Here is a 72089-nt window from a genome sequence, read left to right on the forward strand (position 1 = left end):
TACTATTGTGACAGATCACAAACCCCTGTTATCGCTATTTGATGAGCTGAAAGCAATTCCACAGATAGTGTCCCCTCGTATTCAACGGTGGGCTGTAACCTTGATGGCATATGAGTACCACATCGTCTACAAGGCAGGAAAGTACCATGGAAATGCAGATGCGTTGAGCCGTCTGCCCCTGCCGGGGAACCCAGATCCCATTGCACCAAAGGAGAGGGTGCTCATGTTGGAGACATCAGACATCACACTTGTCACAGCAGAGCAAGTGCGCACATGGACAACCAAGGACCCCGTGCTCTCAAGAGTGAACTTTGAAGTGATCTACCTACATGCAGGAAATCCAGGAAGTGAGTCAGTTACCAGCTCAGGGCCAGCTAAGAGGCTGTGTTTTTGTTTGCTTGTGAGAAGCTGAATAAATATCCACGTTAGAAACAACGAGTTGTCCTGTGAAGTTACTACAAGTGCCACATACACATTTCCTTTCACTTGATAGGAGGATAAGGGGAAAACATCATTCAGACAGCTGTGACTGTGAGAGACCCTGCCCCACTGGTGCACAACTCGTACGCACGTAAATGCTCTTCATACCATGCTGTCAAAAGCCTGCAGACGAACAGGGTCTGTGTGTTGATGATGACAATATGAGTTATATTCTGGAACTCTGGAAGACATGAGCAACTGCCAACTGAAATGATCATGTCTGCACTGTATTTAATACCATGAACACATGCAGAAGATGCAACCATCACTGTACTTTGGTTGGCAATTTTGCTGACTTAGTGAACTCTGAATATTTTCAGGGAAAGTTTTAAAGAAATTACATTTCTGTTCCGACCTTTAGGCTTTGTAAAAAAAAACAAAAAAAAAACATACAAAGAAATAACTGACAATGACCGGGGCCATTAATACCATTATGTACTATGGCCAAAACAGGCCAGGCATTTAAAAATGTTATACTTCAAAAAGTGTCAAAAAATAGCAGCAACCTCCTATTTAATTTAACATGCAGTACTGTAGTCATAATGCGTCACATCATTATCAACACAAACAACAAAATGTTCTTAGCATGACTAAAATCACTCAGTTCTTATAACTCTGAGGTCTTAATAAGCTGCTGTGCTGGCCCATACATAAGCCAGCACAGGGCCAACTGTGGACATGCTGTTCTGGGCCAGAACAGTGTGTCCACAGCTGGCCCATAAATTGGCCAGCACAGGGCCAGCTGTGGACACTGTTCTGGCCCAGAGCAGTTATACCTTAATCAAGCCATACAATAGCCACACATCCTTAATCAAGCCATCCATAGCCACACATGCCGTATTTGCCTCAGATAAAGTAAAAATACAAGCCTCAACAATCTGCAATTATAAAATGCATTTTTATTCAGTGGAAACATTTCCCTTACGTCATGAGCACTTGTGTGTTAACAAAGGATTTTTCAAAAAGCTGGTCTGAAAATACACATGAATCCATCACATTTGCAAAGACAATGTGTAAAACAAAAACAAAACCCTGACCCTGTAAAAAAAAAAAAAAATACCTTTACATTATCTATGTAGAGGGCAGGGGTCACTTTTCCCCTGCGGTCCCACATCTTTAACTGCCATGTGATGGACTTAACATCTTACCCATAGAAAGAAATATACATGTTTTTAAGTCCTACGTTACAAAAAAACATAACTACAGCATTTTCTCTGTAGCTTTAGCGTGTTTGCTGTTAATACCAAGTAAATTAAACTTACATACAGTACTTGTATGTACATAACAACAGACTAGCAAAAGTTAAAGAGGTAGATTTGAAATACAAGTAAACATTTCCCCGCTAACTCAGCATGACAAAATGGCACAAAATGTCAAAAGGTGACAACAGCAATAAAAGCGACAACAGTAGCAATAAAAGCATAACAAAACTATCAAATATAGGCCTGGAAAAACCAAACGTTGCAGACCCCTGCCCTGTGGTGTTACGCATGAAAGCAGATCTTTAAGATTAAAGGCCCAGCAGAGCAGAAGCATACATCAGAGGAAACTTAACAAAGCCAGGAGCCTTCGGAGGCCCGCTCATCCCTTTTTAATCCAGATCCTAACCTCCTCAGAGCCTGAGTGAGGATAAACCTAGCCCGTCCCCCTATGAACAGCACACTGCAAACCTGACCACCAGACGCCGTGAAACAGCATAGTCTCAGTCCTTTCATCACCAAGCATTATGTTCATTTTTCTTCTATTAACCACTTAAACCACAGCCTCCAAATTCCTCTCAGCCTCCCTTCTCTTCATTCTCTCGCTTCTTCCACCATTCCGATCAGCTGACAGCTGAAGCCATTTGGTCACGGATTTCTCTATTTCTTGATCCGTGGCATCAGATGTCAAGCGATTACGAAGCACAGCCGCTAAAAACACAGAAACCAAAAATTACTTTTCAGGAAATGGAAAGAATAACCTGTGGTCCAATAAATATTGTTTAGTCACAAGCTCTTGTTAACACTTTTCATAGTCTACACATTTCTACATGACAGACCTAAAGGTAGGGTGGGGGGAGATCTGTGATGGGAAAGTTTTTTTTTCTTTCATCAACCACTTGAACCTTAGTATCCCTTTTTGTGGGGAGGAACATGTTCTCTTTATGTCATCCTCAGAAAAGATATAACACACAACACTGACGACAGTGCTGTCAAACATGAAGCTATCAATGAAATAAATTATATGAAAACATTTAATCTGCAACACTGTTTTACACAATATGTAGTTGTGGTCCCTGCTTCATCTCAGCTGTGGTCCTCAGCTCGGAAAACATTGAAGACCCCTGCTCTATAGCTCTACATTGTGATAGTAATCATTACTATGGACTCTAGAGTGTTTGTTCACAGGGTCTCCCTGTTTCTCCATCTCTTTAATAAGAGTTGCCAATTTCAGCTTCAGTTTTATAGTGTTCTAGTTCCAATTGTGTCTGCTCACTTCTTTGTGTCATCATTTCCAATTTCACTTGTTTATCCTGTATGAGTCATCTCTGATTGGATAACATTGGTATCTGACCATAACATGCATGTTCTGTTTACTAAACACCTGGAGAGACGGGGAGACCCCTGTTACTGAACACTTCATAGTAATTATTGCCATCAGAATATAGATATGTTTATCTTTTAATAAACAAAATCACTTCCTGCACAATTCTTAAAAAAATAGCAGATCAACAAGCTCAACGCATCACAGTGTTATGAGCTTGCTTTGTACAATTAACACATTAAAGATGTACACATATGTATCTTTATCTAAAATGACCAGGACTGATTGATTGATTGATCTACTTTATTTAGTAAGACATGAGAATATCAGTACATGGAAGTACAAATTCACAATACAAGGTCTATTAAACTGGGAGACTCATTAAGCACTGAGCTTGTTTAAGATGAGATCCCCATGCACACAAATCATGATGACATATAGAGACAGACAGATATACACTCAGCTATACAGAACGTCGTACAATCAGCTTACAGGTTACTGGTATGAAGAGTGAAAAAAAATGTACAAGAGAAGAAAAAGAAATGGGGGGGTGGGTAGGGGGGTAGGTTAAGACTTAGACAGGGGCCATTTTCGAATTGCAGCCTCCTGAAGGTGTATCTTTAGGGCAGTTTTGAAAGTGAGTAGGGTTTTACACTCCTTTACTCCTTTTGGTAGGGCATTCCACATTTTTGATGAATAGCATGAGAACGAGGACCTTAGTCAATATTTCTAGGAATATCAACTGCTATTCACAATAAATGGACATAACACGTTTCTATGAGGTGCAGGCTGTAGTGAACAAAGTCATAGTGAACACATTCTAGTCTATGAGAGTTTGAGAGGGAGACGGTGAGTCTCAATACAAACTTACCAATCACAACACCCTTAATCTGAAGCTGCTGGAAGCCAATCTTCCTCTTTGCCACAGAATTTGTTAAGGTTGCAGTGCACTCATGACTCTCCAGACACCCTCCTTAACTGTTCCTCCTCCTTTCAGTGCATTTCTCTGTGAATAGATATTTCTGTTAGTTGATCAGCAGTCCAAGACACCCTCCCTGACACTTTCAAACATCTTTGAAATAATTATCATTTAAAATAAATAAAATATGAACTGGTCTCATAGTCCGAGTAGTGCGTGACCCATGCAATGAAAGCATAACAGAAGATTAGGAAATAATCAGTAAAGTAAAACAACAGAGTAAAGTCAAGTGTAATATTGAAGTATCAAGTCTGACTTCACATAATCTCTCAAGAACAGATTCTGCACTGCGTGAGAATCTGTCGTGAAGGCTCGTCGTAACATGTACACACTGGGCTACAAGTGGGCGTGCCTTCAGATCAGGAAGCAGGCCGCGCTTTACCCAATCAAATGTAGTGGGCGGGATTCACATGTCCGTCGATCTTTCCCCCTCGAAACAAACCGAAACTAATTTAACAATAGCGTCCGCGGAGCAGACAAAACCACGGAAATATATTCACATTTTAACTTACTCTTTCATCATAGAAACAAGTGGGCTTATAACCAAAACGATCCATGTTCTCTGGGAGAAGTGGTGTTAGTGTTCCGTGTAGAAATATTGTTAGTGGGAATGAAAACATAGTCGCACCAACCGGAAGTGATGCGCTGAAGGCGCATCACAAACACCGGTTTCCTTGGGCTCCCTTGTGCTCTGGTGTTACGTTATCGTCCCCCCAGAGCCAACAGACATAGAACAAACAGCAGAGGGCGCTGTTTTTCATTTTCAGTTGGCGATGGGTTCCCAGATTGGACTTCACATGGCTGTACAGTTTCCATGGTCTCAATTACTTTCATAGTTATTTGTGGCACCTGACAAACCGGCTGTTATAGAATACTAGATTATCTGGAGACCGAAATCCAAATGTGTTCCTTCATGATTGACTAAATTAGCTTCTCAGTTCTATATTGTATGTCCCAGCAAAGTTGTTAGAAGCCAATTTAAGATAAGGGTTAGCATTAAATAACAAACAAAAAGGGTTTTGTGTGCGTGTCTTCCCCGAGTAGAACTGAAATTCTTACCAGTTGGATTTTGAGGTCGGGGCTATTTTGTAGCCGCTCCTCCAGGTTTTCAAGGGATTGGGTATCAGCTAATGGCAGCAGATTTGGTTTAACACCTATGAGAATGAGAAAAGCTTTGTCACATCACAGGTTTGCAGGTGTAAAACAGTGAGTGTATTTCCATAAAGAAAGCGAAGAAGATGGAGCAAGGGGAAGAGAGAGAAGATACATTTTAAAAAACAACAATGCATCTACATATTTACATATACATATCGCACCGGAGATATACTGAGGTCAGACATAAAGGTGAGCATAACACACACACACACACACACACACACACACACACACACACACACACACACACACACACACACACACACACACACACACAGAGCAGCTCCGCTGGGGGTCTGTGAGCCTTGGAGACAGAAATAGACCAATGACAGTCCCTTACATGTTTTACTGCCCGTCGGCTGCCTGGGGTCCTACTGGACACCATATATCCCAGACTTCCCATTAGGTTGTTTTTGGCTGTTTGAGCCGTTTTATTTCTTTAAAAATCATGATGCCATAGATCTTTGTATAAAAACAATAGTGACACCGATATAACAATATTTATGCCATCGATCGTGGTCAATAGCATGGGTGAGCCTATCAATAATGGGGAAATGTGGTATTTAAACAAGCAGAAAACATACAGAACCAGAGTGGAAGGACCTGTATTCTATTTGTGGTCTTCACCAGTAGATTGTGCTACTGATTCATCTCACTGGTGTCAAGGAAGGGAAGCCCTCAGAAAGGCCTTGACCAGCTGCAAAGAATCAACTGGTTGTTAAATGCCCTGTCTGTCTGTATGAGTACATGTCTGTCTGTATGCGTACATGTCTGTCTGTATGCGTACATGTCTGTCTGTATACCTACATGTCTGTCTGTATGCGTACATGTCTGTCTGTATGCGTACATGTCTGTCTGTATGCGTACATGTCTGTCTGTATACCTACATGTCTGTCTGTATGCGTACATGTCTGTCTGTATGCGTACATGTCTGTCTGTATACCTACATGTCTGTCTGTATGCGTACATGTCTGTCTGTATGCGTACATGTCTGTCTGTATGCGTACATGTCTGTCTGTATGCGTACATGTCTGTCTGTATACCTACATGTCTGTCTGTATGCGTACATGTCTGTCTGTATGCGTACATGTCTGTCTGTATACCTACATGTCTGTCTGTATGCGTACATGTCTGTCTGTATGCGTACATGTCTGTCTGTATGCGTACATGTCTGTCTGTATACCTACATGTCTGTCTGTATGCGTACATGTCTGTCTGTATGCGTACATGTCTGTCTGTATGCGTACATGTCTGTCTGTATGCGTACATGTCTGTCTGTATGCGTACATGTCTGTCTGTATGCGTACATGTCTGTCTGTATACCTACATGTCTGTCTGTATGCGTACATGTCTGTCTGTATACCTACATGTCTGTCTGTATGCGTACATGTCTGTCTGTATACCTACATGTCTGTATACCTACATGTCTGTCTGTATGCGTACATGTCTGTCCGTATACCTACATGTCTGTCTGTATACCTACATGTCTCTCTGTATACCTACATGCAATGTACCATATCTCTGCTGTTCGGCCGGAACCAGCTAAATCCAAAATGGTAATTGTTCAGGAAATGAAAAACAAAATATAAATTTTTCAGAAAATGAAGAAAACCTTATATTTTTAAAACAAAGCAATACTGCCTCATCAAACTTGGTATTGTGACTTTATATATTATCAGATACTTGCATGTGTCATTATATTATCACCACTTTACCCAAATCCAGTGCAAGTGGAGTTAGGAGGTTTTGTCCATCATTGATAAGAACAGCTGGCAATGGATCTCAAAGCTCACAACACATCACAACGCATTGTGAGCTTGGAGATCAGCTATTTATGGTGAGCGCCATCCTCATATACTATAGATCAAGCTGAATTCTGTACTTAAACAACTTTTATTTTAACATGCATTGTAAACAACCATGGATCTAACTGTTACCACTGTTGTTCTTCTACAGTTGAGTCCAACAAACAATTCTGCCTCAATACTCAATCATGTATTTAACAAAAGCGATCATGGCACACCAACAATAAATAAATGGCATATAAATACAAAATACATTCATGAAAAATAGAATCTGTCAAATCTGTAGCCTACTGCACTAACAATAACAACCACAGTTGAATTTACCTATCATATACCTATCAACATTTTATTATCACACTGTTGTGTGTTGTGTGTTGCGTGTGTGTGGTGGGTGTTTCTTAGTGCTTTAGATTGTCATAAAAGCTGTGAAAGTCTTTTGGCATGATCTCCTTGAGCTCTTGGAGATGTTTGAAACAAACTCCTGCACACACTCATTCTCTGTCCATTAACATTTAAAAAGAAAACACGAGCAGATGACCTTTGTGAAGACACCCTTCTCCTCTTTACTGGGGTGACATCTATCAAACCTTCCCAGTTTATGTTCTCCCAAAAGCATTGAAAAATCTTCTCCCTGTCTGCCTCATACAGAGCAGAGCTTCTCGAGAGCCTGAGAGGAGGGGGGAGTTGTTTGTTTTTGACGGACAGTTTGAGGGTCCAATGGAGTTAGGAGTTTTCGTCAGAGGCACTTTTTAATACTTTTCATATGTTATTAAAAAAAAAATTACACAGATGTAGAGGGGGTTCAATAGCGTTGATTTATGAAAAAAAAAAAAAAAAACTGAAAATGGAGTTAGCTGGTCCCGGCTGGACACTGACGATATAATGGAGGGAATGCAGTCTCATAAAATTCATACTAAAAAGAAGCAAACTACCCCTTCCCCCTCGGTTTCCTTTCCATACACATCAAATAACTCTCCTTTGTACATAATAGTGTTTTGTATTTGTTGAGGACATGTATCATTGTGTATTTTTGGGCGGTGAAACCGCCCCTATATGTGAGGTTTGGACATCGACATTCGCTGCACTGTGATTGGCCACCATTGTACCCCCCCACCTATTGTACCCCCCCAACCCTGCGCTGTGATTGGCCACCATTGTACCCCCCTAACCCTGCACCGTGATTGGCCACCATTGTACACTATGGTGGCCAATTCAGGACTGTGATTGGCTAGTGAACACATGACACATGTGCATAGCCCTATAAATAGGACTATGCACACATTTATGTTTTTTTTAAAGTTAGGGGTGTACAATGGTTGGTCCACAATATTACTTTTCTTTAAGTGAACTTCCATCACTGTGATGACCACTGTGACCACACCGCCCACTTCACACTGGGTGTGATTTTTGGGCGGTGAAACCGCCCCTATATGTGAGGTTTGGACATCGACCACCCATTGCACCCCCCCAACCCTGCGCTGTGATTGGCCACCAGTGTACCCCCCTAACCCTGCACCGTGATTGGCCAATCACAGTCTATTCAGGACTGTGATTGGCTAGTGAAACATGACACATGTGCATAGCCCTATAAATAGGACTATGCACTTTAAAAAAACACATTTATGGTTTTTTTTAAGTTAGGGGTGTACAATGGTTGATCCACAATATTACTTTTCTTTAAGTGAACTTCCATCACTGTGATGACCACTGTGACCACACCGCCCACTTCACACTGGGTGTGATTTTTGGGCGGTGAAACCGCCCCTATATGTGAGGTTTGGATATTTGCACCCCCCAATCCTGCGCTGTGATTGGCCACCAGTGTACCCCCCTAACCCTGCACCGTGATTGGCCAATCACAGTCTATTCAGGACTGTGATTGGCTAGTGAAACATGACACATGTGCATAGCCCTATAAATAGGTCTATGCACTTAAAAAAAAACACATTTATGTTTTTTTTAAGTGAATCACACATTGTGGATGGAAAGGGTATTAAAAAAAACACATTATTCTTTTAAGTGAGTACATTATTCAAGTACATGATTGGTTGACTCCATTCAGTATTGTGATTAGCTAGCAAGACACCGCCCACTTCACACTGGGTGTGATTTTTTGTATTCTATGTGATTAATTGAATACATAGGGTTGCAATGGAAACCAGATCCCCAGACTTTTTTGAGTTATCCTATAATAGCCTTAATGTCTGACTGTGTACCTTGTGCTGTTAACATTTCTGAGTAGACAATCATTCAATAACATTTTCCAACTCAATAACACATGCCAACAAATGGCACAACAATAAGCATTAATGGCAGGGTGTGCGCTGCACCCCAAGGCATGCCTGGAAGCTTTTGTTTATCTTGTCCAATGGCACAGTGGCTGGTGGAAAGTAACTAAGTACATTTACTTGAGTACCCTACTCATGTAAATCTTTTGAGTATCTGTAGGGGCTACTTTACTTACTTACTCATTATGCAGAATGTCCCATTTCACAAGTTTTCAAGTGTATAAAACATATTAAAATCTTTTGAAACTAGCAGATCTACAAGCTCACAATGCGTTGCATTGCAACGCATTGTGAGCTTGTAGATCGGCTATTTTCAAATGGCCGAAATGTATATAGGCCTGAAGTGGTTAATGTATGTTTTGTGATAATAATCAAAATCTACAAAGTAACTAGTAACTAAAGTTTTCAAATAAATGTAGTGGAGTAAAAGTACAATATTTGGATCCCAGATGTAGAGTAGAAGTGAAAGTATTGGAAATTGGAAATACTCAAGTAAAGTACAAATATCTCAAAATTGTACTTGTATTTTCTCTCTTCTGTGTCATGTTTCTCAAAAGAGTCAAGCAGTGTTAATGGTTTATGATGTTCATGGTGGCTTTGACACTTTAATAAACAATAACGTTCCGTAAATAATACTTAATGTCATGTACCCTCTCATAACTAATCAATTCCTGAAAATAAAAGTAATTGTGAATTTGAAAAACGAACTAAACTGAAATCAAACACCAGACTGAAAAACTACAACTGAATATTCTGAATTTATCATTTGATTTCTCATCTTTAATAACATAAAACTGAACAGAACTTAAAAAAAAACTTTAAAAGTATCAAACAGATGTTTGGATAACAGTTTGAAATCACATTAAAGAATTAGCACCAACAGAAAAGCACCTTCAGTGACCAAAATTCACAAACAACTTGGGGTATTAAGGAACTTAAAAATAATGTCTAATTCCACTGGTCTGGCTTGATGTTTACAGCCAAAGAGCAGGCGGATGGAATTAACCGTTTGAATGTCCTGATATGACCGCCAGTACAAAAACAAACATGCATTTCACACAAAATAATGAATAAATGGATGAGGTAAATAGATCTAAAGGAAAAAGTAACAAGATTACAGTATACTTGAAGGCCTAAGTTTTACATGATCTTAAACAACACCATAATCAATTGTTTTTTATAAAGCTCAAATTATACTTATTTAAAAATAGTGGCGAGTATAAAAACAACTTGTATTTTAAAGTAAACTTTAACAGTATTTAAGCACAAACCAATGAGTAATGAGGAGATGTGATTAGTACAGATAATACACACATGCACACTTATGATGTGGGATCTCAGGAGAATCCTGGCATCATTGAGAAAAGAAACGATTACAGCAACGTTTGTCTGTGATGAACAGTCATATGAACATGACTTAACATCGACATTCAGTAAATAACAAGTTATAAAGTAAAACACAAGCCATGTTAGTAAAAAACACTAATCAAATGATATAATTTTTGGAGAATAAAAACTGTCCCACTTACTAGAGACCAAGTAGTTTGGTTTTAAAAGTGTTTTAAAATTGTAATTTCACAGATTTGCTCCAAGAGAGTAAACATGATTAGTAATGAACGAAATTAGATCCTAAAAAAATAACCCCTTATAAGAACGTCATAATACAAATATAAAACATGACATCTAGAAAGAATTAAGAACATGTCATTTCGTTAAATTAAATAGAGAAAAAAGATTAAAAAGAGTTGCTGGCAGCAGACCGTTCACCATAGTGAGGTAGATAACTGTTGAGATCCAGTTTGATTGTTGATAACAGCACCATTTTGTTCATGATGGACAAGAAACACTGACGTCTCTTTGTATTTCTTATTGCCTGAAATGAATCATGAAACTGAAAACTAGGATTTTGGAGGACAGGATAAGGGGGTGGCGCCCCCTACTGTGTGACACGTGCAATGCCTAGAAGAGCCTGGTTCATACTTCGTCACACGTTGAAAATAGCCAACCTACAAGCTCACACATGTAGGTCTGCTATTCTCAGCCGTTCTCGGCGTGCGACAGCATCGCGCGACTAAGCATAAATAGGCTCTATGCACAGCAGCCATATTGGAAAGAAATTGGGCCTCTACCTTACTTCCTTCACAGGTTTTACCAATGACACTAATGAAGGCTTTGTTCCATTTCATGTAGTACAGTGGTTCTCAAACCTTTTAATTTCAAGGACCCCCATAACTCTGAGTGTACGAATGGAACCAAATGGACCCGTAAGGGTCGTACACTCAGAATTACACACCTTTTAAGGGGCCATTTGGAACCCCCTCAAGAAACCATGAGGGTCCCTGGACCACACTTAGAGACCAACTGGTGTAGCAGAGGGTTTCCAGTGAGCCAACATGCACAATATCAGCACCCTGACTCTTGTTTCACCAGAATGGAACAGAGCCTTCATTAGTATCATTGGTAACACCTGCGAAGGAAGTAAGAAAGAGGCCCAATTTCTCTCCAAAATGGCTGCTGAGCATAGAGCCAATTAGGCTTATTGCTGAATTCACACAGCTGCATCACAACGCTAGCACGTTCTGAGAATGAGTGATGCTCCAATGCAGAGTCTATGGACACAGCATTGGGTCGCTCAAAAGTTAGCACCAAAGTAGAGAAAACCTCAACTTTCGATATCAAAGCGTGCTGTTCTCTGAGGCACGTGTAAGCATAATTACGTATGTACACTCAACACCACAGAAGAATACTACTGTACTGTAACGTAGTTGCTCAACCTTCAGTCATTTCACATCTACAGCTGCTAGTTAAAAACGTCTACATCAAAATGAGCCATTTCAATAAAGTCTGTTTCTTCACAGACACACACACACGTTGACAAAAGGTGACATGTTGTCACTCATAACCTCGGACATGCTGTCACTCATAACCTCGGACATGCCCGATGTATTGTGTTTAGCTGCTGGTGTGAATGCGTGTCATGTGTGAATTAATAATTCTTCACAAATGACACATTATTAGATTTAACATTTGTGTCAGCAAGTGATGCCGTTTAACCATATTAACCCTAACATCTCTATTTGGGAACATTTTAAAAAGGTTTCCTCCTTTTTACGTTTTTAAATTGCAAAAGCAGAAGATCTACAAGCTCACAGCGTGTCACATTGTGACACGTGAGCTTGTAGATCTGCTGTTTTCATAATTTGTCGTATGACAAAGCATATCAATTTAGGAGCACTAAAGGAGCACTTCATCCATTTTCAATCTTCATATAATTGGTCCTCACTAATGCTCATATAATATGTTACCATGTCTGTCTCCTCACCCTGTGTCTCAGAGGAGGGCTGTGGACAGTTCAGAAACCTGCCTACCAATGACATCATCGATGGGGAATCCAAGCTAGTAGAATAAATACAGCCTTTTCTTTACCGGAAAGTTAGCATTCTGAAATAGAAGCCAATGTTCTTGCATTAATAAAAGATTTTACAAAATTGTTTGAAATCTTGTTTGGAATTACTTTCTACCTGCCTACCGATGATGTCATTTTTTGATTTCTTTGGCTTTTCAAAAATCTTGAAAATGTGTGCACAACTCAAATCTTTGCTTCTGGGGGGTCCCTGGAACAAAATATTAAGAGATGGGGGTCCGCGCCCAAATGCATATCTAAACATGTTTTCTAAATCCTAACAATATGTTGCTATATCAGTGGTGCTCCAACTTTTCCATGTCAAGTACCCCAAAAATGATATGTACAGTATTTGGCCGCGGACCCCCATCTCAAAATATTTTGTCCCCTCCCCCCCAGAAGCAAAGATTTGAGTTAAAAATCAAAAACCTCCTACTGATGATGTCACTGGTAGGCAGGTTTCTGAACTGTCCACAGCCCTCCTCTGAGACACAGGGTGAGGAGACAGAAATGGAGCCGTCTTATGATGAATTAGAGAGGACCCATTGTATGAAATGAAGGCTCCTTTGAGCGGTTAAAGGCTTCAGATGACAGCTTGACATTCAAAGTAGTCCTTCAGTGGAGCGAACAGGTGACGAATGACTGGAACACTCCATGAGCGACCCAGGACCCTCTGCCTCTGGTTCTTTCCCATGTTGTTCACGTCCGTGTAGTGTTTGGGGAAACCGAAGATCCTGGAAATCACAGAAGTCATGATTAACCCATTCAAATCCGGGAACGCATACTATGTAATTTATTTTACAGCTATAACCATTATTTTGTCTTTGGGCTATTCAAAAAATAGCAGCTATACTTGCACCGTGTGCCACGCTACGAGCTTGCAGTTTGTTTTGTAGAGCAACAGTTTTTTTGAAAAAAATATTGCTATAATATCAGTGGTTCTCAAACTTTTTTCATGTGAAGGACCACCCAAAATGATATGTATTTGTCATTGATATGTATCTGCCCCCCCCCCCCCACCATCTCAAAATATTTTGTTCCAGGGACCCTCCTAACAGTATGTTGCTATATCAGTGGTGCTCCAACGTTTTCATGTCAAGGACCCCCAAAATGATATGTATTTGGCTGCGGACCCCCATCTCAAAATATGTTGTTCCAGGGACCCCCAGAAGCACAGATCGGAGTAAAACATGTTCTCTTTAAAACATATATTATATATGTTCAAAGATTTGCACAAGTTAAAAAAAAATAGCAGATCTACAAGCTCGGCACTCAGTGCCACGCCATGAGCTTGTATATCTGCAATTTTTTGAATAGCCAAATAAATCTTAAAGACACGGATCCGTTCCCGGTCTTAATGGATTAAAATGCAATCAAACTCTTACTGTTACATAAGAATGATTGTCTACTGTAAATACCAAAGCATTTGGCCATGATTGTTATGACATGCATAAGAAGAAGGACTTACTGCTCCATGATTGTTATGACATGCATAAGGAGAAGGACTTACTGCTCCATGATTGTTATGACATGCATAAGGAGAAGGACTTACTGCTCCATGATTGTTATGACATGCATAAGGAGAAGGACTTACTGCTCCATGATTGTTATGACATGCATCAGGAGAAGGACTTACTCCTCCATGACTGTTATGACATGCATAAGGAGAAAGACTTACTGCTCCATCTCAGTGCACCAGAGGTAGTCCTCCTTGTTGTTCATGCTGACGGGGAGGGGACCCATCTTCCCCTGCCTGATGGAGTTGGACTTGGTAGTAATGGTCCTCACTTTGTCAAACTGAGAGAAATAGATGAAGAGTTTTTAGCCATGTTTACTTGGTAGCAGCGTTGATTTCGTCGAGTAAAAATATGACGAAAAATGTTCGTCAAAAAAGAAAAAAAAAGCTACAATGACTAAAACTAAGACTAAATATATTGACCATTTCGTTAACAAATACAAACTAGACTAAAAAGTGAGGGACTAGTGGAGATCCAGTAGAACTAAAAGACAAGTCATTTTATGTTTGGTTGCGCTCGGGTGATGCGCTCTGAAAAAAGCAGATCTACAAACTCACAATGCGTCGCGCTGCGACGCATTGTGAGCTTGTAGATCGGCTATTTTCAGCATGCAACCAAGTGTAAAATCGGCCATTACGACGCCATCAAAAACTAAAACATTTCAGATGACTAAAATATGACTAAAACTAAATGGAATTTTATTCAAAAGACTATGACTAAAACTAAATCAAGATTTGCTGTTAAAATCAACACTGCTTGGTAGTACTGGTCACTTTGTCAAACTGAGAGATACAAATGAAGAGTTTATGTTTCCAGGTCTGTTATATCAGTGTTTCTCAAACGTAGTTTCAAAGACCTCCAGGTTTGGTGTGCATTAGGCCACGGACCCCATAACTATCTTGGGAGTTACAGAGCTGTAAGGGTCCATTTGGTTCCCAACTATCAATAATTTTGCTGGGACCACCACAAGGACACCTGGACCCCACTGTGAGAATCACTGCCTTGGTTTGAGTTGAAATGCAACTGACAATTTCTTAGGACATTTCCATGTAATTATGTACTAGTTGTACACTAGTTGTGTCTCTCGCACAGGAACCCGGGTTCTGACCCAGGTAGGACAAAAATGTACAGATCGTAGCTTTTATTACAGATAAGTAACAGATCGGTATCCATAAGAAACAATATTGAGAATATTTTCCAATGTAATTATACATTACATATTATCTTAACTTGGAACACCAAAAGGATCTCTGCCTCAATTACTTTGTGTTCAGAGTGTTGCAGATCTTTCTAGTTCATTGTTTTAGAAGTTACGTTTCTCATCAACTCAACCAAACTGACCTATTCCGTTTGTTTATGTAACTATTAATATTTGCATGGTTCTCACATAAAACTCAAATAAATGAGCGGTTTCAGCTGAACACCTTATGTTCCCTAACTAGTCTACTACATAATTGCATGATCCCTTACATGAAGAATTAACAATGTAAAAAAAACGATTTAGAAAATTATCATTATAAAATAATAGGAAAGTTAAATGCTCTGGAACGAATGTGGGACCAAATCGTTACTTCTACAATTGTCTTTGTTGAATTGTAAGCAGATGAATGATCATATACCGTAATTTTCGGGCTATAAGCCGCGACTTTTTGGACCCTGCGGCTTATACAGTACAACGGTGCGGCTAATCTATGGATTTTTACAGCTAACGGCCACTAGGGGACCTTCTAAATCTATGGATTTTACAGGTTACAGTCCACCACTATATAAATAAAGTTTATTATTATTATTATTATCTAATGTTGACCCCCCCTGGGGCTCCGCTCCGATCCCCCCTCCCCCGCCCCCCGCCCCCACGCGCACCTCTTGGTCCGCACACCGCTCAGAAAAAAGAAAAGAAAAGTATTTTGCTGCGTGTCTGAATCACTTTCTCTTTTATCCCAAATGCGTCCCCATCAGTATAAAGAATGGACAGCTAGGCCTACTATGTTGCAAAATACGCCATCTAAGTTTCCCTTTTATGTAGGCATTGTCTTTTTTAATAAGACGGACAATAATAAATCCTGTGGGTTAATGATTAATCAGGTTCGAGAGAGCAGTGGTGGAAAAAGTAGTCACATTGTTTAGTCTTATCCAACGATAACAAAATATTCTAGTTTTGGGTCTGAGAGTCTAAGGGCCCCATTCTCAGGCCAAAAATTCCCCGTTAAATCGGGATAATGGACCTGCGCCGCCCCAATAGGTTATTCTAGCACCTGCTCTACCCGTCACCATTATGCCGACGCCGTTATTTGCGCGTGGAGGTGTGCCCGTGGGCGTGTTGTTGCTATATCCCCCACATTGCAATTCTACAGACACACATGGGTACGGCTTGGGGACGGGGGATAGTGGATTCTAGAAGCACCCGCTGGTTTATAAAATCACCCGTCAAGTGCACACAGACACTACAATGGCTTTGTGCGTTGGACCATGAGCCGTGTTGCCAGCCTTGGAGAGAAATAAGCAACCGCAGTCCGCAGGTCTATGAAAACAAAAAGAAGCAACTCTAAGGCCACATGAGCACTTCAAACTACTAACTAGAGCTTTCATATCCCCTAAATATTTCAGCCCGGCTCGACTAATAATTGACAAATTAGACCCAGCCCAGCCCGTCAGTCATTTTTCTAAAGAAGCCTTATTTCTCATTAAATCTTGGTAATATATGAATGATCTGTGTGTGAAATGCGCTCTTTCTTTATACAAACCCATGCTCGCTCACTCTACCGCAAATGCCTCTCTCTCTTCATATAAACCGATGCTCACTCTACCGCATATGCCTCTCTCTCTTCATATAAACCGATGCTCACTCTACCGCAAATGCGCTCTCTCTCTTCATATAAACCGATGCTCACTCTACCGCATATGCCTCTCTCTCTTCATATAAACCGATGCTCACTCTACCGCAAATGCGCTCTCTCTCTTCATATAAACCGATGCTCACTCTACCGCATATGCCTCTCTCTCTTCATATAAACCGATGCTCACTCTACCGCATATGCGCTATCTCTCTCTATACAACCCCATGCTCACTCTACCGCAAATGTGCTCTCTCTCTTCATATAAACCGATGCTCACTCTACCGCAAATGCGCTATCTCTCTTCATACAAACCCATGGTCACTCTACCACAAACGCCACCACCACTCCCAGCGGGGTCATTTTGATTCTATGACGGCTGCCGTCTAGTTATCATCAGTGCCAGTGTTGTGAGGAAAAACAACTAACAAGCAACCAGGTCTAGGAAAACCAGCCCAAAAGAAGCGAGTCAAGCGACTATGGGCCACATGAGCACTCTAACATATACATCAGCTATTTGAAAATAGCAGATCTACAAGCTCACAACGCCTCCCATGCAAACGCTACGTTCATGACCCCCCAAAATAACCATATTTGAACTGGGGACCCCCCCATTTTGTTTGACTCGGTTCCACAGATAAATATTGTGAAAATAGCAGATCTACAAGCTCGCCAGGCGTTGGGTGCTCCATTGTGGTCTCGACCCACAGGTTGAGAACCACTGCATTAAAAGCTCCAAGCAAGTTACATGTCTAGTATGTTGTTGACCACGTAATGTAATGTTTTTGGTTTAGTGATAGGCTACTCCGTGGCACGCGCGCGCCTCATTGTATGCTGCCCAAAATAACAGATCTGTAACTGTCGACACGACATGACGCAGCGCCGTTGATAGCTTGTATGTCTGTTATTTTGGGTAGGCGACGCACATACGCATCGCAGCAATGTGTCTGGGTTTGAGAGGCTTTGATTGATGTAAACTTAAAGTTTAGCTCTGTTCGGGATTACTGAACAAAGGTGGATGATGAAAGATAACGGGGACAATATGGATGTAAGTTAACTTTGCGTCACTTCAGAGGAAACTATGGAGCAACTTCAGAGATGTTTACACACCCCTGGAATCCATTAGAACGGTGGAAATAGAACGATAACAGCCAACGTGAGTACATAGCCTCTAGACCTTTCCTAAAACTGTCCAATTTATTATACCCATGTGCTACTGTTTGTCTGTGTACCACGTAGGAGCGTTGTCGCAACATGATGTAATTAATTATTTGGGAGCAGCCAGTGTGTACCAATAGTATACATATTTTAAATGGCTTTCATATACTATTCCGGATCTGACTAATATGACAAGCTTATTGTGAACACAATAGGCTACAAATTAATATAAAAATGTATTTGGATAAAAAAAAAAAAGAAGGAAAACAAGCCCAATGTGGCTTATAATAATCAGACCAGGCAACAGTGCAGACAGGTAGATAGGCTAGAGCATATATTGGATCAGGATGACGGCTAGCGCAGTCTTCTCTTAAAGGCAATGGCTTCTGGCACGGTGATTGGTTTTATCATTGTAACGCCCAAACCACACCTATGCATAATGTAACGGGTAGCTCAGGTGTTTGGCGGGTGAGGGGGGTGCCATAGAATACCGAATTTTGCGGGGAAACGCCTCTTGCCTAGTCCGAAATCCCTAATTAGTGGTTTGTTCAAATCTGGCTCTGAATAGAGCCCTAAATCTCATCAATGGTGAGATCCGTGGCTTAAATGTGGAATAAATAATGGACCTTGATATGAAAAAGGTTGAAAACCAATGGCCTAGAGGAGAGGGGGAGAGAGTGGAGAATGAGCGAGGAAGAGACGGACAAAAACAGCAGATGAAAGTGGTTGTCTCTAGTGTACACCCTCCCCAATACCGGTTAGGGTTGGCAGTGACAGGGAGGGACTATACAGTACATAATATTGTCTCTGTCGGGTGGAGCGTGTAGATCTACTTGTGTTGCTTTTGTGTCACGCTGTAGGATGATGAAGATTAGAAGGGCATTCATTTACACCACTGCGAGAGAGAGGCTCGCCGCTCGCGTCGCAAAAGCCAGTGTTGTTAATTCAGCCAAAATCATTTGCGTTTCAAATCGTATTGTTTGATCGGCTGGTGATATAACTTAACAGTCACAAGGTATTTATAAACATACTTGTGTGGATGACGGTGACGGAGAATTTGAATGAAGTCTTGATCAGGACGCGCTACGCACTTCTGTGTTGCTTGCACGGACTGTGTGTCAGCCCGTACAACATGTGGCGCGCGGCCACGACCGCGGTCCACGCTCTGCGTTTTTTATCTTTACTTTTTATTACTGATTTTATGTTAAAACTAAATGTTAAAAAAGGATTGAGCAAGTGATATTACTCAAACAGAGAAGGTGAAAAAGGTGACAACATGTTGTTGTTTTTTTCAGGTCAGATGTCACACTATTGCCCTATTTGGATTCAAAACGGCTATTGTAGCTGAAAAGCTACAAGTTTGCATGTCTGCAAACAGCCATCTCTTTCCCGACAATCCCCTCTGTGCACAAACCCTTACATATGGTAATTAAACATTAAAACACCTGCGGCTTATAGTCCAGTGCGGCTTATATATGTACTCATCCTTCAATTTAGCTGGTGCGGCTTATATTCAGGTGCGCTTTATAGTCCGAAAATTACGGTACATAAAGAAAACATAGGTTCACGGTAACGAGGAACAGCGATATAAAAATAGAAGCATTTAGTTAAATCTTAGTTCTTTACCTTTGCAACTCGTCCAATTTCTAAGCAGTCCTGGAGGTTGACTTTATCATCCAGAGACGTGGCCAGAGGTCTAAGAAGATCAAATGTGAAAACACATGATTTTAACGAGATGTGTGAGACACGTGAGCAGTGGTGTAAAGTAACTAAGTACATGTACTTAAGTAAAATGTTGAGGTATTTTTACTTCCAAATTGCAGTGCTTTTACTTCTACTCCACTACATCTCAGAGGCAAATATTATACTTTTACAATTATTTGAAAACTTTAGTTACTAGTTACTCATTTTGATTATTATTACAAACACACTAACCACTTCAGCCCTATATACATTTCGGCCATTTGAAAATAGCCGATCTACAAGTTCACAATGCTTGTAGATCTGCCTTTCAAAAGATGTTTATACATTTAATACATTTGAAAACTTGTGAAATGGGACATTTTGCATAATGACTACTTTATACTTTGGTAATCTAAGTACATTTTGATACCAATACTTTTGTACTTTTACTCAAGTTTACTCAAAATTCTGAATTTCTGACTTTTACCTGTAACAGAGCATTTTTACATTACAGTATTGATACTTTTACTTGAGTAAAACATTTGAGTACTTTTTGCACCACTGCAGGCGAGTGTGAAAATAGAGAGCATGCTGCTTGTGTTATGGTGTGTATGGTGTGTATGGTGTGTTATGGTGTGTGTATGGTGTGTGTGTGTATGGTGTGTTATGGTGTGTTATGGTGTGTGTGTATGGTGTGTGTGTGTATGGTGTGTTATGGTGTGTTATGGTGTGTGTTATGATGTGTGTATGGTGTGTATGGTGTGTGTTATGGTGTGTGTTATGGTGTGTGTTATGGTGTGTGTTATGGTGTGTGTATGGTGTGTTATGGTGTGTGTTATGGTGTGTGTATGGTGTGTGTATGGTGTGTTATGGTGTGTGTTATGGTGTGTGTAGTGTGTGTTATGGTGTGTGTATGGTGTGTTTATGGTGTGTTTATGGTGTGTTATGGTGTGTGTTAAGGTGTGTGTATGGTGTGTTATGGTGTACCTGTTCATGCCGGGGAGGTTTCCCCAAAAGTATCGAGCTCTGTGGGCGGGGCTGACCTTCACCGCATCGATGAAAATGGGATTACACTGAAAATAGTCATAAAAACAAAAGCAGTTGGAAAAATAAATAAAACAGTCATTGAACTAATCCAGTGATAATAAACATGAGGTCTAGGGCAGTGGTTCTCAATTTTTTTCATGTCAAGGACCCCCAAAATTGATATGTATTTGGCCGCGGACCCCCATCTGAAAATAGTTTGTGCCAGTGACCCCCAGAAGCAAAGATTTGAGTTACAAATGTTCGCTTTAAAAAATATTATATTCAAAGATTTTTTTAATTCAAATTTTCACGTTTAAAAAAAAATAGCAGATCTACAACCTCATAGCGCAGCGCTTGTAGATCTGCTATTTTTGAATAGCCAAAGTATAGAATATGGATAAAGGGGTTAAAATGATTGTGACTCTATATTAACTAATTTAGCTGGGGACCCGCTGCCCTGGTACCCCCCCAAGGACCCCTGGGAGTCCCCGGACCCCACTTTGAGAACCAATGGTCTAAGGGAACCACAACAGGTCTCTGACGTGGCCCCCAGCTAAACGTTTGATCAGTAGGAACCAAATGGACCCTTACGTGTGTGTAACTCTGAGAGTGTACAAAGGGAAACCAAAATGGTCCATGTGTTTCCATGTGTACACTCTCAGAGTTAAGGCTGTGTGGGTCCCCACATGATTTTTTTTTTGGGGGGGGGTCCCCAGATGATAGTGAAGTGATTTAAGGATTTTTATAACCTTTTTAATACCTCAAGAAAAGAAAAAAGACCAAATACTGCATCAAAAGTATCCACAAGTTTCCTAGGGCATGGTGGGCATCACTTCCTGTCGATTTGATCAGGGATCAAATCGACAGGAAATGATGCTCACAACGCCCTAGGAAACTTGTGGATAAAAAATTTGCCAAATTGTCAAATAATATAAGGAAGAGGGCGAAATTGTGAAAATAGCCGATCTACAAGCTCACAACGCCTTGCATTGCGAGGCGTTGTGAGCTTGTAGATCGGCTATTTTCACAATATTTATCTGTGGAACGAAGTCAAACAAAATGAGGGGGTCCCCAGTTCAAATATGATTATTTTGGGGGTTCCCAGTTCAATTAGGATTATTTTGGGGGGGGGGGGGTCACGGCCTGAAAAAGTTGAGAACCACTGAGATAACTGAACTAATCCCTCAGCACAGCCACATCCCATGATAACGGTCCTCACCTCCAGGAAGCGACAGATGTCCGCCTTGTCGTTGGCCGCCATGAACACCACGTTCTCAAACAGCCAGAAGAACGGCCGGTCGTCGTCCTCTTTGGGTCTCAGCATGGTCAGAATCCTGTAGAACTCAAAGAAGAGACGTCCCGTTCCCTCTGGAAGCAAAGAGAGGACGACAGGGTTAGACAGGGTTAGACAGGGTTAGAAGAGACGTCCCGTTCCCTCTGGAAGCAAAGAGAGGACGACAGCGGACAGACAATGTTGTCAGTGTCGGACAGAAACCTTGTATGTCCAACAACTGCTACTTTTCAGGAAGTGGAATAATGGAAAAGATGTGTTCTAATGTAGTTATTATTTACCGGTAGTCACAAGCTCTTGTTAAAACTTTTCATTGGCTCAATATTTGTCAAAACCCACAGACACACTTCACCTATTTGCTACTTTTGCATGGCACTGTTGCACGGCAGAGTAGGGCATTCATTTAACACATTGATTGCCAAGATATTAAACACAGTTTTCTATCCCCTTGCCAGCGTATAATTACCTCAATCCGATGATATTTGAAACGCTGTGGAACCGACATTGTGTCCCAAAAACACAAACAAAATAGTCCCTGTGGGTTAGCGGAGGGATATGTGTATCCATAGGAACGGCAACGTTCCTATGGATGCCAAATGGCGGATTCGCGATCCGCCATTTTGGGGCTTCGGCCCGCTGAAAACTCGTGGTTTTCAATGAAAAAAAAAGAAACTGAGTTACAGCTGTTTTTCTGAAAATCCCAAACAGGAATCGGATGGCTTCCTGTTTTTTTGGAACGACGTCACATCCACATTCTACTTCTCTGAGTGACGATCGATTATTCCAAAGCTGTGTTAGGTCGCCCCTTGTGGAATTTTCCCAAAAAAATTTAAGAACACATCAATGCGATCTTGGCCATCAAGTGATGCATTTGAAAGAACGCATCAATGCGATCTTGGCAATCAATGTGTTAATAAAAAACAAAAGTGCTGAAATATGGATATATGGTTTCTGCCTGAAAGGAACGATATGTAGAAAGTACTGTAAGATATATCAATTAGGTAGTGGTTTCTTAAAAGGTGCCTGATGCTATAGACACAAAATGCAGCAAAAGCAAAGCTCTTCCTTAGAATGTGAGTGAGTCCTTTACCAGAGCCGCATAAGAGAGTTATGACACTAGCGTTGACTCCCATTGTAAGAATGGAATGCGTAAGTGCTCTGTCTATCTCAATGAGATAGTTCCAATGTTTGGAACTATAGCCCATAGCAGCCCGCTTTGCGGCGAGATCAACGCGTCGAGATGCGACGCGTTGTGAGCTTGTAGATCGGCTATTTTCAAACTTTTACTTTGTACTTTTACTTTTGGTACTTTAATTATATTTTGATGCCAATACCTTTGTACTTTTACTGGTGTAACATTTTGAACACACGCCTTTTACTTGTAACAGAGTATTTTTATATTGTGGTATTGCTACTTTCACTTGAGTAAAATATCTGAATACTTGGACCATAGACAGGTCATTCTGTGAGTGAGTCCTTACCCATCAGTCCTTTCCTCAGTGGGTTGACCATAGACAGGTCGTTACAGGGACTTCCTCCTATCAGCAGGTCAAATGGTCCCCATTCTGCCAACTGCAACATGACAGCAGAGGTTAGACGTTAGCTTAGAGTCTTTCAGCAGCAACAGTAAATCACACTGAACCACTTTAAATCACATTGTGAGTTTCTTCATTCTTTTTAAATATTGTGTCACTCTGTATATTAACTGATTGACTGCCAATCGCGTAGATCTACGCGAACCTAGTTAAACCCGCCACGTGCCAGTCGCGTAGATCTACGTGAACACATTTTTTTTTTTTTTTATTTGACCCAAAGACCAAGGAGATATGATTTTTTGAAGATCTAGACTCCTATCCACTTCCTTGTTAACTTAAAACTTAAAAAATCTGTATCTCGGCTCCTGAGTACTTTTTTTTTTTCAATTAAAAATCTCTGGCACTGGCCAGAAATATCCAGAAATTCTTCTGGCAGTTAAAGGTAGGGTAAGTGATATTTTTTGGTTAAAACAAAAAGTATTCTGTTAAAAGGTTAAAATACTATATTCTGATAGTAATCATTGCTATAGAGTGTTTTTTCAGTAACAGATGTCTCCCTGTCTCTCCAGCTCTTTAATAAACAGAAAATACATTTTTCGGTAGGTGTCAACATCTCAGCCAATCAGGAGAAAGTACCCATTTTTAAGCTTAATTTGTATAGTGTTCCAGTTCCAATTTTGTCTGCTCATTTCTTAGTGTCATCACTTCCAATTTCACTTGTTTAACACATTAACCGCCAAGAACGTAGTCCTACGGTCCGTTAAATCCAACTGTTAAGCGCCGAGACCGTAGCCCTACGGTCCACGGTCTTTTCGCGCTATTCACTTCCGGGTTCACTTTCGGATTTTTTTTGATCCACTTCCGTTTCCGGTTTGATGACCGGAAATAGAATTATTTGGGATCCGGTTTTGACGATCACGCCCGCTCCCATTCTACAGACGAAACTGAAACTCAATTCTCTTCCTGTAGTTTTTTCTCCTCGCATTTCACTGTTTAACGTAATCCGCTCTAACTACAACATGGATGCCCCGTTTGACACGCGATCTTCACTGGGAGATACAGGGAGATCTCGCGGATGTAAACAGACCGTGTAGAGCTCAATCTTAAGGATTTTAACAAGATCTATGGCGACATGAAAAAAACAAAAAAACAACAAAAACACCTTGGCACTGGTGAGTACATTATGAGATTAACCTCTGGCGGTCGATGTGTTAATCTATATCCTGATTGAGTTCTCTGTCCTGGTTGGATAAAATTGGAAATGAAACTGAAACTGAAACAAAAATGCATTTTCTGTTTAATAAAGAGGTGGAGAGACGAGGAGACTCCTAATACTGAACAAACACTCAATAGCAATGAGTACTATCAGAATATAGAGCTATTTAACACTTATTTTAACCAAAGCAAATCACTTACCCTACCTTTAACTCATTGACTGCCAGAGTTAAAACCTCGTTCATAGCAGCCCTTGCCAGCGATTTTCGTGTTTTTTTGTTTCGTTATTTTGTTATTTAATTCACATATAGAAAGTCTAGCTTGACACTTGAATCGTTTTGATCGTTCCACCACTAGAGAGCAGCACATACCAAGCTTGATCGGCTCGCTGACACACTCGCCCCCTCCCAGACCCACTCACACAGTGAAACACATGAACCGGAAGTGAAATGTCTCAGATTCTGTTATCGGCGAAAATTACTTTGTGATACACAACAGGGATGACTGTTCGTCACCCAGACCATAGATTATAGGAGGGGAGGTCTCCAATCGTTTTTCATAGCGTGTGAAAAACCGTTTGTTTCCCTATTATGGTCGAAAATGACTGGGGGGAAAAATGTAAAACCGAAAACGGAACCCAAGTCATGGAACCGGATGCAGTGGTGGTTGAAGTAAGTGGAACCTGAAACTTAGCCTGATTCATAACAGAATAGCGTGATCAGAGCATAAAGATCAATAAAGACCATAGATCGCATTAACGCGATCCTGGCGGCCAAGCGCGCTATTTATTAGATCGCGTTAATGCGATAATGGCGGCCAATGAGTTAATGTAAGATGCAGTAAGTGATTTTTTTTGTTTGTCAAAATAAGTGTTTAAAAAAAATCTATATTCTGATAGTAATCATTGCTGTAGAATTCGTTAAGTAACAGGCGTCTCCCCATCTCTCCTGCCCTTTAGTGAACAGAAAATGCATTTCATTTCTGAACACCAATTTCATACAATCAGGACAGAGAGCTCGTACAGGATACAGGATAGACAAGTGAAACTGGAAGACAAAATTGGAAAAACTATCAAATTGAAGCTGATGAATGGGTAATGGGTAATGGCCATGCGTAAAGGCACACATTGTCTTTATATTAACAACTGAGCAGAGGAAGCTATGAATGCTGTCACCACAAAGTACAAGTGTACTTAAGTCTTACGTGTTTCCTGGTGATGGTTCGCACGTCGTTCACGTGTTCGACCTTGCCCTGATGTTTGACCATCCCCACGGCGATGGAGTCCTCACAGATCTCTGAGGCGATGTAACGATCGATCTTGAAGCCGAGTTGTTTAAGCGTCAGGTATCCTGTCGTGACACACACACCCATCACACACGTTAACCACACATACTGTAAGCCTCATGCCCATGATGACCCGCCTGATTCCAACACACTGTGCTGGTCTCAGGGTAGAAGGCAGGGTTAAGCAAATATCACTGAGATCGGTATTTAACCCATTAAGACGGGGAAAGCATCTGTCATTCTAGATTTTAACCACTTTAACCATTATATCTTCTACTTGGGCTATTCATAAATAGCAGATCTACAAGCTCATAGCTAGATCTGCTATTTTCTTTGAATGTATATGTTTGTGTTTGTGTGTATGTTTTATTTTAAGTGAACAACTCAAATCTTTGCTTCTGGGGGAGTTCTACAAATGTCTTCTAAATCCTCTTCCTCTTGTCTTCTAAAACAACATATCAGTGGTATATCAGTGGTTCTCAAATTTGTTCATGTCTAGGACCACCCATTAAATGATAATGTATTTGTCCGCGGACCCCCCCCCCATCTCAAAATATTTTGTTCCAGGGATTAAAAAATGTATATATACATTCAAAGATTTGCACACATTTTCACGATTTGTTTAAAAAAAAAAAAGCAGATCTACAAGCTCGTAGAGCGGCACTCGGTGCCGTGCTACGAGCTTGTATATCTGCTATTTTTTAATAGCTAAATAAATCTTAAAATGACACAGATGCGTTCCCGGTCTTAACACATCGTGTGCCAATCGCGTAGTTCTACGCGAACCTAAATAACAGCTCAGCGTGCCAGTCGCGTAGATCAACGCGAAGTGGTCTTTTTTTTTTTCTCTCCTCGCAGTGACACATTTCATTGTAGCACACCCGGAAATGGAAATGAATGTCAATCGAAGATTTTCGTTCCCATCCGCCGCTGCTCTAAAGCTTCCGCTAAATCGCCATTATCTCGGTGTTGTTTTTCTCCGCGCTGAACGCTGTTTAAAACGTTTTTTTAGAAACTGCGACTACTGCAAAATGGCATGTCGCCGATTGAAATGTTCTTCTCTGGGCCACTCACACAACTACCCTGTGTGTCTACAAACAGTTTAACGCGCGATCATAAGGTATTTAGCGAGGTCTGTGGCGAGGTGAAAAAAACTAAAAAACAACAATAAATCGCTGGCACTGGTGAGTACCGTACATTATGATATTAAACTCTGGCATGGAATGTGTTAATGGGTTAAGATAGTCAAAGAGACAGTGCCCTCAGTGCCTCACAGCCACATCACCAGAGGGAGTGACCATGATCTGGTCCCACATCCCTCATTTAGACAAACATGGGAAAGTTCTCATTCTACTGCTCTGCCACCAGAATGTGGAATGCCCTGCTACCATCCATTAAAGGATGTGCATCACTGGTCTCTTTCAAAACAGGCCTGAAAAAACATCTATCAGGAGAACACAAGGGGAGGTCAATGTAATTTTCCCATCTCTAGTGTTTGTATTTGTAGATGACATGTATTATTATTGTGTTAATGTTTGTATGCTATGATGAATTGAATATATAGGGCCACAATGGAAACAAGTCCCCAGGACTTTTTTTGTGTTATCCTTTTAGCCTAAATGTCTGGCTGTACCTCGTGCTGTTCACATTTTGTTATGCACCAGCTCACAGTGAGCTTGTAGATGATCCCTATATGAATCTTTTATATCCAATGATATTTCAGGTATTTACATACTATATTTGTCTGATTGAGGCCACTAATAGACATGTATTGAACATACTTCAATGCACATACATACGTACGCCTGGCATGTTGTCATTAAATAAAGCTTTACCGACCTGTTGCGATGCCATCAAAGAGGGACAACACCTTCAGCGGTCTGCGCTGTTGAGCAGGAATGGAGGGATACAGTCTGTGGGGCTCCTTTAAAATGAATCAAAACAGAAATATCATTAGGCGATTGTTTTATAGCATGAACATTAAATTCAAACATTTTTGTGCGACAGATTCAAAAGAAATGAACTGAGAGATGCTACACCTGTTACACCTGCACAACATGCTGTGTAAGCATGGGGCAAGGTTTTGACCTTGTGGTGTGACAATTTGGAAAACATAAAAATAGCATATGTAGGTCCTGACCAGTGGCGTTTCCAGAAATTTCATTTTGGGGAGGCGAAATGTGTGTGTGGGGGGGAACAACAACACTACAAATCTTGGTCACTCTGCTGAATGGATACGGTGGTGATTGGCACTATGGACATGATGTCCACACTGTGTGTGAGCACTATGGACATGATGTCCACACTGTGTGAGCACTATGGACCTGATCTGTGTGTGAGTGATATGGACATGATATACAAACCATTGGAGCATATAAATAAAAAGTATATTTATTTTTTCCTTTTAGGATTTGTAAGCAAAAATTGTACACGGCAGGTATGAGTGTAGAAATGGAACCAAATGGACCCTTACAGGGGGGGGGGGGTAGGGTTAGGGGTTCAGTGTCTTGCTCAGGGACACCTCAACACATTGCCAGGGCCAGGAATCGAACCTGGGACCTTCTGCTTAGTTCCCAGGAGAGCTGTCTACCCATTCAGCAATGGCCGTGCCATAGCCGAATCAAGTGACCATGGATCCCCAATATGGTATCACATGGGGGTCTGTGGCCCTAATGCATTTCAAACTGGGGGTCCTTGAAGTTGAAACGCTTGAGAATCACTGCTTTAACCCATTAAGACCGGGAAAGCATCTGTGTCATTTCAGATTTACAAGCTCGTACAGTAGATCTGCTATTTTAGGAAAATCTTGAAAATTTGAATATATGTCATTTCAAAGCGAACATTTGTAAGTCAAATATTTACTTCTGGGGGATTCTACAAATGTCTTCTAAATCCTAACAGTTTTTTGAAAAAAATTATGTTGCTATAATATTAGTGGTTCTCAACTTTTTCATGTCAAGTCCTTAACACATTCCACGCCAGAGTTTAATATCATAATGTACTCACCAGTGCCAGCGATTTATTGTTGTTTTTTTGTTTTTTTCACGTCGCCACAGACCTCGCTAAATACCTTAAGATCGCTCGTTAAACTGTTTGTAGACACACAGGGTAGCTGTGTGAGTGGCCCAGAGAAGACCGTTTCAATCGGCGATCGTCCATTTTGAAGTTGTCGCGGTTTATGTTAAACAGCGATCAGCGAGGAGAAAAACAACAACCGAGATAATGGCGGATTAGGGGAAGATTTAGAGCGGAGGCGGGTGGGAATGAAAATCTCCGCACCCGGATATTTCCATATCCGGGTGCGCTACAATGAAATGTGTCACTGCGAGGGAGGCCAATGAAATGTGAACCTGTGAGAAAAAAATAAAATAAAAGACCACTTCGCGTAGATCTACGCGACTGGCACTCTGCGCAATTATTTAGGTTCGCGTAGATCTACGCGATTGGCACGCAATGTGTTAATTTGGCCGCGGACCACCATCTCAAAATATTTCGTTCCAGGGACCCCCCAGAAGCAAAGATTTGAGTTAAAAATGTTCGCTTAAAAAAAAAATATATATATATATATATTCAAAAATGTGCACACATTTTCAAGATTTTTCAAAAAATAGCAGATCTACAAGCTATTTTTGAATAGCCAAAGAAATCTTAAAATGACACAGATGCTTTCCTGGTCTTAAAGGACGACTTCACCGATTTTCAACCAATCTTCATATAATTGGTCCTCACTAATACTCATGATAAAATGGTACCATTTTTTTCTACTTGGTCTGTGTCTCATAGGAGGGCTGTGGCAGTCTAGAAACCCGTCTACCAGTGACATCATCGTTAGGCATGTTTTTTTTTTCCAACAAGATTTCACATTTTTTATTTAGATTTTTATTAACAAGAGAACAATGGCTTCTTTTATTGCATTGGAACTTTCCAGGAATATAAAGCCTGCAGTTTCTATTAGCTTGAATTCCCCATTGATGATGTCACTGGTAGACGGGACTCTGAACTGTCCACAGCCCTCCTCTGAGACACAGACCGAGTAGAAAAAAATTGTACCATTTTATCAGTATTAGTCCAATTATATGAAGATAGGTTGAAAATCGGTGAAGTCGTCCTTTAACTCTTTGACTGCCAGAGTATTTTCATAAAGTACTCCCCCATTGCCAGCAATTTTTGTGTTTTTTTTATTTTTATATTTTGAAAATTTTCATGAAAATAATTGTTCAGACTGTTTTTTAAAGACGCCGCACAAATCCGCCACCAGAGAGCAGCACATGATAGCTTGATCAGCTCCTGGTGTCACTGTTACCCTTCTTGGGCGATTAGACAGGGAAAACCATGAAAACGGATGTGACGTCCTCCCAGATTGTTTTGATCGTCAGAATTACGTTGTGATACACGACGGCGATGACTGATCGTCACCCAGACCATAGATTATAGAAGAGAAGCTGTCCGTTTGTCCGTCATACCGTGTGAAAAACCGTTTGTTTACCTATTTTGGACGAAATGACCGGGGGAAAATAATCAAAAACCGGAAACGGAACCCAGGACATGAAACCGGATGCAGATATGGGTGAAGTAAGTGGAACTCGAGAATAACATTGAATTTTAAGCAGCATAGCGCGATCAGAGATTAAACAATGAACGCAAATCCAACGCGTCTAACGCGTCAATGGCGTGGGTGGATTAAGTAGTTATTGACGCGTTTTCGAGTCAATGGCGTTTATAGAGTTAATGAGTTTAAGTGGCTGTGAGAAAGAGGGAGAGGAATTTTCGGTCCACTCACAAATGCAAAAGCGCTGTTGTTGGTGAAGAACTGCTGGACCTTGGTGGACCAGTCTCCTCTGCGCTTGAGGTGTCCGCCTCCGTCGCACTGGGTGGGATCGCACACGAAGCAGCTCCACGGATCAATGTCTTTCAGCTTGTCAAAGGTCTCTGGAGCCACCAGCGTGTCCAGACAGTCCTTACAGAAACACCTGGGTGAGAGAGAGAGAAGAGAGGACATGTCTACTGTGAAGGGATTTCTTATTGGTGTGAGACGTGGTGTTATGCCATTCAATCCGGGAAAAGCATCTGTGACATTTTAAGATTTCTTTGGCCATTCAAAAATAGCAGATTTTTTGAAGAATCGTGAAAATGTGTGTAAATCTTTGAATATATATATTTTTAAAGCGAACATTTGTAACTCAAATCTTTGCTTCTGGTGGATTCTACAAAATGTATTCTAAATGACATTTTTGAAAAAACATATTTATAATATCAGTGGTTCTCAAACTTTTTCATGTCAAGGACACCCAAAATGATATGTATGTGATATGTATGTCGCGGACACCCATCTCAAAATATTTTGTTCCAAGGACCCCCAGATGCAAAGATTTAAGTTAAAAATGTTCACTTTAAAAGAATATATATAATCAAAGATTTGCAAAATGTTCACAGATCTATGAGCTTGTAGGTCTGCTATTTTTTGGGGCAAATCGCACAACAGTGAGCTGTATGGACTGACAGGCACACAGGACATGCTAACTGGATGGCATTCAGCCCTAGGTTCTTTTGGACTAAGAGAACTAGTGTTATTGACATAAAAATCTAAGAACTCGTCTCAGAGTTTCTCCTAAGAGAAACACGTTTTAAAGCTGGAATCCATAACTTTATGTAGTGAATACAGTCCTTGACCAATGTTGTACGGTACAGTATGGTAATATATAACTGCCACGCAAAACAGTGTCCTTAGGGTTTCCCAAGGAGGCAAAGATCCAATGCAAAACCACTGTACAATACAAAAGTAGTTTTAATTTAACTTTTTGTTTAGGCAAACAAACTCTTCCTCTGGCAGCAATGAAGGAAGAGTTCTTGTGCTGGAAACGCGTTGCTGAGTAGTCTGTAAGACGTTTCAACTGTACAGTGATCTCCCTGTTTTTGGCAATATAACATAACTAACTGTGATGGTTGTAGTTGGTCTACCTGCTCTTCTATTGAGACATTTTAGATCATGTGGTCTGGTATGACACCTACTGGTTGACATGAGGTACTGAAAAACCCATTTATCAGCTTAAATTGTATGTGTTCCAAGTGTGTCTATATCACTTCTCTCTCCCGATTAGGTCAAACTGGCCTCCTGACCTGAAAATGAATTATTCTGTTTACTAAGAGAGAGACATGGAGACCCCTGTAACGGAAAACAAACACTCTACAGCGACAATTACTATCACGTTATAGAGCTATTTAACACTTATTTTATCCAAAAATAAAATCACTTTAATGTGTTACTGTATGTTTACCTGCAGCAGCTGGCGATGCCACAGAGAATGACCTCCTTTCCTGCACAACACACAGTACAATAGGACTGGTAGCCGTCCTCATCGTAGCGATACAGAGTCTCAATGAAGTTCTCCTGAAAAAACAACCAGAGAGCACAGTGTTTGGCAGTGGTGTAAAGTAACTAAGTACATTTACTCAAGTATTGTACTTAAGTGCAATTTTGAGTTTTTTTTTACTTTACTGGAGTATTTCCACTTTTCAGTACTTTTACTTCTGCTCCACTGCATCTCAGAGGCAAATATTGTACTTTTTACTCCACTACAATTATCTAAAAACTTTATTTACTAGTTACTTTGTGGATTTAGATTATTATTACATAACATACATTTAGATTATTATTACAAGACATACATTAACCACTTCAGCCCGATATACATTTTGTCAATTTGAAAATAGCAGATCTACAAGCTCACAATGTGTCGCAATGCGATGCAAGTTTTTATTTGCTATTTTTGAATTGATCAAATTGTCAAATGCATGGCCTGTTTTGGCCATAGTGCGTACCTGTCATTGTCAGTCAGTTCTTTGTATATTTCAGTTATCTTTGAATATAAATTTTTGTAACATTTGTAACTCAAATCTTTGCTTCTGGGGGATTATACAAATGTCTTCTAAATCACAGTTTTTTTAAAGAAATTATGTTGCTATTATATCAGTGGTCCTCAAACTTTTTTCATGTCAAGGACCCCCAAAATGATATATATTTGTCCACGGACTCCCATCTCAAAACATGTTGTTCCAGGGACCCCCCCAGAAGCAAAGATTTGAGTTACAACTGTTCGCTTTAAAATATATATATTCAAATATTTTTCCAAAATAGCAGATCTACAAGCTCATAGCGCGGCACTTGGTGCCGCGCTATGAGCTTGTATATCTGCTATTTTTGAATAGCCAAAGACAGAGATTGCGTTACCAGGCTTAAAGGGTTACTATTAATCCCATTGATGTACGACGACCAAAGGTCATTTAAAGTGTCATGATGGTGACATTATTACCTTGCACTTCAGACACAGGTTTCCTTCAAACAGAGGGTGATCCACCTCAGCGTCAGGACCTCCGCATGACAAACAGAAATCTGGGGAAAAAATGAACTTAACTCATTCAGTGCCCAGCTTATTTATGGAATTTTGGCGTGGTGTGGAGTGCCACAGCCAAAATTCATTGTAAAAAATAAGTGCTTAGGAGCCGAGATACAGCCTTTTTCAGTAAGAAGTTAAACAAAGAGTGAATGGAGCAGCAAATCTTCAAATCATCATATCTTGGTTTCTGAACATGAACACAAAAAAAAAAAAAGACGAATTTTCATGACGTCATGTGGCGCTCAGGGCGTCAGGCCACGTGACATCTTAGACGTCATGTGGCACTGAATGAGTTAATGAACTTAAAAACGGAGCGACTCCCTATCCTCATTCAAAACCACCAAGAGCACCTGTCCGCAACTTACAACAACTCCCCCCCCCCCCCCCCCTTTCTGCATATCTTTGCTGTCGGGCAGAAACCTCTTATCTCCATATTTGAACTTTTTGTGTTTTTTCGTAAATTAACGCTCTACTTGATCATACTACAGCGGCACACAAAAGCTGCAGATCTACAAGCTCGAAACGTGGCACGAAACCCTGCGCAAAGCGACAGGTTTTTGAGCTTGTAAATCTGCTATTTTTTTATTTGAATCCTGAAAAGTAACAGTTTTGGACCTGTGAGGTTTCCACCCGACAGAGACGATATATATATACCTTTTATTGCTCCTGGTATTGATGATAATTTGTATTGCATTGTCTTGATGATGAATTGAATACATAGGACCACAATGGAAACAAGCTCACCGTTAGTATAAACAAAACATAAATAATAATGTGTTGTCTGTAACCATATGACAGTCCTCACCGTTAGTATAACCAAAACATAAATAATAATGTGTTGTCTGTAACCATATGACAGTCCTCACAGTTAGTATAACCAAAACATAAATAATAATGTGTTGTCTGTAACCATATCACAGTCCTCACCGTTAGTATAACCAAAACACTAATAAACCAAAACACACCTTCAAGCTTCTTCTTGTTCTTGACAATATATTGAATCATTGAGTCTGTAAAGTTGAAAAAAGGAAATATTAGTTAAACAATGTTCCTCAAACTCTGATGCATATACACATAATCATCTTTGGCCCTCCTACCTCAACCGCTCGTCTCTCCCAAGCACTTGGCCCCCTCCATGCTAGTTTTAATAAGCAAATTAGTAGTGTTGTAAAGGGCAGTTTTTATCAGCTTCGAACCATAGCCAAGTTAAAACCTATTTTAACACATACAGACCTAGTTACAGTAACCCATGCTTTTATCACCTCTCGTTTGGACTACTGTAATTCCCTATATCTGGGGCTTCCCCTAGTCCACCATCTCCCGGTTACAGATGGTTCAAAATTCAGCTGCTAGACTCCTTACTGGAACAAAGAAACGAAAACACATTACCCCTGCGCTGGCACAACTGCACTGGCTACCAGTAACATTTAGAATTGAGTTTAGAGCGTTGCTCTTTGTTTTTAAAGCTCTCAACGGTCTAGCCCCTCCATACATTTCTGTTAAAAAATCCTCCTGCCACTAGGTTACTTAAATCATCCACTCAGAAACTACTTTCCGTTCCCCCAACAAACCTCATTACCAAAAGGTGACCAGGCTTTCTCCATGGCCTCACATATACTCTGGGATAATCTCCCTTTTCACATCAAGATAAGCCCCACCATTGAGATTTTTAAATCCAAACTTAAGATCCACCTTTTGACTCTTGCTTTTAACACAGTTTGAGGTCATTGTCTGTTGTTGTTTGTTACTGCTTTGTTTCTATTTGTTTTGTTGTTGTTTGCTACTGCTTTTTTATATGCCTTTAATTTGCTTTGTGAATAGACTATGGTCTATTTTTTGCTCTTGTTTGGAAACAACAGAGTACATCGGTGGTTCTCAAAGTGGGGTCCTTGAGGGAGTTCCAGGGGGTCCACAGCTAAATGATAGATAGTTAGGAACCAAATGGACCCTTATGGGTCTGTAACTCAGAGAGTGTACAAATGGAACCAAATGGACCCGTCTCAGAGTTAAATTAACATTGATTTTACAATATAAATTGGGGTCCCAGAGATAGAAATGCCATTAAGTGGGGGTCCATAGCCTGACATTAAAATGGTTGAAAATCACTGCTAGAGCCGTAAAAATCTTCTCTTATGGGGGTCCCTGGCATATCTTTTCAAATGGGGGTCTGCGGGCTAATAAGTGTCCATTTGGGGGTCCTTGACATGAAAAGTTTGAGAACCACTGCAGTACGTACAGTACAGTACATACATAGTATAAACTGATACATATATACACGTACAGTATGTACATTACATACATTAGTATACATACCTCTGTTGTAGGTGATGGTGGGACGGGTTTTAGTCTTCATTAAAACGTTGTATTTCCTTTTCACCGGGGCTATGGGCTTGTAGTCTGAGTCAGAATCCTCAACCTTAGGAGAATCTTAAAGGAGGACACACAACTTAAGTTAAAGAAGAATCTTAGGAGAATCTTAAAGGACACACAACTTACGTTAACGGTGTATTTCTCTATTATTTTTGTGTAAACTCTAGACAGTTTTTTTTAAAGTTGCTTGATTCAATATTTAGATATTTGATATTCATTTGATCAGACATGCTCCCATTCCTACAGTATATAACTTCATTTTCAACCCGATCTCGCACAACTTAGTATACATTGCACGGAGGTCATGCCGTCCCGAAAGTTGCGACTTTCGCTTGAGCCTACTCAGCGCCGTTTGAGTTATATACCGATAGGCACAGAATTTCTAGGCGGATATGCACGGAATGACGTGCACTGGGTCCATGCAATGTGTACTAAATTGTGTGAGATCAGGCTACCATTTTAACCATGTTAGACTCACAAAACACACATCCCTGCTTCTGGTGACTGATATTGTCCTAATGTGTGAGGGGGTCGATTAGTGTGTTTTTTTTCCTTCTTTTTTGGGGGGGAAATGGAACTACTCAAGTCAAGTAAAAGTACCTCAACATTGCACTTAAGTACAGTACTTGAGTAAATGCACTTTGTTACCTATTACTCCACCCATGCCTGTACTGCCAGCAGGGGGGGTGAAGCCCGCAGGTCCGCCAGGCAGAAATCCTCCCATGGCCCAGTCCACCATGAACTTCAGTTCCTTCTCTTTACTCCCTCCTGCCTCGCTGAAGGACTTGTCACACCGCTGGGCAGCCAACTGGAACACAGAACACACCACACGTCCACGATTAATCATACTAATATAATCCATTATAAAAAAGAGTGGTGGAAAAAGTACTCAATTGTTTTACTTGAGTAAAAGTATCAATACTGCAATATAGAAATACTCTGTTACAAGTAAAAGTCCGGAACTCAAAATGTACTTGAGTAAAAGTACAAAAGTATTGGTATCAAAATGTACTTCAAGTACCAAAATTAAAGTACTCATTATGCAGAATGTCCCATTTCAAGTTTTCAAATGTATAAAGATCTTTTGAAAATAGCAGATCTACAAGCTCACAATGCGTCGCGATGAGCTTGTAGATCGGCTATGTTCAAATGCCCGAATTGTATATAGGGCTGACGTGGTTACTGTATGTTTTGTAATAATAATCAAAATCTACAAAGCAACTAGTAACTAAAGTTTTCAAATAATTTCAAATAATTTCAAATAAAACGTATATTATTTGATAATAAAATCAAATAATATATGTAGTGGAGTAAAATACAATATTTGCCTCTGAGATGTAGGTTGATATATGAACAATAACACAAATTAGATCTCTGTAGACTTACCTCAACGATCTGGTAGATGGCATCTCTGTAGAGGGAGACGTCATCATAGTCCGTTTTGGAGTAGCATTTATTAAAGGCAGAAAATGGCGAAAGTGCATCTATATGCATCTGTAGAACAAGGAATGGCATTACAAGTTAGGCATTTAGCAGACACTCTTTATCCAGAGTGACTTTACAATGAACAAGGTAAACACATCAAATGCAGAGAGACGGTGTAGTGCCTCACTATCTAGGATCACAGGTAAACCAAGAACCTAGCATCAGTCTAATATAATATCAAAAGAATAATAATTATGCACATTGAAAATATAGAAACTATAGGATGCCAGGTAAAAAAATAAAAATAAAATCTGAGCCAGTTTACATAGGGCTGAAGTGGTTAATGAATGTTTTGTAATAATAATCAAAATCTACAAAGTAACTAGTAACTAAAGTTTTCGAATAATTGTAGAGGAGTAAAAGTACAAAATTTGTCGCTGAGATGTAGTGGAGTAGAAGTAAAAGGACTGAAAATTGGAAGTACTCCAGTAAAGTAAAAATCACACCCTGTGTGAAGTGGGCGGTGTCTTGCTAGCTAATCACAATACTGAATGGAGTCAACCAATCATGTACAAAAAATAAATACATGTATTGAAACACTCTTTATGATGGACGAAACCATAACTTAAAAAAAACAAATTTATGTTTTTTTTTAAAGTTATGGTTTCTTATATAGGGCTATGCACATGTGTCATGTGACACTGGCCAATCACAGTCCTGAATAGACTGTGATTGGCCAATCACGGTGCAGGGTTAGGCGGGGTACTTTTTGGCCAATCACAGCGCAGGATAATTGTACAAATATCCAAACCTCACTTATAGGGGCGGTTTCACCGCCCAAAAAAATACTTCAAAAGTGTACTTAAGTACAGTACTTGAGTAAATGTACTTAGTCTCACCTCAGAGTACAAGCCGTCTCCAAACCACTCCACCTTGCGGAAGCTTGGCGGAGCAGAGCTCTTCTTCCAGGGGATTACCATACCAGGCCACCAGGTCCAGCCCTTCTTCAGCTTCAGCTTACCCCACACCAGCTCTCCTGACTGGAAGCCATGTCCATCCTACCACCACACCACACACATGGCAATACAAATGAACAAAACAAAACCACTACCTGGCCTGTCACAATTATTACATAATCGTCTAATCGCAATTATTTGAGATATTCGTCATAATCGTTTCCATGCTGAAAGATTTTCACACTTTTCCAAATATTAAAAAAAGCAGAAATAACAGATCTACAAGCTTACAAAGTGACGCGTTGTAAGCTATTTGCTATTTCTGTTTTATTATTATTTTCAAATAACAATAATCACTGCATCCTTCATTTGTATTGCCGAAAGCAGAAATAGCAGATCTACAAGCTTACAACGCGTCACGAAGATCTGCCATTTCTGCTTTTTTTTCGCGTTGTAAGCGATTCAAATAGTCAAAATAGACTATTTTATATTATAGTATTATAGTAGACCCGTGGTTTGTGTACCTGGTAGGTGTGAGTCCGTCGAGCTACTCTGAGCTTTGATGAGCTCTTAGTGTCTTTCACCTAAATAAGTGGAAATAGGTTAAAGACAAGTTATTCTTTAGTATTTGTATTAGCTTAGGATAGAAAAAGGTTTTTATTCATACACTGCAAACACAAGTCATCAAAACAACACAGAAACAGGCTTCAACCGTTTTGTAACATCATCATCATTAGCTGTGTCTTGCATTTGTTATTGCATGTTATCGTAATTTGACTCATTTAATTGTCAGCCACTTCTTTACTTCTGTAAACCTGTAATGTGACAATACATTCTAATTTTAATTGTGTGTGTTTTTTTTTTTACTGTATTCTAAAAGTGTCTACATTGTAAATGAGGTCCAGTCCCTCAGTTGTACCTCGGAGAACTACATAAAGGTTTATGTCTTGTAATATTTTGTGGTTTACAAATTATTTCCCCCCCCCACCCCCCCACTCCTGGAGTGGTGTTTCCAAATGCAGGTGGCAGTTATGAATATGAATAAAGCAAAATGTAATAATTGAAATGAAAGCATGTCACAGTGCTGATGAAAAATCAAATGATGGTGGAATCGTGCAATAAAAGAAGCATTGATGTGCCAGAGCAGTGCTTCTCAACCGTTTCAGGCCACGACCCCCCAAAATAATCATATTTGAACTGAGGACCCCCCACCCTGACAATTAAGCACTTGGAATGTAGGCATTCAATTTAGTTTGACTCGGTTAATAGCAGATCTACAAGCTTGTAGATCGGCTATTTTCCAAACATTTGCTTCTTTCTTCAATTATTTGACAATCTTTTCTTATTATTTTCCAGGTATCAAAAAGGTCTTAAAAGGTCCTTAAATTGTCACTTCACTGTCATCTGGGGGGGGGTCATGTGGGGACCCCCCTGGGGGTCCTGACCCACCGGTTGAGAATCACTGCTGTAGAGTGACCATTCACCACATTGCTGTAGGTCAATCACATGGACTGTTGTTTTCTTGAGGTCAGAGGATCCACAACACAGTCCAATCCTCAGTGTTCATTCATCAGTCAGTAACTCTGAGAGTCTCAGAGTTAATGTCATACCGTTTAACGTTCATTTTAATACTCTTTATTATGGGCGAAATCTTTGGTCTGTCTTAGAACTGCGATTCCCAGAATTCAGTTTGAATGCTGCAGGGCCCCAGTGCCGAGGATATTTTGGAAAGTAACCGTGTTGTCAGAAATGGTGTGTATGAACGTTGAAATACCTAATAAATACATTTACGCTTACATTTAGTGTCAGGGAAAGACACCTACAGTACGACTAGAAAATTGTGTTAAAAATATACCTGTTAAAGATGATATAATAATATTAGTAAAAACTAATATTTGTACTGCACTTTAGTTTACATTTGAATCAAATCTCACTGTGCTACAGAGTACAATATTGACATAAAAACATGGCTAGGATGTTTTTTTGTAAAACTGTAAGCTTTAAGATAAAAAGCTTTGTTAAAATGGTAGGCTTTTAGTCCTTTTTTCAAAAACATCAACAGTCTGTGGCGCCCTCAGGTGGTCGTGGAGAGTATTCTACAGATGCTGAGCAGCCAGGCAGAAGGCTCTGTCTCCCGTCTATGTCCAAAACTTTTCAGGATTCAAATTCAAAAGTGAAAAAAAAAACATAGATCTACAAGCTCAAAACATCCGCTGTTTTTGCAGATTTTGTGTGACGTTGTGATATGACGAAGTAGGGTATCAATTTACGAAAACACATACATTTAAAATATGGAGATAAGACGTTTCTGCCCGACAAGACAAGATATAAAAAAATTACTTTTGTAAAAGTTATGCAGTATGACCTTGACCTATAAATGAACACTGAGCATTTGCAGTGTAATGTCGTGGTAGAGTTATACTAGAGTAGTAAACGTACCGACTCCTTTTTGTCGTTTTCCTGTTCAGGATTAACAGGCCTGTCCCAGGTGCCCTTCCCGGCCTGAAACACGGTCCGGGCCGGAGGCTTCTGACGCAGGCTGCTCTCCCAGCCCATACCAACCCCCCTAGCGGGACCCTGAGAGACAGTACAGTCTCATTACACACACCCTCCACACCCACGCACACACACACACACACACACACACACATACACACACACACACACACACACACACACACACACACACACACACACACACACACACACCAATACCCTTACATCTCTCTGCTACCTTCCCCTGTCAAGTGTCACACACACACACACACACACACACACACACACACACACACACACACACACACACACACACACACACACACACACACACAAGCATGCACGCATGCACACACACACACCCTTCATATGTGAATACGCACATATTATGAACATACATATTGTAGAGCCAGACCGATATAATCAGTTTGGCCGACATATCGACCATTGCTTGACATTTTATCTGTGTCATAAAATAATGTAGCTCGCCCCAAAACACAGTCGCCCCGGGGAAAATCCGGCGGTATTCTCCTGGTATTCCTAAACGTAACCTCAGTAAAACTATGACTAAACCTAACCTTATTCCTAAACATAACCTCAGTAAAACTATGTCTAAACCTAACCTTATTCCTAAACGTAACCTCAGTAAAACTATGCCTAAACCTAACCTTATTCCTAAACTTAACCTCAGTAAAACTATGCCTAAACCTAACCTTATTCCTAAACTTAACCTCAGTAAAACTATGCCTAAACCTAACCTTATTCCTAAACGTCACCTCAGTAAAACTATGTCTAAACCTAAACTTCTTTCCAACCTTATCCTAAGTAAAACAAAGAATACTGGTCCGTGAAATAAATGGGGGCGAGCGTGTTTTGGGGTGAGTCTTCCGGTTACCGTAATTTGGCTATTATTTTTGAAAATGTTTGAATAGGTCTTATAGATTAAATAGAATAAGGTTCCGTTTATTTGTATTCATATTTATTTGCTTGTTCATTGTATAATTAAAGTTAAACTTTTCATACAGTATTTAAAGTTGAATATATAATTAATTTAAAAATCCTGTCTATCAAAAATGTATCATTATTTTTGTTTCGATTTATGTGTTTGTCCAATGCTTTCAAATTGAATAGAAAAGTTTACACCTTTTGACAAAACATGGGTCAAGACTACAAAAGCGGGATTGGCATCGGACCCACAAATCTGGCATCGGTCGGGCTCAAAATACGTTGCCTCTGGCCACCGTGGGGGAAAAGAGAAGCGGTTAGTAAAGTAAGGTAAGCATTGAAATAAAGATATAAGGTTAGCATTGAAATAAAGATGTACGGTCAGCATTGAAATAAAGATGTATGGTCAGCATTGAAATAAAGATGGGGGATTGGGAGATGAATGCAGTTTGTTCAAAGCAGTGGTTCTCAACCTTTTCAGCCCGCGACCCCCCAAAATAATTATATTTGAACTGGGGACCCCCCACCCTGACAAGCACTTTTGTAGGCAATTGTAGGCATTACATTTAATTTGACATTACATTTAATTTGAAATATTGTGGAAAATAGCCGATCTACAAGCTCACAAAGCCTCGCGTTTTTATAGTATAGTTTATTGGTCTTTTTTCATTTCATTTCTTTCTTTTTTAACATATTAGGTTTTAAAAGTCCTTAAATTGTCACTTTACTGTCATCTGATTAAACCCCCCCCCCCCCCGGGGGTCCTGACCCACAGGTTGAGAACCACTGGTTTAAAGGTCCATTCAGTCATTCAATATGGATGAACGGAGCAAAGGCTTCCTAATTCTAGTTTCATGTCTGTCCATATACTGTAACTGTGGTGACCCATGGTCCATGGTCCTCGTTCAGACATGTCCACATTCTTGTTCATTAAGCCATTTAGACCGGGAACACATCTGTGTCATTTTTAGATTTCTTTGGCTTTTCAAAAATAGCAGATATACAAGCTCATAGTGCGGCACCGAGTGCCGCGCTATGAGCTTGTATATCTGCTATATATTTGTTTTTTTCTTAAATTTTTATCCCACGATTTTGTAACCCCATTGTTTATACCCAGTGCCAATTGTCTATGTAATCCTGGGCACTGCCTTCCCTCTGCCAACCTAGGGAGGCCAGGGCCGAGCTCATGCCTCCTTCAATGCATGAGAGCCAACTGACCTTCTTTATCACCTGACAGGGGAGAGTTTCCCTGGTTAGACGTACTGTAGCGCGTGGAAGGAACCTGTTATTCCAACTAGTTCCTTTCCCCTCCATCAGGCGCCCCGGGTGGCCAGTATAGTGACCAGGATTACTGCATGTTTTTGTGAGGGTACCTACCCTAGGAGACACAGGGAGAACATGCAAACTCCACACAGAAAGGCCCTTTCGCCAACCCTACCAGGGTATGGGCACTGATGACGCGGAGGAGACGCCCACAGCGTCCCCGGCGGGAATCGAACCCAGGACTTTCTAGCTGTGAGGCAACAGCGCTACCGACTGCGCCACCGTGCCCCATCTGCTATATTTTGAAAAATCTTGAAAATGTGTGCACATTTCTTTTCTTTTTTTGTAACATTTGTAACTCAAATCTTTGCTTCTGGGGGATTCTACAAATGTTTTCTAATCATCAGTGGTTCTCAAAACATTTTCATGTCAAGGACCACCCAAAATTATATGTCCCGCGGGCCGCGGACCCCCTCCCCCATCTCAAAATATTTTGAGTTAAAAGATTTGAGTTAAAAATGTTAAAAATGTTCATATTCAAAGATTTGCACATATTTCCAGGATTTTTCAAAAATAACAGATCTACAAGCTCATAGATCTGTTATTTTTGAATAGCCAAAGAAATCAAAAAATTACACAGATGCGTTCCCGGATCCAATGGGTTAATGAGTCGACAACTTTCTTCTGTTATATTTCTTGACTGAAGTCACATTTCCTGCACATAACAGTACAGGAGAAAATAACTATATGTGCTGCATTATTTTAGCATTTCCTAAGAAAGAAAGACTGAGTGGACCTCCAAAGAGGATCTTTGAGCTTTAGATTGAAGACAAAAAGCACCCAGGTGACCAAAACACACATGCATAAAATGCATCATGAAATCGGACAGATATCTGTTCATATTTGACTGACTACAAAAACTGTTGTTATGACTGCCAAGAGTAGTGGACAGAAGTCAGTGTCAGTGAAATGTAAGGTTAGGTGTACGTGGAAGGTGGCAAAACTAAATATCATGTATATCAGTTATAAAAACACTACCTGAGTTTCCAGTGTTGATTTTGTCGACTAAAACTATGACGAAAAATGTTCGTCGACTACCTTTTTTCACTGACGAAAACTAAATAAATACGAAATAAAAACTAAATAAAAACTAAGCTACGATGACTAAAACTAAGACTAAATATATTGACAATTTCGTCAAATAAAAATTTGAATAAAATAATAGCCGATCTACAAGATCTACAAGCTCACAACGCGTCGCGCTGCGACGCGTTGTGAGCTTGTAGATCGGCTATTTTCTGCATGCAACCAAGTGTAAAATCAGCCATTATGACGCCATCAAGGCGCCGCCAAAATACACTTTAGTCGACTAAATCAACTGTAGATTTAGTCGACTATAAACTTATGACATTTAGTCGACTAAAACTAGAACATCTCAGATGACTAAATGTGTCTAAAACTAAATCTAAATTTGCTGTCAAAATCAACACTGCTGGTTTGATCAATAAAGAAAATGGAATTAATCAATGCATTACCTCATCTTTCCCACTCCTGTCATCGCTCTCACTCTCATTCTTTGGACCTTGGAGAGAAACAGACAGGATTCTTTTTTTTCACTCCATTTTTTAATGGTGGATGGACGGAACATGAATAAAACCATCCCTCTGGCAGTGTGTCATATGTGCCTGGTTTGAAGTCATTGAATGACAAATGGTACCAAATATAAATCATTATATCGATCTAATGCCTAATTAATGCTCTGTTGCACGACAGTGTCACGCTCCGAACATAGCTCCCAATGCGTCGCATTCTGCGACACATTGTGAGTTTGTAGCAGTGGTGGAAAAAGTACTCAAATGGTTTTACTTAAGTAAAAGTATCAATACAGCAATGTAGAAGTACTCTGTTACAAGTTAAAGTCCGGAATTCAAAATGTACTTGAGTACGTGGGGGCCACGCATTGTGAGCTTGTAGATCGGCTATTTTCAAATGGTCAAACTGTATATAGGGCTGAAGTGGTTAATGTCTGTTTCGTAATAATAATCCAAATCTACAAAGTAACTAGTAACTAAAGTTTTCAAATAAATGTAGTGGAGTAAAAGTACAATATTTGGATCCGAGATGTAGTGGAGTAGAAGTAAAAGTATTGGAAATTGGAAATACTCAAGTAAAGTAAAAATACCTCAAAATTGTACTTAAGTACAGTACTTGAGTACATGTACTTAGTTACTTTCCACCACTGGTTTGTAGGTCGGGTCTTTTCAGCGCACGAACAACGGCCGTGCGACTAAAGAATGAATCGGGCTGAAGTGAGAGCATCTTTCTTACTTTTAATTTTGGTCAGGCGGATTTCACATGGCTTCACCGACCCGTTACGGACTTTCCCATCTGGAACACAACACAATGCGTCATTGACGGCATTGTGTTGCACCTTGAGCTCACATGACACCTGTTGGACTGACCTCGTGAAACACAACAAAGTAAATGTAATGTCCGCAGCAAAACGTTCCAAATGTTTTCATGTGCTTTTATCCCATTCAAGCCAGGAACGCATCTTCTTTCTTTCTATTTTTTGGCTATTCCCAAAACATAGCAGATCTACAAGCTCATACCGAGTGCCACGCTATGAGCTTGTAGATCTGCAATTTTTTGGGAAAATCGTGAACATTTTGTGTAAATCTTTGAATATATATAACATTTAACATTTGTAACTCAAATCTTTGCTTCTGGGGGATTCTACAAATGTCTTCTAAATCCTAACAGTTTTTGCTATAATATCAGTGGTTCTCAAACTTTTTCATGTCAAGGACCCCCAAAATTATGAATGTATTTGGCCTTGGACCCCCATCGCAACATATTTTGTTCCAGGGACCCCCCCAGAAGTTGTAACATGAGTTAAAAATGTTCGCTCAAAAAAGTATTATATTCAAAGATTTGCACAGATTTTCATGATTTTTCAAAAATAGCAGATCTACAAGCTCATAGCACGGCTATGAGCTTGTATATCTGCTCTTTTTGAATAGCCCAAAGCAATCTGAACATAACACCGATGCGTTCCCGGTCTTAAAGGGTTAATCTTAAGTGTTTTAACCTTGCTTTGGCAGTGCTACAGAACATTGTTGACATCTGGACGATATAGTGTGGTGTGGCAAGATGATCACAGATCTCCACCTACTGATAGGTCTGTGACGTCTAGATTCAATCAATGTTCTAAAACTGGATGGAAATTGTGACGTCGGTGGTTCGGTCAACTTACCCAACTTGTTGTGATATTTCTTGGTCCTCCTCTGAGGCGAGGTGCAGGAGGTGCTGGTGCTGTCGGACTCCTCTGCAGTCGTCGTCCCGATCTCGATCTCTGTCTCTGCCTCGTCCCGCCCGGAGAACAGAAGTGCATCTCCACTCTGGACGGCCTGAGACGTGATGCACACACACACACACACAGATGAGAGGACATTTTATTATCCACTCAAGCCCTGTATACTTCTAGATATGACAAATAACAGAAACAGCTGATCTACAAGCTCACAACTTGTCACATTGCGATGCATCATGAGTTGTATATCGGCATTTTTTTTGTCTCTGCCAGGCTGGGCGGCCAATGTGCGAAGACTATGTTTACACCCCTGTCTGTCCAGCTGTGTGTGTGTGTGTGTGTGTGTGTGTGTGTGTGTGTGTGTGTGTGTGTGTGTGTGTGTGTGTGTGTGTGTGTGTGTGTGTGTGTGTGTGTGTGCGTGTGCGGCTAATCTCCGGCACCGTTGGACCGATCGGCGTTGCACACATCCTTCCAGGAGGCCATGGGTGAACCCCAAAGCTTTCACAACAGCCTATTATAGCGCCATCAGGAGACCGTTTTTGCTAAATAAAATGTTTGTTACTACTCCTACAGATTTCGTCCAAACCTCACGACACATCTGTCCCAAAAATGTGGTTATCAAACATAAATATCAAACATATCAGATCAGCTATTTTCAAGACTTTTTCCAAAAAGGAAATGCATGTATCTAATTCATTCAGATCAGAAGCAGAGATATAACATAATCACCACTGGAAAATAAGATCAAAATATGATCCACAAGTTTATGCGCTTATAAACTTATAGATCGGCTATTTTGGCTATTTTTGAAAACATTTGAAGGTGCTGGGTTAGTCAGTCCGTAACAATGACATTTCACACACCTGGCCAAAGACGTAGAGGGCGTCCAGCGGCGGGCAGGGCAGGGACATGAGGCTGAGGAGGAGCCTCCTGAGGAAGGAGGTGGACTCCGTGTCCTTCAGGACGTTGGTCCACCGCCGCTCCGGGGACTCCGAGTCCGATGTGTCTCTCTTGATCTCGATCTGCTTTCTGTTGTGGAACTCCAGGAAGTCGATGCTGAGCGCGCACGCCTCCGCGGAGGTCTCACACAGCCCCAGCGTGGTCCCCAGCTCTCTCACCGCCTCCCCTGTAATGTTGATTTTGACAGCAAATTTAGATTTAGTTTTTAGTCATTGTCTTTTGAATAAATTCCATTTAGTTTATATTTATATATATCATATTTTTGTCATCTGAAATGTTTTAGTTTTAGTCTAGTTTCAGTCGACTAAATGTCATAAGATTATAGTCGACTAAATCTACAGTTGATTTAGTCGACTAAAACGTATTTTGGCGGTGCCTTGATGGCGTCGTAATGGCTGATTTTACACTTGGTTGCATGCTGAAAATAGCCGATCTACAAGCTCACAACGTGACGCGTTGTGAGCTTGTAGATCTGCTATTTTCTGAGTGCAACACCCGAGCGCAAGCAAACATAAAATGACTTGTCTTTTAGTTCTACTGGATCTCTTCTCCACTCGTCCCTCCCTAACATTTTAGTCTAGTTTTTATTTGTTGACAAAATAAAATCAATTTAGTCTTAGTTTTAGTCATCGTAGCTTAGTTTTTATTTAGTTTTTGTCATTGAAATTAACACTATACCTGTGACGTCCAGCATCTTGTAGGGGTTGAGGAGCTGAGCCATGCTCTTCAGGGCCACGCCGCTGAGAGGCAGCGACTCGGCCAAGCTACACGTCAGAGCCACGTAGAAGGACACCACCTGCTGCCGTAGCGCCGACGTCATCTCCGGCGTGCCGCGCACCTTCAGGAAGAGATCCAAGTCGGGCCCGCCGCAGCTGAGCCTCGGTCCGGACAGCTGGGAGGCTTCGTCCCTGAGGATTTGGGTGTCGCTCCCTTCCAGGAAGCGCGACGCGGCCTGAGGCTGGAGGAATCGCTTGGCGTAGGTGTGCAGCAGGCCGCCAGCTTCTTCCAAAATGCGCGCCAAGTCGGCCCTGGAAGTGCCGTCCTGCGGCCACAGGTGTTTGTGGAAGGCGTGCAGAGGCTCCGTGGCATAGTCGAGGAACATGAACGTTGCCCTGAGTTTGTGATCCTGCAGCTGGGAGAGGATCTTCTTGGCTTTGTCATCGTCACAGGAGCTAAAATATGATATGAGTTTGTTCCATATTCCCATGAGTTGTGTGACCATGAGGCAAAGGTTAAGACAGCTGGTGTTGTTGAGATCTGGAGGACTGGAGGACACGCTGTCGTCAGAGGAGGTAAAAAGCGCCTTCAGGTTGTCGTCCTTGGTCGGGGCAGAGGAGTAGTGGGCGTGGATGTCTCCAATCAGCTCCCGGACCTGAGCGGAGAGCTGCTCCGAGACTGCGGCGCGGCAGGCCTTGTCGGCCACTGTATACATCCCTGCTAAGGCCACTATGTGGGGGTTCAGCTCCCTGAGTGTAGAGCAGATCTGCTCCGAGGCCGCCGGAGCGTGGCCCTCCGAGTGCACGGCAACCAGGTTAGCCGGTTGAAGCTCAAACCTCTGAACGGCCTCCGCTACGGCCTCTGCTACGGCCTCGGCGCTTTCGCCTCCGGCGTACGGAAGAGCGTCCAGCAGTCTGACGCTGTACCGCGAGATGTTCACGTCGAAATAACCCACCAGCACCACGGAGACGGCGCAGACTCCGAGCGGCACCCCTCCGTAGACGTACAGACTGTACGGGGTGTGCTGACACACGGACACTATGTCTTTGGGGTAGTGTAAGCCCAGCATGTAGCGTGGATAATGCTCACTGACCACAGAGCCGGAGTAGCAGTGTTTCCGAATGAACCGAATGAGAGCCTGACTGCAGGCCAGCGGCTCCAGAGCTTCTCTAGCTGGTCGGCCGGCGGGTTTGTCCACCGGGGACAAACCCGACCTCTTCCTGTGCTTGTTTGATTCGGCGTGGCGTTTGACGTCGTGCAGGCCCCGGTGAGACGTGCTCAGGTGTGTTTTACACAGAGAGCAGTAGGTGTTGTGTTGTCCTTTAGGGCTGGGTTCTGCCCAAGGACACTCTTCCTTCCATGTAGGGTCGTACGGTATTTTCTGAACTTTTTTGAGCCTTTGGCTGCCTTCCTCCTCCGTAGTGCCTTCCTCATCAGAGTCCCTTTTCCGGATTTCTGTCAAAATATAAATGCACAATATGGTTAATCCTTAAAAGAATAACTAAAAAACTATTCACTAATTCTGCCTCTACAGTAGCTCAGTATGATACTGTGTTGTAAAAACCTAACACACCACGACAACATGCGTTGCTTTGTAATGTAAGGTTACTGTACTGTACTCTGTTATTATTGATAGTTTTTAACCTTCTAACAATATCACTTTTGTGTTACTTTCACAAAACAACCTCAAATGGGGGGGGGGGGGTACTTGACATGGAAAAGTTGGAGCACCACTGATATAGCAACATAATGTTGGAATTTAGAAGACATTTTTAGATATGTATTTGGCCGCGGACCCCCATCTCAAAATGTTTAGTTCCAGGGACCCCCATGAAGCAAAGATTTGAGTTACAAATGTTCGCTTTAAAAAAATGTATATATATTCAAAGATTTGTACATTTCTTTTGAATGATTTAAACACAAATCTTCTCTTCTAGGGGTCCCCAGTAAAAAACCTTTTCAGATGGGGGGGTCTGCGACCAAATATATATATATATATATATATATCAATGTGTGGGTCCTTGACATGAGACGGTTTGAGAACCACTGTGTTACATATTGTTGCTGCCGGTCAGAAACCTTGTATCTCCATATTGACTTTTCTCTTCTTTTTTCGTGAATTAAAGCCCATCATACAAGAGTCACAATAGCCAATGTACAAGCTTGTAGATCAGCTATTTTCGCAATTTTGGAAAGGTTTTGAAAGGTTTAAGTGTGTCTGTGGGTTTTATACATATTTTACCAATTAAAATTATTAAAAGAGCTTGTGACTAAATACTCAGGATCCATTGAATATGTCCTGGGTATTTAGGACATTTAGGACATTGTATATACAACAAGGTTTCCGACCGACAGTGACGATATGTAATGCATTGGCTGGTGTGTGGAGCAGTGTTGATTTTGACAGCAAATTTTGATTTAGTTTTAGTCATAGTCTTCTGAATAAAATGCCATTTAGTTTTTGTCATATTTTAGTCATCTGAAATGTTTTAGTTTTTGTCAAGTTTTAGTCGACTAAATATTATAAGATTATAGTCGACTAAATCTACCGTTGATTTAGTCGACTAAAATGTATTTTGGCGGTGCCGTGATGGCGTCGTAATGGCTGATTTTACACTTTGCATGCATACAGGTTGCATGCTGAAAATAGCCGATCTTCAAGCGCTGCGACGCGTTGTGAGCTTGTACATTAGCTATTTTCAGAGCGCAACGCACTCGTCCCTCACTAACATTTTAGTCTAGTTTTTATTTGTTGACGAAATTGTCATTACATTTAGTCTTTTAGTCACTTAGTTTTAGTCATCATAGCTTAGTTTTTATTTAGTTTTCGTCAGTGAGAAAAGGTAGTCGACGAACATTTTTCGTCATAGTTTTAGTCGCCGAAATCAACACTGCACTGCAGTGGGTCAGTCTTACGGGCGTTGGGAACAGGAAATCAACATTATGTGTGGGTCAGTCTTACGGGCGTTGGGAACGGGAGTCCACATGGCTCCAGTGGGGTTGATGTCCTGTCCGCTACGCGCTGCAACAACGTCGTACTCCTGGTCGGTCAGGTTCTTGGAGAAGAAGGCTTTGAACCACTTCATGAAGTGAAGGTTGGCTTTGAAATCCCCCTTGATCAGCTCCTCAACAGGAATGTCCTGAAAGAAGACACGAGATCCACCCAATGTTTTACACAAAACAATACATAAAACAAACAGATTGAACAATAAATGGGGGGAAAAAAGAGAACTACATTTCTATGCTACGCTTCAGGAATTATGCATTTTATATGGAATGATGCAATCTAACCCAGTTTTTTTTTTACGTGTGTTTAATGTAGACTTTAATGTTCCATTATGAATTTAAATAAGCCAATTCTATAAATGTGGTTATCAATTTTATAGAAAACTCAAAGGTTTGATTAACTAATCAGTGTGCAGTATGTTCAATGCATACTGTCATTAAACATTTAACAGTGTGGAGTATCTAATTCAGTACATACTGTCGGGAAAATGACAGTAAACTGTGTGTACCAGAAGTCACAAAATACAGTAGACTGTTAATCCATTAAGACCTGGAAGGCATCTGTGTCACTTTTTGATTTGAGCACCGAGTGCCGAGCTACGAGCTTGTAGATCTGCTATTTTTGAGAAGTCGTGAAAATGTGTGCAAATCTTGGAATATGTATTGTTTTAAAGCGAACATTTTAACTCAAATCTTTGCTTCAGGGGGTCCCAGGAACAAAATATTTTGAGATGTGGGTCCGCGGCCAAAAACATATCATTTTGGGTGGTCCTTGACATGAAAAAGTTTGAGAACCACTGATATACAAATGTCTTCTAAATCCTCACAGTTTATGTTTTGAAAAAATAATGTTGCTATAATATCAGTGGTTCTCAAACTTTTTTCATGTCAAGGACCTCCCAAAATGATATGTATTTGTCCGAGGACCCGCATCTCAAAATATTTTGTTCCAGGGACCCCCCAGAAGCAAAGATTTGAGTTAAAAATTTATGTATATATATATTCAAAGATGTGCACACATTTTCACGATTAACTTTTTTTCAAAAATAGCAGATCTACTCAACTCATAGCACTATATGAGCTTGCATATCTGCTATTTTTTGAATAGCCAAATCAATCTTAAAATGACAGAGATGCATTTCCGGTCTTAATGGGTTAAGTGGTTAACTCATGGCGTCACAAAATAAAAGATAAACCCGAGACAGAGGAAGAGATTAACCTTGGTGACTCGCCGGCTGTTGAAGGCCTCTTGAAGCAGAGTGAAGTTGTGTTTATAGTCGTCCTCCCCGTCCGCCTGGAACTTCACGCTGCTCACATCGATAGAGCCAGGAAACAGCCAGTCCATGAGCTGGCAGTGACACGCACCTGTACAACCACACACACACACACACACACACACACACACACACACACACACACACACACACACACACACACACACACACACACCATGTTAGGTATAATCATCATAACATCGCTACATCCAAAAATGTATTTCCGCACCGATATCGCCGGTAGCGTGGCATTGGAGGCAAGTATTATCCATTAGCCTTATTTCTGCAAGAACAGGACACTTATTACATTGTTATTGACAGTTAGAAATATAAAATTTTGTTCTAAACATCCACAGGTTGACAAACTGGACGTAGCTAGTGTTCTGGACACTTTATTTTATATAGTGTAGAGCCTTGGTTTTCAAAGTGGGGTCCGGGGACCTCCAGGGGTCCTTGGGGGGGTACCAGGGGGTCCCCAGCAAAATTAGTTAATACAGCGTCACACTAATTTTAACCACTTTAACAATATTTTATACTTTGGCTATTCAAAAATAGCAGATCTACAAGTTCATAGCGCGTCACTTTGTCTGCTATTTCTGAAAAATCCCTGACACAAAATATTTTTGAGATGGGGGGTCCGCAGCCAAATACAAATCATTTTGGGGGTCCTCGACATGAAAAAGTTTGAGAACCACTGGTGTAGAGATTCTACTCGGAAATACTGCCCTACACGTTTGTTTACAAACATTCTGACCTGGTCTATATGTAAAAACAGCAAATAGATACATAGATGTAACACGTTTTTATTTAAATAATACATAACAAGGTATTCGTCACTTTAACTCTGGGTTAGAATCTAACGTTGAACAAGTAGAACAGTGCTGCTTGGAGACCATGGGTCTTCTAATCGCTCTAATACCTGAGTTTGCTTGCACCACATCAGTGAAACTAGTCTTCATCAAGTTATTGAACCACTTCAGCAGGTGATGGCGGTTGCTTTTGTCATCATAACTGTCTGGAGTCACAGCCTCGTTGGTGATGGTGGTGGCCATTGTGAAGTTTTCTGGGGGAAAAACAAGTTTTTAAAATAAATTAATCCAATAAGACTGGGAACGCATCCGTGTCATTTTGAGATTTATTTGGCTATTAAAAAATAGCAGTTCTACAAGCTCATAGCGCGGCACAGAGTGCTGTGCTATGAGCTTGTAGATCTGCTATTTTTTTTGTAATTGTGGAAAATGTGTGCAAATCTTTGAATATTTATACGTATATATGTTTTCTTTTAAAGCAAACATTTGTAACTTCGATCTGTGCTTCTGGGGGGTCCCTGGAACAACATATTTTGAGATGGGGGTCCGCGGCCAAATACATATCGTTTTGGGGGTCCTTGACATGGAAAAGTTGGAGCACCACTGATACACTGCCGCGGACCCCCATCTCAAAATGTTTTGTTCCAGGGACCCCCATGAGGCAAAGATTTGAGTTACAAATGTTCGCTTTAAAAATATATACATTCAAAGATTTGCACAAAAAATTGCAGATCTACAAGCTCATAGTGCGGCACTCGTGTCTCACTATGAGCTTGTAGATCTGCCATTTTTGAAATAGCCAAAGAAATCAAAAATCCGGATTGAATGGGTTTTGGTTATAATTTGCAGATGCATGTTGGTTGGTTACTTGTCCACATTATGCTATGTATCTTATTTAAAGAGACATATACTATAAAATAAAAGGTATATGTATATACACCAGCATACTCCAAAAAGATTTACAATGTGTATACACACACACACACACACACACACACACACACACACACACACACACACACACACACACACACACACACACACACACACACACACACACACACACACCATTACAGTACAGTCATTTAGCAGACGCTTTTATCCAAAGCGACTTACAATAAGTGCATTCAACATAGGTAGGGAACGAAAACTACTAATCACCAGAAGTCTTAAGTGCATTTTCTGCAAAAACAAGCAACCAAGAGTATACCTAGCGCTAAGGTAAAAGTGCAACATATCAGCTACCTATTTTCCTTAAACAGATGAGAGCTAAATCAAATGAGCAAGAGCTAAAACAAATAAGTGTATCGACTAAACAAGATCCAATAAAACAATACAACAATAAAACAAGCGTTCGTACAACTAGTTAACAACAAGTAGGCCAGGCAAAGAGGAAGGGTAGTGTTTCCTGAAGAGGTGGGTTCTCAGCCTGCGGCGAAAGATGGGCAGTGACTCTGCTGTCCTGACATCAGTGGGGAGTTCATTCCACCACTGTGGGGCCAGAACAGGAAAAAAGTCGTGACCGTGTAGATCGGCCAGAAGGACCCCTGAGCGACGAGGCAATCAGTCGCCCCGAGGTGGCCTGGTCGGGCAGGGGTGTAGGCATCGACCATAGCCCGGAGGTAAGAAGGAGCTGTTCCTTTCACTGCCCTATAGGCTAGCACCAGGGTTTTAAACTGGATGCGAGCCGCTACGGGGAGCCAGTGTAGAGAACGGAGAAGGATAGTTGTGTGGGAGAACTTGGGGCACACACACACACACACACACACACACACACACACACACACGGCAGAGGAAACCATGCAAGGCACCAACCTGATCATGAGGAGCAGCTAGGGGTTCAGTGCCTTGCTCAAGGACACTTGGACGTGCAGCCAGGAGGAGCCGGGGATCGAACTGGGAACCTCCCGATTCCAAGACTCAGATTCCGGATTCAATTTGCAGAATTCAGATTGTTGATTCAAAAGCTGTGTGGGAAAAAAATACTCATTTTAGCTCCATTGTAAACTTCAAGTCCTCCATTCACCCAGGGAACGCGTCTGTGTCATTTACAGATTTATTTGGCTATTCAAAAATAGCAGATCCACAAGCTCATATCGCGGCACCGAGTGCCGCGATATGAGCTTGTGGATCTGCTATTTTTGAAAGATTTGTGCACATCTTTGAATATATATATTTTTTTTAAAGCAAACATTTGTAACTCAAATCTTTGCTTCTGGTGGGGGTCCCTGGAACAAAACATTTTGAGATGGGGGTCTGCGCCCAAATACATATATAAAAAAGTATGTTGCTATATCAGTGGTGCTCCAACTTTTCTATGTCAAGGACCCACAAAATGATATGTATTTGGCCGCGGATCCCCATCTCAAAATATGTTGTTCCAGGGACCCCCAGAAGCACAGATCGGGGTTAAAAATGTTCGCTTTAAAACATATATTACATATATTCAAAGATTTGCACAAAACGATTTTTCAAAAACTAGCAGATCTAAGTGCTGCACTATGAGCTTGTAGATCTGCCATTTTTGAATAGCCAATGAAATCTTAAAATGACACAGATGCGTTCCCGGTCTTAATGGCTGAACAGCAGCTGGACTCAATAATATATTAGTCTTAACAGGTTCCTTTGTTGTCGTCGTTGTTTTCATCTATTTTAGTTGTCTAGTACAGTGGAAATTGTATGAATGTATTTATTATTGACACATGGCACACTCAGTTTACACGACATTTACACTCAAAGGACCACATTGAAAATAAGCTCAAGATTTTTGGTGTTTTATCCTTTTGACAGATAATGTACAAATATATGTTCATGTATTTAGCCGATGCATTTTTGTCAACAAAAACATCAATCAATCAATCAAACCACATCACCTCCTGATCCACTGTCACCCCACTGTGTGCGTGTCCACATCTGTGTATAGTGTATATTATATATGTATTGTATGTATGTATGTATGTATGTCTGTCGTTTGTTTTTACGGGACCACCTCGAAAATGAGATGCTGCATGTCAAGGGGCCGCTGTCCCTTCAATAAAAATCTGAAATCTGAAAATATGTTTAGACCAGGGGTCTTCAACAGGGGGTCCGGGACCCCTAGGGGGTCCTCAGAGTTACTACAGGGGGGCCGCCAAATCTTTGTGTGATATGATTTTTTTTACCTTAACCACTTCAACCCAAGCATCCCTTTTCTGAGGAGAACTTTAGCCAAAAAATTGCAGATCTACAAGCTCACAATGCCTCACGCTGCGAGGTGTTGTGAGCTTGTAGATCGGCTATTTTTGGCAAAGATGTATAGGTGTGGGGGGAGTCTAATCTGGAACACAATTTTATACAATATAGAGGGGGTCCCTGCCTTATCTCTCTCTCAGCTAGGGGGTCCTTGGCCTGAAAACATTGAAGACCCCTGGTTTAGACATAATGCTATAGGTTTGATGTTTACCTGGAGGTATCTATAATTAGTTACTTAGTAGCACTTGATTGTTGATTCTTTGCCCTCTATTTACGTGACCATGAACTACTGTTGATTGTTGTTGACTACAGTTCATGACATTTACTCTGATCTTACACTTTGCTTTGTAAAGTTGCTCTGGATAAGAACATCTGATCAATGCCTATATTTGAATTGTAAATACAGATTGTATATCCATCCGGTATATGCCATTCGAGTCCACACTGATACCTACACTACATAGCAGGTATAGTTGTTACACTTTCTCAGGCTGTTCTTACAAATACAAATGAACACTTACAGGTCTGTAACTCTGAGTTAAATTTAACGCTGAGAACTTTACACTGTAGACTGGGGGGTCCCACAGATACAAAATGGTATCAAATAGGGGTCCGTGGCCAAATGCATATCAAACGGGGGGTCCTCGAAATTAGGAGGGTTCAGATCAGAACCACTGACATAGCCTACGTTAGATATATTAATATAACCAAATCAATAATCAATATATAAGCCCATGATAATAAGTCAAAGTGGAGCCCAGGGGAGGGAGGGGCCAGGGTGGGTCAGAACCAGCCAATTGGCAGATGTTCTTTTGTGCAGACAGACAGACAGACGGGCAGGCGGACAGACAGGCAGACAGACAGGCAAAGAGACAGGCAAGCTGGCAGACAGAGAGGCAAGCAGGTAGACAGACAGGCAAACAGACAGACAGACAGGCAGACAGACAGACATGCAACCAGGCTGACAGACAGACAGGCAGGGGGAGGAGTCTCAGTTCTCTGCTTTGTGTTTGTTGTTGAAAAATGAGAGTGAATTATGTCGGAGACGTTGTTATCGTTGTTGTTTCTCATGCTCTGTGTAATGATTGAGTCATAAGCAGTGCATAATGCATTGACATGAAGCAGGCTTACAGGCTAGCACTGCAGGCTATCATTAGCACTAAAAGGCAGCGTGGGAGACATAGAGATTACAGACCACTTTCACTGCCGATCCGAGCCATGCCGGGCCGGTGCTTCCTTCCTCTCTCCTCCCCTTCCTCTTCCTCAGTCCATCCATACAAAAGCTATAACCTACAAATCTAAATCTCGCGTTATTGAGGCTCCTTTTTTTCCTCCTCCCTTATTTTTGCCGCGAATGTCTTGCATAACTTAACTCTGTGTTCCTCCAGTTTAAGAGGAAACTCCAGAGACTCAGAGCCGCGTGTTATTAAAATAATTAAATGAATCAATAAATACATAAATGTCTGTCTGTACGCCGGCCGGTTTATTGTCCCATCATCATCCATGATGCATTCATTCACCACCATGATGTTACTGGTTGTACTGGTTGTTCTACATGCTTTCTCTCACATGTAAACAGACATAACTACTATTAAAGCAGCCTTTACTACCATTAAAGTGTTCGTCGATGGAGGCAACGAGAGCACGTTCATTGCTACTATGAAACATAAATAATATACATGCAGACCTATAAGTCTAAAGGCATTTAAATGGCTCCTTAATGTAGGTTAAACCTCAGAGAAGTCCTCTTTTCCTCCAGCAGGGTTATACTTCTTTACTAATGCTTTCTTTGCATGAGATCCATAGTGTTATTATAAGGTTTGTGTGTCTCAATTCTCAACAAAGAGCGTAACACACACACACACACACACCCGCACACACACACACACACACACACGCACACACACACACGCGCACACACACCGGCACACTGCGTGCACCGTGCACGACATAATAAACACAGGTTCACCTACCTTCACCTTGGAGAAAGAGACTGTAACAGTAGGCTAGAGAGAGAGAGACAGACTGCAGCCTACATGTTACATGTTAACAACATAGGGTTAATACACATACCACTGTTGCCAGATATTGCGATAGAAACAAGCAACAAGGTCTATGAAAACAATTAAGTGATTATATATTTTTAATATTTGAAAATAGCAGATCTACAAGCTCACAATGAGCTTGTAGATCTGCTATTTTCAAAGAGATCTTGGAAAAACGTGAAACATTTTGAATATTGTTTCAAAACATTTTAACAGCACAATCCAGGTGTTTTTTTTTTTTTTTTTTTGATAGGGGGGTCCGTGGAGATATATTAATTTGTCCTTCATTTGAAAATATATGAGAACCACTGGTTTTAGGAAACAAGCCCAAATAAACAACAACACTTTAGAAACAAGCCCATAACACAGCAACCTACTGTTATCCACAACAACCGCCAATATTTACACAATAACTTTACAGAAAAACAAGACCGAAGTCGCTTACAAAAAGCAGACATGGCAACACCGTTTAAAGGGTTAACGCATACCTTCCTTCCAGTGACGTAGACGCTCTCCATTGGACGGACTGTGTGTCCCGAGTGAGACTAACACACAAAGGGGGGGGGGGACTGCCCCGCCCCCCGTCACGTAGGCCTAGAACCGAGAGTGAATGTAGGCCTACAAATATCTAATTACAGCCTACTATAGGCCTACTACTATTCTACCGCTAGCTGACAAAACCCGCTTTCCGACACAACATGAATATCTTAACATTGTCTTGAGGGTGAGGCGACGCCGTCGTGTGGCCTTCTAGAATAGGTGTAGGCCTACTGTTAGGCCTACTACCTCGTCGTACTTTTGCAAAATGCGCCGACAGTGTTCACATCATAGGCGGTCACCTCACCACAAATAATAAACATATTTGAGATATAGCTATACTGATAGAACCTGTTCAGACAGTAGGCGGTATAATAACAACCGTTCAACTGGGTTATACACATGTTTTGTTTTAGGCCTAATACTTCATAGTCGTCGTAGGCCTACATAACAGCATAACCGAGAGAAATCAGAGAATGCGTCTGTGAATTGAGTACAGCTGAACCTCATACTGTTTCATTACTGCGACGTTGTTTGTCGCGACGCGTGCAGCAATGTTGATAAGCTGTGAGGCTCAGGTTACCGTCGATAAACAACATGTTGCAATCATAGGGTTACAACGTGACCGACGCGCCATTTGTACCGAACCGGTGACGTCACGGCCATTGTGCAACATTGTAACCGTACGCCTTGATATATGGCGGCTGGTGTGGCGACATAATGCGATTGTTCTGCTTCGTGTTAACATAATAAAGCCTAGGCTAGATAGAGGTTTACTGAAACATTATAGCTTACACACAGCATGCATAGTAGGAGGTCCTACTATCATGATGGTGTTGCTTGCCGAAAATGACTTTCAAACGACACGTAGGCTGCACTAGAGTAGGCTATAATTTATGCTTAGCAGTGAACCGTGACCGTCTGAAAAAGAAATCGTACAAATCGCAATTAAGCAAAAATGAACATATTAATCCAGTGGTTCTCAACAACGTGTGGGTTTGGACTACCCCAGGGGGGTCCCTAGATGACGTAAAGTGACCATTTAAATACCCTTAAGACCTTTTTAATATCTTTAAAATATACGTATGAAAAACTAAAGACCATTATTGCATCAAAAGTACAACAAACAATAAAAACTGGTCAAACATTGGCCAAAATGTCAAATAAGAGGCAAAAATCTTGAAGATTTTCCCTCATTGCTCCTCTGCACGTGTCCAAACATTTTTCTGTTGTTGTTTGGTTGTTTTTATTGTCTGACATAATTATAAGTACAATAGTAACTATGAAATGATTATATCTACACCTTAAAGGTGGTTGTTTTTTGTTTTGTTTTGGAATGTTCAGTAAGTCCTATCTCTGCAGCTACAGTAGCCTATACAGTAAACTGAAAACAAATGTTTAGGTTCAGAGACCAATTTGATCCATTCAGGAGAGAGAACTCAAACGGCATACAGCAGTGGTTCTCATCCTGTGGGTCGGGACCCCCAGGGGGGTCCCCACATTATTTTGGGGGGTCCCCAGATGACAGTGAAGTGACAATTTAAGATAAGACCTTTTTAATTAAGAAAGACATGAAATGAAAAAAGACCATTACTGCATCAAAAGTAATCGACAAACTAAACTATATAAAAACTGGTCAAACATTGGCCAAATTGTCAAATATTATATGAAAGAAGCAAAAATTCTGAAAATAGACGATCTACAAGCTCACAACGCCTTGTGTTGAGCTTGTAGATCTGCTATTTTCACAACATTTATCGGTGGAACCGTGTCAAACTAAATGTAATGCCTCAACTCCTATACCAAGTGCTTATCAGGGTGGGGGTCCCCAGTTTAAATATTATTTTGGGGGGTCGCGGCATGAAAAGGTTGAGAACTATACTGGCACACAGGATAAACAAGTGAAATTGGAAGTGATGAAATGAGAAAAAGAGCAGACGTTTGAACTGGAACACTATCAAATTCAAGCTGATAAATTAACTTTGTCGGACTCAGGTTATTATGTGGATCTCAGGATCCACATGGCTGGATGGCTTCATGGATCTTGGATTTCATGTAAGTAATAGGTGATTGGGTCTTCCAATGTTTTTCAACCCAAGGACCCCCTAACTCAGAGACAGATGAAGCAGGGACCCCCCCCCCCCCCACTATATAGGTATATGTATTGTGTTGCACATGCAACTTTTTCATAGATTTCATTGACTTGTTTGACAGCATGACACAGATTAAAGGACATCATTTAGGAATCATAAGAATAAAAAGTGAAATTGTTTTCAGCTTGGTATCTAGTGGAGTAAACTGTGGTCTGTCATGACATGTGTATACACGGCTATTTATTTCAATGAAAGTTTTGTCATGTCATGTTGTGTCATAGGCAAGTGAACTGGACTAATAGATCGAATATCTGTGCAATTCACTATGACTAAATATGGCGTGTTATGGAAGTGTTAGTAAATACTTAAATATAAGTATATATATATAATAACAGAATGTGTTGCCATGAAGAACATTTACAAGTCAAGATCTTTGAGATGCAATTCATTCTTCTTCTATAGATCCATTCCAGTGCTAGCCATACAACAGGGTCAGTGGGGTCAGGGAAGGCTTTGTGTATCTTAACAACTCTTTCACAACCCAACACATGTGTGTGTGTGTGTGTGTGTGTGTGTGTGTGTGTGTGTGTGTGTGTGCGTGTGCGTGTGCGTGCGCGCGTGCGTCAGGGGGAGGGTGTTCATTTGACAGGCTTAATCCATTCTGCTGTGTCGTAGTAGCAGAGAGTTGTGCAAAACAATATGTGCAAAGTACTCAGTAAATATAATGATGTAACATTTTGATTTGGTCCTTCAGATTTTCAGTGTCTGCTGGGTTAAGGGGCCACACTGTGGAATACAGCAGGCTGAGACAAAAGCACCCAGACAAAAAGAGGAAAATAGCAATTCTGTCAAGTCTGAACCTTGTAACATAGTAATAATGTCATGTTATTAAAACAGCCGAACTCTATACTGTGAGAGGCCTGTCAGGGTAGGGTCACACCAAACTTTAATTCTGCCAATGCTTTGCAATGGGAACCGAGCGGTTTGTTGCCTTTCGTGGATTTCCGCAAAAAAAAAAAGCTCCGTTCCCATTTAAAAGCATAGGCAGAATCCACCTCATAGGCAGAATTAAAGTTTGGTGTGACCGCACCCTTAAGGATAAATGTTGTGTGACTGGTATCTATATGAATATATTAACCACTTAAACCTTCTATACTTCAAACTGACCTTTATACTTGGTATGCTGTTTTTTCACAAATCACTTCGCCGGGAATACAGGTGTTGCGATGCGTTGTGAGCTTTTGGATCTGCTATTTTTGGCTAATGATCCCCTCAGAATATGGATGACCAAAAACGATATATCACTCAATATAACATGGAGCTTCACAGTTACATAAAAAAAATTAATAATAATAATGATAATAATAATTTGGTCCCCACTCCTCGGGGTGTTATTTGGCACTGTATATTTGAACATAAAAGATGTGTCCTCTGCATTTACCCATCCTATAACTACTAAGAGCAGTGAGCAGGGGGATATTGAGTACGTTGATTAAAGAGAGGTGATGGTGTGAATATACAAAGGTCAGATTGATCATGTTGTCAAGGTCAATACTAAATCAAGAGCGGAGAAGCAGAGGTATTTCAGTCGGGAGATGAATTCTATCTATTCTGAAAAGGGCTGTTGATAGAACCGTGCCTATATATATATATATATATATATATATATATATATATATATATATATATATACATATATATATATATATATATATATATATATATAGTACAGTATTGTACAGTATCCATGCATACACTAATTGTTATTCATATATTCAATGTTGATCCAATTATGTTCCATTCATTATGAATATGTGCATTTACAGTTATTGATTGTCTTTACCTTTTTATATCTATTGATAGACTGTACATGTATTCATTAATTGACCCAGTGCACATTATTTTATGTTATTTTATTTTATTTGGTTCTCGTGTGTGTGACACATGAATGCACCTCCCGGGATAAATAAAGGTTCAGCTTATTGTTTTATTAAATGGTATATTGTGGCTGTAGGGTGGAAACCTCATATGTCCAAAACTGTTATTGTTCAGGATTTAAATGAAAAAATAGCATAGTTTTGAGCTTGTAGATGTGTGACATTGTATGATGAAGCAGAGCATTAATTTTCAGAAAAAAGATAAGATAAGCGATAAGAGGTTTCTGCCCGACAGCAACGATATTTGGAATTTCCTGATCTTTAACTGACACCTGATGAACATTATTGGCTGTCTGTGTGCTTGTGTTCACTTACCAGTGAACAAAAAGTATCTCGACTTCCTCCAAGTTCAACTTGATCCATGATCATAACAGGGGTATCTTAGATATTGGTGGTAGGTTAGGGGTGGGGGTAGGTTAGGGGTGGTCAGTGGTGTAACTAAGTACATTTACTCAAGTACTGTACTTAACAAGTTTGAGGTATTTTTTACTTTACTTGAGTATTTCCAATACTTATACTTCTTCTACATCTCAGAGGCAAATATTGTACTTTTACCCCATTACAATTATTTGAAAACCTAAGTTACAATCTACTTTGTAGATTTTGATTTTGATTACAAAATATACATTAACCACTTCAATCCTATACATTTCGGTCATTTGAAGACAGCCGATCTACAAGCTCACAATGCGTCAAGATGAGACGCATTGTGAGCTTGTAAATCTGTTTTGTTATACATTTGAAAACTTGAAATGGGACATTCTGCATAATGAGTTTGACTTTTTCTTTTGGTACTTTAAGTACAGTTTGATGCCAATACATTTGTATTTTTTACTCAACTACATTTTGAATTCCGGACTTTTACTTGTAACAGAGTATTTCTATATTGCAGTATTGATGCTTTTACTTAAAGGTAGGGTAAGTGATATTTTTGGGTTAAAACAAAAAGTATTTTGTTAAAAGGTTAAAGCACTATATTCTGATAGTAATCATTGCTATAGAGTGTTTGTTCAGTAACAGGAGTCTCCCCGTCTCTCCAGCTCTTTAATAAACAGAAAATACATTTTCTGGTAGGTGTCAAAATCTCAGCAAATCAGGAGAAAGTACCCATTTTTAAGCTTCATTTTTATAGTGTTCCTGTTCAAATTTTGCCTGCTCATTTCTTAGTGTCATCACTTCCAATTTCACTTGTTTAATCTATATCCTGATTGAGTTCTCTATCCTGATTGGATAAAATTGGAAATGAAACGAAAATGCATTTTCTGTTTTATAAAGAGCTGGAGAGACATGGAGACTCCTTATATGGACAGGACACTCTATAGTAACGAGCACTATCAGAACATAGACCCATTTTGCAATTATTTGAATAATTGCAAATCACTTACCCTACCTACCTTTAAGTAAAACATGCTGTGAGTACTTTTTCCACCACTGGGGGTGGTTAGGCGTGGGGGTAGGTTAGGTGGTATAGTTTAGAGTAGGTTAGGGGTGATTGGGGTGTATAGGTTAGGGGTGGGGGTAGGGTGGGAGTAGGTTAGGGGTGGGGTAGGTTAAGGGTAGGAAGGATAACTTACGGCCTCAGAACGAGGAAGAGAATGTTTCAAAAGGGGGGATGGTGGTGAGCAGAGAGAGAGGCAAAGGTCAACGGGAGCATTGAGGAGCATTGAGGGGATAAGAAGCTGCCAGGTACGATCACACGTCTCACGGTCACACTGGACACAATGTCAACGTGCCGGTGGGGGGGTCACTATACATATGTCACAGCCAATCAGATTACTACGTTTAGGAGGTGGGAATAGTTGTGGCAGTAAGGAGTTTGTGTCTGTTGTCGTAGAGATGTCATCACAGCATCAGGACTGGGACTGACAGGTTGGCAGCAGAGACGAAGACAGATCTCACTCAAATAGAGTACAAATACTGTCCTAGAACCAGTGGTGGAAAAAGTACTCAGATATTTTACTTAAGTAAAAGTAGCACAATATAAAAAATACTCTGTAACAAGTAAAAGGCCTGCGTTCGAAATGTTACTTGAGTAAAAGTACAAAAGTATTGGTATCAAAATATACTTAAAGTACCAAAAGTAAAAGTACTAAAATGTTTGAAAATAGCAGAGGTATAAAATAGGGCTAAAGTGGTTAATGTATGTTTTATAATGTATTAATGTATATCTGCAAAGTAACTAGTAACTAAAGTTTTCAAATAATTGTAGTGGAGTAAAAGTATAACGTCTGCCTCTGAGATGTAGTGGAGTAGAAGTAAAAGTACTAAAAATGGAAATACTCCAGTAAAGTAAAAATACCTAAACATTGTACTTAAGTACAGTACTTGAGTGTATACATGTAATTAGTTACTCTACACCACTGCCTAGAACCCACATTTAAGTTAGCAAAGGGTTTCCTTCAACATATTTCTAAAGCTTTGTTCCCATAGGGCTGTATGTACAGTATGTGGAATATAAGGTTTGTAGTGAACATAAGCATAAGAGAGTCTCACCATCTGTTCTACAACGTAAATTAATCTCAGAGAAAAGAGAAGCCTTTGGGCTTTCTTCACACACACTCACTTCCAGCCAAAGATATAGTTTAAATGCTTCTATTGTTTAATGGCATTTTATTTACCCGACAAACTAACAAAAAAACTGAGGTGGAAGAAGTACTCAGATATTTAAAAAAATACTCTGTTACAAGTAGGCCTGTGTTCAAAATGTTACTTGAGTACAAATGAATGTTACAAATGAAAAAAAAAGCATGAAAAATAAAAGCCATAAGCAGAAACACACACACGCACACACGCACGCGCACACACACACACACACACACACACACACACACACACACACACACACACACACACACACACACACACACACACACACACACACACACACCAAAGAAATTGGGCCTCTTCCTTACTTCCTTCACAGGTGTTACCAATGATACTAATGAAGGCTCTGTTCCATTTCGTGTAGCACAGTGGTTCTCAAACCTTTTAATGTCAAGGACCCCCATAACTCTGAGAGTGTACAAATGGAACCAAATGGACCCATCCATTTGGTTCCATGTGTACACTCTCAGAGTTACACACCCGCAAGGGGCCATTTGGAACCCCCTCAAGTGTTTCCAGTGAGCCAACATGCACAATGTCAGCACAGGCTCTGTTTGACCAAGAATGGAACAGAGCCTTAATTAGTTTAATTGGTAACACCTGTGAAGGAAGTAAGAAGAGGCCCAATTTATTTCCAATATGGCTGCTGTGCATAGAGCCTATTGCTCGTCTACCACCAAGGCGGCTGTTTTATTATCCAATGCTGTCTGCAGCCACCATACTGGGCGTCAGCCCCACAGGTGAACGTGATTTCTAAATCACTGCCAATTCTGTGTCTCCTGAATAGTGGGTGAATAGCTGCTTCCGTGCCTGATTCACTGATGCCTGGCCGCTAGTGCGGTCATAGAGCAATACCACAAATCGCTCCAGAGGCTCCATCCAGTCATCTATTTTGTGTGGGGTGGCAGCTAAGGAACTGAAGGCACGTGTGACGTCACCATAGGTTTTCCAGGTCTCCCATGCCGTCTTCTTGCCTCTGCCTCCAAAAGATGACCCTGTGTCACATCCAGTAAAGGCATGGAACATGGGTAAGGCTAAGCATCGATCTGGGCCTAATGCCCTTGCCATCTCATGAGCTGCTAAGTTACGGAAACCTTTCCCAGTTCCAAAAGCAACCCACAGCTCAGTCAAATGGAGGCGTTGGGCTGCCGTTACTGCCAGGACCAGCACATCCGTGTCTACTGTGCGTATTCTGTGTCACCTTGCTATACCCTTCCTTCACAGCATCTTCTAGGTGTAATATGACGCGAGTATCAGCCTCCTCATGTACTGTAGTTAGTTAGGTAGTTACTAGCATGTTGTACCACTGTATTCCTCATCCTTGAAAATGTAGGATTAGTCACCAGAATCAAGATCCTAGGTGGTCTAGAACCTGAGTTATTGGTAAAATAACAGCATATGGAGGCCATTTTGGAAAATGGCTGCCATGGTTAACACAGGACAAATCTGTGATGGCCCTATAGCCAAAAATGTTCCTTATGGCATGCCCTAGCTCTGTGCCAAATGTCATGCTTTTATCGTAAAGTGCAAAATTTTTGCCCGAAACGCCCGGACTAAATGATCATATCAAAACACAAGCCTTGATTTTCTACAGAGCTTGTGGTAATATATTCATCCAAAATCCAATGCAAACTTATTTTTGGAACCTGGCAACCTCTTGGCTGATGCAACCTCTGGGTTAGCCTACGTAAACACATACATTTTAAACATTCTAAAAGTAGCATTGACAGCGTTTTGTAAATGCTAAATGTTTTGTAAAAGAGTATATATATACACATATATATATATATATATAGGCTATATATATATATATATATATATATATATATATATATATATATATATATATTTAAGAAAAAAATATTAAAATAATTGATTTGTTATTGCTTACTTTATCCAATTTGAAGTTAACAGTTTACTGTTGATTCTTTTTATTTCATTCTGCACTTTTTGCTTTTTTTGTTCTGTTATACAATTAGATTTTTCTTTTTTGCAAAGCTCTTTGCAAAGTGCCCTATAAAGTTCCCTATTATTATTATTATTATTGTCTCCGCCAGGCCGAAGGCATGGCGAGAGAGTATTTTTTACCCCCTGTCCGTCCATCCGTGTGTGTGTGTGTGTGTGTGTGTGTGTGTGTGTGTCCATCCGTCTGTCACCAGCTAATCTCCGGCACCGTTGGCCCGGTCGCTCCGAAACTGTGCACACACACTCCCTCGATGCCAATTCAGAACTTCTGCCCCAAGTCTTTCACATGGGCCTGTTATAGCGCCACCAGGAGGCTGATTTGTGCAAAACCCATTATTTTATATTACTCCTACAAATGTTATCCAAACGTCATGCAAATCAGTACACAGTATCACTATGGTCATGTGATCAACACGGATCTGTCCAATTTCCCATATTCCATCCTCATTGCCTAAGGTTGGCTTCCAAAGTTTGCAGGATTGGTCCGTTTTGAACAAAAAGCCTCAAAGTATACACACAGCTTGCGATTTCCGTGAAATTTCACACGCACATTCCCACTAGGCCGAGGAAGAAATGCCACCCTTCTCACATTGGCCTGTTATAGCGCCACCAGCAGGTCTAATTTAGCAAAACACATTTTTGGAACAAAATGCCTCAAATCATGAATGCAGTGTCAATGCAAGAATAAATGGCACGGTTGGCACCCTTTTCACATTGGCCTATTATAGCGCCACCAGGAGGCCAGAATAACGTACCTGACCTGGCGGAGACCTGTGCTCCGAGGAGCACTTTTTCTTGTTATTATTGTTATTAGCCACACATTTACGAAAAATTTTCACTGTATGCAAGTCTAACTATTATACCCCCCCCCCCCCCTCTCTCTCTCTCTCTCTCTCTCTCTCTCTCTCAGAAGGTGAGAGAAAACAACAACTCAGAAATGAATTCAAGCAGCAAGAAGGGCGGTGAAGGTATGTATCTTACCAGGAGACAAGGCACATTTCAACATATCTTTCTTTATCAAGACAAGCCAGGAGTAAATCTATAATGAAATGCAATTCATACAAATGAGTCTTAAAGGGTTAGTTCAGATTTTTGGACTTAAAGCTGTAGGAAATACTAATTGTATCATTAATGTAGTGGTTGCAAAGGTATTAATTGATTGCCCGAGCCCTGTGGTCAGAGTTCTGGAGTTCTAGTAGATTTGGTTTGGGGCCGCTCATTAAAAATAAATAAATTAAAAAAACTAGCCTCATTTGTATTGTTGACCTATTTCTACCATATAGTGCAGGTTTCGTTCAACTTCGACCCCTCTGTCACATGGTACTATTTTTTGTGTCCAGAATCACTGCGTCACGGCAGCCTACTCACCCACAAAATATATATAACACAGTGCTTTGACTAGAGTGGCCACCGTGGCCGACGGCGGGCCCTGCATTCCCCAAGACAACAGGCTTTTACAGGCTTGTGGATCTGCTCTTTTTCAACCCTTTTTGAGCCCGGATTTAGACTATCGGAACAGCGAGGCGTCGGAGCTACGCCACGTAACCCATTTTTGGGCGGGACACACTATATTCAACAGCCAGTAAACAAGAGAAGGGGGGTTCGCGGGGGTTCTTTCTTTGCTTCCGTGGCAGTACTTAACAGCCATCCTGGGATCGATCATACTGGATTTAAATATTCTGTGACCAGTTGAAAGGGTAAGACATACGAGAATTGCTGGCAGTGGGCGATTTATTTATGTATTTACTCTGGCAGTGAATGAGTTAATCAATCTGTTGGCAGACTGGAGGGGGTCTCCATGCTGTGGTGAGCTGTGTTGGCAGATTGGAGGGGTTCATAGAGCTCATGGTTGGAGATGTGATGATGATGCTGTGTTGCTGCTGCTCTGTCCAGGATCTTGCTTCACTAATTTGCATAGTAATGTCAAAACAGGGCTCCAAACCTAAGATATACAGGGTTTCACCATCATCATCCTCTTTGGATGATGATGGTGTCGACAGTTCTTCAACCTCTTTGGATGATGGTGGTGTCGACAGTTCTTCAACCTCTTTGGATGATGATGGTGACGACAGTTCTTCAGCCTCCTTGGATGATGGTGGTGCCGACAGTTCTTCAACCTCTTTGGCTGATGGTGGTGACGACAGTTCTTCAGCCTCTTTGGATGATGGTGGTGCCGACAGTTCTTCAACCTCTTTGGATGATGGTGGTGACGACAGTTCTTCAGCCTCTTTGGATGATGGTGGTGCCGACAGTTCTTCAACCTCTTTGGATGATAGTTGTGACGGCAGTTCTTCATGTGACCCGGAGGACGACCTAGAGGGAGACTCTATCCCCTCCAGGGAGAGAGGATAAACTACATCATCATCATCAACATCATCATCATCATCATCATCATCATCATCATCATCATCATCATCATCATCATCATCATCATAAACATACTTAACCTCCTTAACTCCTCCAAAGAGGATCATACGACCTCCCACCATGCAACAGCCCATCCCCTCTCTCCCGTGTGGGCCCTCGCTCTCAGCCCTCTTCCATGAGGAGGCCTCTGGATTGAATTTCCACAGATCATTGAAGATTAGTTTCTTATGGTCAGGCCAGGCCAGGCCACCAAATATGTACAGCTCTCCGTTGTAGGCAAAGGCTGCATGTTATGTGCGTCCCGTAGGACCCTCGGATGCTCTTCCAGTGGTTTGCATGCTCTGCCAGTGGTTGGTCTCTGTGTCAAACACTGTGACGTCCCTGTAACAGCCTTGTTTATCCTCATACTCCTCGTCAAGCCTCGTCGAGCCCCCGAATACATACATCTTTGTCCCGATGATGGTGGTAGAGTGGCTTAATGAAACAGGTGGTTGATTGCCATTGGTTTCAATTAAAGTCCAGCCCATTGTGGCGGTGTCCAACTTGTAGATGGTGTTGGTGTTTGGAATGCATTCCATGTTCCACAGACTGACCATTCCATAGATATACATGACCTTCTCCAGGGCACAGGCAGAATGGCGCCACATCAGCTTTGGCATACCCACCAGCCTGAGTCGTGAACCATATTTTAGTTTTGACATCAAATACCCACAGCTGGTTGCAGTTGCTCAACGATTTTGTTTCCTCAATGTATGCCCCCCCCCCCCCACAGGTAGATGGTATTGTCTATGATCACAGCCGTGTGGTGGATGCGCTTAGAGGGACACTCAATCTGTTTGTCATGGGACAATGTCTCCCAGCGGAAAGGGTCTTTGTCAGTGTGCAAGATGTGCACATCAAGCTTACCCGAGGACACAGGTCCATAATGATTTGTCCCTCCAAATGAGTAGACCTCGTTCCCCACCACCACGACTGCAGGGCAGAACGTCTTCGGTGCTCCTTTAACAAACATTTCACTCACCATCACCATTGTGGATCAAAGTGATTGGTTGAATCTTGCTCTGTAAAATATCTTATGGGATTCGTTCCTGACAGTTATGGAGGACACTCACTTGAAATTCGGTTTGGTATTATGCCACTGTTACTTAGAAGAATAACACATGGCTCATGAAGAAAATCCTTGACCCGGCCAATGTAAGCTCTAATCGTTATGGGATTCACCCGTTTGTTAACGATTACAGACGATTTTCCTTACCTGTCAAAGGCGCTTTGATTTTAGGAAACATTAACCCCAAATACCGCGGTAATAATTATGATCTTTTATGGTCCTGGGTGAAGAGCCGCTATGATTCTAATGTCTTAGAAACAAATATGGATCGGCTCATATTTGAATACAAAAAAGGTAGAATTACCAGGGTGTTCATTACCAAACACTTACTGGGTGAGGTTTCTTATGATCGAAAACAAACGTATGAAATCTCTAACAACGTTTTGAAAATGATAAGGAACTGGATGGTTTTGGAAACGCCAACCTGCTTCTTCTGCAGAAGCATGGTGGATCTTATGACTCCTAACGACGCAATATCAACCAAAGGCTTGTCAGAGGCATTCCTAACAGCCAAGTATTTGTCGGAAGCATACTGTTTGTCGGAAGAATCCCAAACGATGCGCAGAAGGATAAACTCGAAGAGTTCTTTAAGAAGTGTGGAACAGTTCTACACATAAGAATCGAGACTGATGTAAGCCGCAGTAAGTTTTGCTTTGTTACATTTGATGACTGTGAAACTGTAAAAGTAGCTCTGCAAAAGATAAAAGAAGCAAACTAATCGAGTGGCATCTGCCTCTTGATTTAAGGTGAATTAAGATGACTTGTGGCTGGCCTGTCCCAGCCTCCTTTGCGGCTTGTATAGTAGGCAAACCCACAATGCTGTTTTCAAGAGTGTTCTCTAGATATACTCAAAGTCGCTTTACAGAAGCAATATGAAAACAACTTTATTAGAAAGAAGTAGTTAACAAGGGAACCAGGGGACCTGGTACTGCCAGACCCCTAATGGCCGACAGAGCACTACGTCACGCTAAGCTTGGCCAATCAAAAAGAGGGACATGTAAGCACCATATATGCACCATATATGGACGAAAACGTTGAACCGTTTTCGTCCATATATGGACGAAAGAGGGACAGACAAAGCCTCATGTAGGCCTGACC

General features: G+C 40.9%; 1 protein-coding gene across 3 annotated transcripts; it reads right to left on the reverse strand.

Moving 5' to 3' along the window:
• Positions 1 to 13060: 13060 nt before the first annotated feature.
• Positions 13061 to 58368, reverse strand: dnmt3ba (DNA (cytosine-5-)-methyltransferase 3 beta, duplicate a). 3 transcript variants are annotated; one of them, XM_080444552.1, is made up of 28 exons: positions 58309 to 58368; positions 54920 to 55071; positions 53215 to 53358; positions 52241 to 52386; positions 50978 to 51155; positions 47977 to 49470; positions 47202 to 47464; positions 46282 to 46435; positions 45354 to 45482; positions 44561 to 44607; positions 40761 to 40898; positions 38846 to 38905; positions 38265 to 38423; positions 37327 to 37434; positions 36589 to 36748; positions 35884 to 35997; positions 34536 to 34580; positions 33487 to 33566; positions 32452 to 32564; positions 30957 to 31146; positions 28016 to 28100; positions 26096 to 26241; positions 23624 to 23714; positions 22071 to 22219; positions 20813 to 20898; positions 19769 to 19838; positions 14312 to 14430; positions 13061 to 13367 (listed from the first exon to the last, which is right to left on the reverse strand). In XM_080444552.1, exons 3-28 carry the CDS (start codon positions 53345 to 53347, stop codon positions 13217 to 13219), a joined length of 4608 nt encoding a protein of 1535 aa, XP_080300678.1. In that variant the 5' UTR covers positions 53348 to 53358; positions 54920 to 55071; positions 58309 to 58368; the 3' UTR covers positions 13061 to 13216. The 3 variants fall into 3 exon arrangements, with proteins under 3 accessions (XP_080300678.1, XP_080300679.1, XP_080300680.1); XM_080444553.1 differs by lacking the exon at positions 45354 to 45482; XM_080444554.1 differs by lacking the exons at positions 40761 to 40898; positions 45354 to 45482.
• Positions 58369 to 72089: the final 13721 nt, after the last annotated feature.

Source organism: Gymnoscopelus braueri (assembly GCF_963280865.1).
Source record: "Gymnoscopelus braueri genome assembly, chromosome: 12".
In the NCBI taxonomy this organism is placed as follows: Eukaryota; Metazoa; Chordata; class Actinopteri; order Myctophiformes; family Myctophidae; genus Gymnoscopelus; species Gymnoscopelus braueri.

Coding starts and splice junctions, on each gene's coding strand:
- dnmt3ba (XM_080444552.1), bottom strand. CDS start 53,347: ATGGCCACCACCATCACCAACGAGGCTGTGACTCCAGACAGTTATGAT. Junction 46,436..47,201: donor CCCTCTACGTCTTTGGCCAG/GTGTGTGAAATG, acceptor ATCACGTCTCAG/GCCGTCCAGAGTGGAGATGC. Junction 33,567..34,535: donor GAACAAGAAGAAGCTTGAAG/GTGTGTTTTGGT, acceptor TTTTTTCCCCAG/ATTTCTGTTTGTCATGCGGA.